The 70496-nt window shown below is 46.8% G+C and overlaps 7 protein-coding genes across 7 annotated transcripts; 3 read left to right on the forward strand and 4 right to left on the reverse strand.

Annotated features, from left to right (window-relative positions):
- Positions 1-7655: 7655 nt before the first annotated feature.
- On the forward strand, positions 7656-11731 carry LOC306736219 (bcl-2-like protein 15). The gene is made up of 4 exons (XM_079217828.1): positions 7656-7873; positions 8277-8395; positions 9029-9250; positions 10870-11731. Exons 1-4 carry the CDS (start codon positions 7738-7740, stop codon positions 10882-10884), a joined length of 492 nt encoding a protein of 163 aa, XP_079073954.1. The 5' UTR covers positions 7656-7737; the 3' UTR covers positions 10885-11731.
- A 2958-nt stretch (positions 11732-14689) lies between these two features.
- LOC306737140 (adenosine receptor A1-like) lies at positions 14690-22166 on the reverse strand (the record flags this gene model as incomplete). Its single annotated transcript, XM_079218841.1, has 4 exons — positions 14690-15079; positions 15175-15469; positions 21468-21934; positions 22035-22166. The coding sequence occupies 4 exons, from the start codon at positions 22164-22166 to the stop codon at positions 14690-14692; spliced, it is 1284 nt and encodes a 427-aa protein (XP_079074967.1).
- Positions 22167-42940: 20774 nt separating this feature from the next.
- On the reverse strand, positions 42941-45289 carry LOC306736319 (uncharacterized protein; the record flags this gene model as incomplete). The annotated part of the gene is made up of 2 exons (XM_079217937.1): positions 42941-43857; positions 45109-45289. The coding sequence occupies 2 exons, from the start codon at positions 45287-45289 to the stop codon at positions 42941-42943; spliced, it is 1098 nt and encodes a 365-aa protein (XP_079074063.1).
- A 578-nt stretch (positions 45290-45867) lies between these two features.
- Positions 45868-50733, forward strand: gnl3 (G protein nucleolar 3). Its single transcript, XM_079218360.1, has 16 exons — positions 45868-45956; positions 46332-46483; positions 46693-46751; positions 46844-46984; positions 47693-47809; positions 47895-47975; positions 48041-48173; positions 48257-48360; positions 48607-48757; positions 48871-48958; positions 49059-49236; positions 49317-49459; positions 49627-49745; positions 49844-49956; positions 50155-50218; positions 50302-50733. Exons 2-16 carry the CDS (start codon positions 46471-46473, stop codon positions 50382-50384), a joined length of 1587 nt encoding a protein of 528 aa, XP_079074486.1. The 5' UTR covers positions 45868-45956; positions 46332-46470; the 3' UTR covers positions 50385-50733.
- Positions 50734-50835: 102 nt separating this feature from the next.
- Positions 50836-54624, reverse strand: glt8d1 (glycosyltransferase 8 domain containing 1). The gene is made up of 9 exons (XM_079217660.1): positions 54488-54624; positions 54173-54271; positions 53847-54057; positions 53631-53748; positions 53465-53549; positions 53267-53379; positions 53018-53184; positions 52163-52275; positions 50836-51715 (listed from the first exon to the last, which is right to left on the reverse strand). Exons 1-9 carry the CDS (start codon positions 54501-54503, stop codon positions 51531-51533), a joined length of 1107 nt encoding a protein of 368 aa, XP_079073786.1. The 5' UTR covers positions 54504-54624; the 3' UTR covers positions 50836-51530.
- A 1292-nt stretch (positions 54625-55916) lies between these two features.
- On the forward strand, positions 55917-57977 carry spcs1 (signal peptidase complex subunit 1). Its single transcript, XM_079218051.1, has 4 exons — positions 55917-56032; positions 56763-56822; positions 56893-56979; positions 57764-57977. Exons 1-4 carry the CDS (start codon positions 55997-55999, stop codon positions 57887-57889), a joined length of 309 nt encoding a protein of 102 aa, XP_079074177.1. The 5' UTR covers positions 55917-55996; the 3' UTR covers positions 57890-57977.
- A 33-nt stretch (positions 57978-58010) lies between these two features.
- Positions 58011-67637, reverse strand: nek4 (NIMA-related kinase 4). Its single transcript, XM_079218842.1, has 16 exons — positions 67564-67637; positions 65902-66168; positions 65453-65650; positions 65266-65373; positions 64864-65018; positions 64718-64749; positions 63296-63705; positions 63160-63210; positions 62826-62957; positions 62393-62521; positions 59852-59918; positions 59641-59771; positions 59432-59523; positions 59103-59311; positions 58891-59024; positions 58011-58622 (listed from the first exon to the last, which is right to left on the reverse strand). Exons 2-16 carry the CDS (start codon positions 66013-66015, stop codon positions 58521-58523), a joined length of 2064 nt encoding a protein of 687 aa, XP_079074968.1. The 5' UTR covers positions 66016-66168; positions 67564-67637; the 3' UTR covers positions 58011-58520.
- Positions 67638-70496: the final 2859 nt, after the last annotated feature.

Below are 70496 nucleotides of genomic sequence, written 5' to 3' on the forward strand. Positions count from 1 at the left end.
TGAACAGCACACAGTGGCAATTGGCACAAATTGGGTGTAAATGAGAAATGAGAAATCTAGGAGAAAATATGACCATTTAAAGTCAGGACAGTAGCACAAAGGTGCAACGATGTGGAACAACTCAAAAATAACTACACAATAACTACCAAATAACTACCCAATAACTATTAAATAACAACTTAATAACTACCCAATAACTACTAAATAACTGTGTTATTACTATGTAACGCTGTATGATCTCCTTTTGGAGGAAAGATACTAAATCATAAATGGTTTGTTGATAATTGTTGACGCCGATGGGTTCTGTTGGAAAGTCTCTTTTCCTGTTTCAGTGGATGAAGCGGTGCTTAACAAGTGCACGACCTCTGATATGAAGCGGTGCTTAACAAGTGCACGACCTCTGATATGAAGCGGTGATAACAAGTGCACGACCTCTGATACGAAGCGGTGCTTAACAAGTGCACGACCTCTGATATGAAGCGGTGCTTAACAAGTGCACGACCTCTGATATGAAGCGGTGCTTAACAAGTGCACGACCTCTGATGATTAGTTTATCACATCTGCAGCCAACGTCCTGTGTTTGTGCGTCACGCTGACAGACGTGTGTGGACAGGTTATCCTGCTCATTCAGAATGTATTCCTTCCAAATAAGATGACGTTGCATGGGCAACCCAACTTTCACATCTGTTCTCAGACATGCCAAAGATGCTCCTCCATTGTTTTCCTCTCCTGTCAGTCCTCACAAACAAGATGTGTAGGATGAAGTGTAGCAGCCTGGAGAGCTGGCAGACCCTCACACACGCTGCTATTCTGCCTGGAGAACTGTGCATGATGGTTAATGGCGCATCCTTCATCATAGTGCATGTGCATGGTTGGACAAGTGGCTGCTGCATGGAGATGTGCAGATGCCTCATTGTTGGTGATGAAACCAGTGGGTCTGATGGTGTGGTGGTGATGCCGTCCTCCTGATGTGTGCACACCAAGCTCCTACATGGATGCATGGACACCAGTGGACACTTTATAATTAGGAATGATGGAGACGCTGCGGTAGAAAATACAATCGTTTTGGTGATCAACTTCAATGATTTTCCGTGTGAGTGCATGTGAACAGGGTGGGGCGGGACCAAGAGCATCATGGGTGGAGCAATGTCGCCACCTTCTGGAGGCAGAACTCACTGACACTGTGTCGCGCGTTTGACCCTCAGGGTCACACCCTTCTGATGTGTCTGCTGAAAGTAAGTTAGTAAAGACCGGTAGACTCAGGAGGCTCTGCAGCACTGAGAAGTTCTTTATTTGAATTGTTCCAGATGAGCACACAGATATGATTTCAACTCAAGCCTTGTCATCAGTGCAGTGGTTATTAGGCCTCAGACCAAAGCTCACTACAGCTCCTCCTCCTGGACCCAGATGTAAATCAGTCTCTAATTATATGGTGTGTGTGTGTGTGTGTGTGTGTGTGTGTGTGTGTGTGTGTGTGTGTGTGTGTGTGTGTGTGTGTGTGTGTACTGATACTGCTTATCACATGCACAATCACATGCACAGTCACATGCACAGTCACATGCACAATGTGTGAAGGTTGAGGTCAGCCAATGGCAGGCAAGGCACCTCCATTATTTTCCCTTTGTCAATATTTCAATATTGTGATATCTGTTTCTGAGATTTCTGATGATGAAGGTGAGCGGAATGATCAAAAACAGTTTAGGGTTTTTTCTTAGCTCACTATTTGAATGGAAAAGGACAAAGTTAACCCAGTTGTCCTCTCACCTCGTTGCTAAACACAGATTAGCTATATATCTGCATATGAAATACATCTCTGAGACAAGATGTTGTTCCGCCATGCTTCAAGGCCACCACCATCATACCTGTGCCAAAGAAACCCACTCCGTCCTGCTTCAATCACTACCGTCCAGTGGCACTGACCCCCATAATCATGAAGTGCTTTGAACGACTAGTCATGTCGCACATCAAATCCATTCTCCCCCCACCCTGGACCCTTTCCAGTTTGCATACCGTGCCAAACGGTCCACGGAGGATGCAATCTGCTCCGCTCTGCACCCAGCCCTCACCCACCTGACAAAAAAGACTTGTATGTGAGAATGCTGTTTATTGACTTTAGTTCAGCATTCAACACCATCATCCCACAACAACTCGTCTGCAAACTTGACCAGCTGGGGCTCAACACCTCGCTGTGTAACTGGCTGCTGGACTTCCTCAGTGAGAGGCCACAAGCAGTACACGTCGGCAACAACACCTCGAGCAGCATCACTCTGAGTACAGGGGCCCCTCAGGGCTGTGTTCTCAGTCCTCTGCTCTTCACCTTGCTGACTCACGACTGCAGAACCAGCTACAGCACCAAACACATGGTCAAATTCGCAGATGACACAACACTGATAGGTCTCATCACCAAGGATGACGAGACCCTCTACAGGAAGGAGGTCAACCTTCTGGCCACGTGGTGCGGAGACAACAACCTCCTGCTAAACAGCAGCAAGACCAAGGAGATTGTTGTTGACTTCCGGAAAGGCCACACTCAACACCCACCACTGACCATCAACGGTGCGGACATTGAGCAGGTCGGCAGCACCAAATTCCTGGGGGTGGACATCAGCGAGGACCTCTCGTGGACAGCCAACACGACATCGCTGGCAAAGAAAGCCCAGAGGCGCCTCTACTTCCTCCGCAAGCTGAGGAAAGCAGGAAGCCCCCCATCCATCATGTGCACCTTTTACCGTGGCACCATCGAGAGCATCCTGACCAACTGCATCACTGTGTGGGGCGGAAGCTGCACAGACTACAACAGGAAAGCCCTGCAGCGCATAGTGAATGCAGCTGGAAGGATCATCGGTGCCTCACTCCCCCCCATCCCTGCAGGACATATACAACACCCGCCTCACCCGCAAGGTGACCTTGATTGTGAGCGACCCCTGCCACCCCTCACACGGTCTCTTCAGCCTCCTGCCCTCTGGTAGGAGATACCGGAGCCTCCGAGCTCGCACCACCAGGCTGTCCAACAGCTTCATCCACCAGGCTGTCCAACAGCTTCATCCACTAGGCTGTCCAACAGCTTCATCCACCAGGCTGTCCAACAGCTTCATCCACCAGGCTGTCCAACAGCTTCATCCACCAGGCTGTCCAACAGCTTCATCCACTAGGCTGTCCAACAGCTTCATCCACCAGGCTGTCCAACAGCTTCATCCACCAGGCTGTCCAACAGCTTCATCCACCAGGCTGTCCAACAGCTTCATCCACTAGGCTGTCCAACAGCTTCATCCACCAGGCTGTCCAACAGCTTCATCCACCAGGCTGTCCAACAGCTTCATCCACCAGGCTGTCCAACAGCTTCATCCACCAGGCTGTCCAACAGCTTCATCCACCAGGCTGTCAGGAAGCTGAACTCTCTCCCCACCGTCCCACTCCGTCCTCTTCTCTAGACTCACATGTCTGGATGCTGCTAAGGCGTCACAGTCATTTATTTATAGTCCTTCACAGTCTTAATAGTTCCTAATTTATGTTGTCTATATGTTATATGTTGTTTTTTTAACTTTTAAACAGTTTTTTTCACTTTATTATTATTATTATTACTATTGCACAATTCTCTATATGTTGGACAGAAGAGAAACATACTTTCGATCTTCTGCATGTTTGCACATTGCACAAAATTGACAATAAAACTGACTTTGACTTTTGATCTGCATGGATAGATAACAGACACATCTCTCTGTGAGGTTCAAGGACCAACACTCAAGTCAAACAGCCTGAAAGCACTGAAGCTGTCCTCCTGCAGTGACTTGTGACCAGACCGCATGGTGACGTCCTCATTGAAATACAACAGAATTAACATGAAGGACTCACAGAGACTCACAGGTCCAGTCTCACCTGAAGGACTCACAGGTCCAGTCTCACCTGAAGGACTCACAGGTCCAGTCTCACCTGAAGGACTCACAGGTCCAGTCCTACCTGAAGGACTCACAGGTCCAGTCCTACCTGAAGGACTCACAGGTCCTGTCCTACCTGAAGGACTCACAGGTCCAGTCCTACCTGAAGGACTCACAGGTCCTGTCCTACCTGAAGGACTCACAGGTCCTGTCCTACCTGAAGGACTCACGTTGAGGCTCCTCTTCTCCTTGAGGGTTTGGTTCTGTTCCTCTGTCACATCGTAGAAGGTTTGAGTCTCAGACATGTTGACCCTTTATGAACCCTTTCCCTAAGTCAGCATTAGATGCAGACTTTGCTCAAGGGAATTGCCCACAATTCATAGCAGTGTGACGTTAAACACGCAGTTCACAATGGAAGCATGGAGATGTAAACAAAGAGGCACGTGATAAAATACCGTTACACTTCATTTCATGTCATGTATTTATTTGAACAGGGGCCGTACACATCAATCAGCCCAAGGGTAAATGTGTCAGTCTTAGCTAAGGCTACATTTCAACCAGATATAACAAGCCACCACTAAAGGAAAGAAATGGTTAGAACAAAAACATCATAAAAAGCAATAAACATACAGGTTATGATCAAATATATAAATAGTCCTCATCATAAAATCAGAAAAACATCATAAAGATCAATAAACATACACACAATCTGTACACACAATCATTGAGGAGGGAGTCACGATTCATGCTCACACACCTGATTGCTAATAAGCCGGTTCTTCAGGCCGTGTTTAAAGAGGGAAATGTTCTGCTAGTGCGGATATGCAGGGGCAGGGCATTCCAGAGGAGGATGCAGACTGGCTAAAGGAACTGTTCCTAAAGGGGATGATACAGTCACCTCTCTCCACAGATCTAGTTTGTCTACCACTCTAAGTGTTTTGTTTGATAAATTCACCAAGTGGAGGAGGAGCCATATCATGAAGAACTTTAAAAACAAGACACATATAGGAGAATTTAGTGATGTTATCCCAGCTCAGGAGACTGTGTTTACTTATTGCAGTGATGATAACTCCTGTGCTTTTTATCAAGTATTTTTAGAGCCTGCTTATGAAGGATTTGAATTGATTTTAGAGTTGTGTTGGTGCCTCTCACCAGAGACATAGACATCCGGCTCAGGTGAGTTACATGCCGTCTTTGTCAAAAACATACAGACTGACTTTTTCACGTTTAGGTGTAAACAGGACTCTGAGAGCCATTTAGACACATTGACCATTGTATCGGTGAGTTTAAGTGCAGCCTGTTCTTTGCTTTTTGCGTGGACATAAATCACTGTGTCATCAGCGTACATTTGAATATCACATCCCTTACAAATACTGGGAAGGTCATTTATTACAAGCTGAATAATAATGGTCCCAAACTCGAACCCTGAGGGACACCCACTTCATATCCTAGTGTAGGCGATACAGCCTCACCCACTCTAACACACTGGGTTCTTCCCTCAAGGTAGGACTTCATCAGCGCTAGCGATTCAGCTGAGAAGTTGAACATGTGACATTTTCTCAGTCAGGATATTGTGGTTAACAGTGTCAAAAGCCTTTCTGAGGTCAAGAAATACTGCTCCTACTACTCCCCCTTTATCCAATGTAAGCTGTATCTCCTCAAGCAGGAAGCAGTTGGCTGTGTCAGTGGAGTGCTTGGCTCGGAAACCAAACTGCATGGGATGGAGCTGGTGAGGTGAGTTGTTACGGTGTTCAATTAGCTGCTCTGCAAGAGATTTCTCAGCTATTTTAGAGATAGCTGGGAGGATGCTGACGGGCCGATAGTTGGTAATATCGGTTTTATCATCCGATTTAAAGATCGGTGTTACAATGGCTGCTTTCCATCCTTTAGCGAACACACATTGCTGATGGAGTTGTTGATCATGCTGGTGATCGGGAGCACGAGAAGGTCTCTATGTTTCTTAAGGAACATGTTGTCAATACCATACGCATCTTTTGCCCTCGAGTTCCTGAGAGAGAAGCGAGTGACTGTAGCATCAGAGACCTCTGGAAGGAGAAGCCAGGTTCACCCCAGCTACAGGTGATCAACTGAACCGCTGGAGCTAGGGGCCAGGGCCTCCACTGAGTCCATACGATACAGGGCCTCCACTGAGTCCATACGATACAGGGCCTCCACTGAGTCCATACGATACAGGGCCTCCACTGAGTCCATACAATACAGAGCCTCCACTGAGTCCATACAATACAGGGCCTCCACTGAGTCCATACAATACAGGGCCTCCACTGAGTCAATACAATACAGGGCCTCCACTGAGTCCATACAATACAGGGCCTCCACTGAGTCCATACAATACAGGGCCTCCACTGAGTCAATACGATACAGGGCCTCCACTGAGTCCATACAATACAGGGCCTCCACTGAGTCCATACGTTAAAGGGCCTCCACTGAGTCAATACGATACAGGGCCTCCACTGAGTCCATACGATACAGGGCCTCCACTGAGTCAATACAATACAGGGCCTCCACTGAGTCAATACAATACAGGGCCTCCACTGAGTCAATACAATACAGGGCCTCCACTGAGTCCATACAATACAGGGCCTCCACTGAGTCAATACAATACAGGGCCTCCACTGAGTCCATACAATACAGGGCCTCCACTGAGTCCATACAATACAGGGCCTCCACTGAGTCAATACAATACAGGGCCTCCACTGAGTCCATACAATACAGGGCCTCCACTGAGTCCATACAATACAGGGCCTCCACTGAGTCAATACGATACAGGGCCTCCACTGAGTCCATACAATACAGGGCCTCCACTGAGTCCATACGTTAAAGGGCCTCCACTGAGTCAATACGATACAGGGCCTCCACTGAGTCCATACGATACAGGGCCTCCACTGAGTCAATACAATACAGGGCCTCCACTGAGTCAATACAATACAGGGCCTCCACTGAGTCAATACAATACAGGGCCTCCACTGAGTCCATACAATACAGGGCCTCCACTGAGTCAATACAATACAGGGCCTCCACTGAGTCCATACAATACAGGGCCTCCACTGAGTCCATACGATACAGGGCCTCCACTGAGTCCATACGATACAGGGCCTCCACTGAGTCAATACGATACAGGGCCTCCACTGAGTCCATACGATACAGGGCCTCCACTGAGTCAATACAATACAGGGCCTCCACTGAGTCCATACAATACAGGGCCTCCACTGAGTCAATACAATACAGGGCCTCCACTGAGTCCATACAATACAGGGCCTCCACTGAGTCCATACAATACAAGGCCTCCACTGAGTCAGTACAATACAGGGCCTCCACTGAGTCCATACAATACAGGGCCTCCACTGAGTCCATACAATACAGGGCCTCCACTGAGTCAATACAATACAGGGCCTCCACTGAGTCCATACAATACAGGGCCTCCACTGAGTCCATACAATACATATACATATATATATATGTATATATATATATATATATATATATATATATATATATATATATATATATATATATATACATATATATATATATATATATATATATGTATATATATATATATATATATATATATATATATATATATATATATATATATATATATATATATGTGTGTGTGTGTGTGTGTGTGTGTTTGTAGTGTTATTTGTGGACAGAGCCAGAGCTAGACTTCCTGATCCACTCCATACCAGGAGGTGGCGGTAATGCACCAAACAGCCGTTTAAACAATAAACGCCAATAAACGTCAAAGAAGAAGAAGACGAAGAAGAAGAAGAAGAAGAAGCAGCAGCAGCAGCAGCAGCAACCCTCTGTCTGCGCCTGCGCGAGCCGTCAGACAGCAGCAATGGCTCCCAATGCACCTTTTACCTTCGAGTGGCAGACGGAGCAGATCATCCAGTGTCTGCTGGAGGACCAGCGCGCGCACGCGCTCCACTGTGTGTTCGACGCGGAGCTGGAGGTCGACAGTCCGATATCCAACGGTGAGTCAAGGGTTCGAGACCGGAAGCTTTCACTTTCATGTGGTCACAAGAGACCTCAACGGGTTTCAGACAGTGGCGGTTACTGTGTGTGTGTGTGTGTATATATATAAAAATACATCCTGTGTGTGTGTATAAATATATAACTCCTGTGTTGTGTGTCATCATCTCATCAGAGGTGTGTTAGTTTTGTACTTCCTGGTTCTTCTTGATGACCTGCAGGTTTTTTTTGTTGGGCCTTAATGTTCATAACCCAGTGATGAGTCTCTTCATTAAATGTTCCATTATTGTTGTGTTATTGATTCTCCTGTGCGTTCCTGTTCATCGGTCTCAGACCTCACCGCTTGTTGTTGTTGACATCCTACAGTACAGACCTCCAGCTGTTAAGCCGTGTGTGTTTCCTCAGACGGCCCTTTTGACCCCGCGCTCATAGCTGGTAAACTGAGGACTGTGGCCGACGCCCTGAATGATGACGTCACCTTTCAAGCTGCTCTGGCCGAGCTGAAGCAAGCAGCAGCCACAGAGGTTTCTGTTCTGTACTTTGACTTATTGTTGCTACTTCTGTCTGTCCTTCTGTATTGTTGCTACTTCTGTCTGTCCTTCTGTATTGTTGCTACTTCTGTCTGTCCTTGTGTTGCTGCAACAGCAACGTTTCCCTCAGAGGAGCAATGAAGGCTGATCTCATTTTATTCTACATTAGTCCAGCAAAGGACCAGAGGTTATGGACATGGCTTCTACCTGTTGTGGTCAAGGTGTCTAAGCCTTTTGATGGATAGCTACACACACTCACTCACTCTCTCACTCACACACACACACACACACACACACACACGCGCACACACACAGTACAGTAGTGTCATTCTGGACTAATAATACATGTATTACATGCAAATTGGTTGAAATGTAGTAAATGAAGTAGAATTCATTCAAAGTACAAAGAGAACAACATGGTCCATAGGTTTCAATCCCTGCAGTTATTTTGCTGATTGGACAGTTTTCATAGCATTTATTCTGCGTAAACACGGCTCCAATGAATCTGAAATTCTTTGGATAGACTAAACGACGAGAGGTCTTAAGTGTTTTTCTTTGTGCGTCTTCTGAATGAGGTCATCGGGCCTTCGTGCTCCGGTGAGGTCGTGACCTTGGCTGTCTTCTCAGGCGCTGGAAGCAGCCTTCAGCCACGGCGTGGAGGCCCTCTGCCGGGCGCAGGTCTCTCAGAGGGCCGAAGTGGCCCCAGAGATGCAGCTGATCCGGGCCTCCGTGGCCCTGGGGCTTTACGTGAAGAAGTCGTCCCCCGAGATGAAGCGTAAGATCCACAGCGTCATGACGACGTTCCTCAGCAGGCGCGTGGGCCCCTGGGTGGATCAGCAGGGTGGATGGGTAAGAAGGTTTCATGTGTTCATATGTTCATCACTGGTCAGGTCAGGTGGAGAACTACGACATACATAGAACTCTTAATACATTAGATGTTAATAATTATAATATGTATGACTCCACACCCAGTCCAGTGGTGCGGACCAATCAAATACTGCACAAAGCAAACGACAGGAAGTTTCCTTTCCCGTTGAGCCGCCGCTGACTTCCAGATGCAACCACTGATGGACGTGGAGCAGATGAAGATTTTGCTTCTTCAAGAACAATCCCCTTTTGTCATGAAGTGTTCTTCAGTCACTGCACGTCATGTCAGTGAGGTTCGTTGAGCTCTTCCTGAACCTTCAGTGACGTCAGCATGGTGGCCCTGTGCTCACCCACCGCTGAGAGATAAAACCGCTCTGGCCTGATGAACCCAACAAGGAATAGAAGACAAGCTTATGTTACTGTGCTACAGTGCTATTGTGCAACACTACTACAGTGTTACAGTGCTACTATGTTACAGTGCTACACTACTACTATGCTACTGTGCTACTGTGTTACAGTGCTACAGTGCTACACTACTACTGTGTTACTGTGCTACTGTGCTGCTGTGCTACAGTGTTACTGTGTTACAGTGTTACAGTGCTACAGTGCTACACTACTACTGTGTTACTGTGCTACAGTGTTACAGTGCTACTGTGTTACAGTGCTACACTACTACTGTGTTACAGTGTTACACTACTACTGTGCTACTGTGTTACAGTGTTACTGTGTTAGTGCTACACTGCTACAGTGTTACAGTGCTACTGTGTTACAGTGTTACTGTGTTACTGTGTTAGTGCTACACTGCTACAGTGTTACAGTGCTACTGTGTTACAGTGCTACTGTGTTACAGTGCTACACTACTACTGTGTTACTATGTTACAGTGCTACACTACTACTGTGTTACAGTGCTACACTACTACAGTGTTACTGTGTTACAGTGCTACACTACTACTGTGTTACAGTGCAACACTACAACTGTGCTACAGTGCTACAGTGTTACTGTGGTACAGTGCTACAATGTTACTGTGTTACAGTGCTACAGTGTTACTGTGTTACAGTGCTACAGTGTTACTGTGTTACAGTGCTACAGTGTTACAGTGTTACACTGCTACTGTGTTACTGTGTTACAGTGCTACACTACTACTGTGCTACAGTGTTACAGTGTTACTGTGTTACACTGCTACTGTGTTACTGTTACAGTGCTACACTACTACTGTGTTACTGTTACAGTGCAACACTGCTACTGTGTTACTGTTACAGTGCTACACTACTACTGTGTTACACTGCTACTGTGTTACTGTGTTACAGTGCTACACTACTACTGTGTTACAGTGCTACAGTGTTACTGTGTTACAGTGTTACTGTGTTACACTGCTACTGTGTTACTGTGTTACAGTGCTACACTACTACTGTGTTACAGTGCTACAGTGTTACTGTGTTACAGTGCTACACTACTACTGTGTTACTGTGCTACAGTGCTACAGTGCTACAGTGCTACAGTGCTACATTTTTCTCCACACATGGAGAACCTGTGCAGTTAAACCCAGATGAATATTATCTGTACGTCTGACTGAAACGTGTGTTTCTTCTGTTTGTTCCAGGACAAAGTGGTGTGAGCCTTTCTGCGGTGGAGATCCTTCACCAGGTGGAGATCCTTCACCAGGTGGAGATCCTTCACCAGGTGGAGATCCTTCACCAGGTGGAGATCCTTCACCAGATGACCTTGTGGAGCTGCTGCAAACCCCAATTTAATCACACACTGAAGTTCATTAGACTTTCACTTTTAGACCACCTGGCTCGAATTCCAGGTTCTAGTGATGCAGCTGGTTGACGCAATCATCAGAAAACACTTTGTATTACAACATGATGACTGATATGCCAGTGATAATGTACTCCACTACTGAAACATATCTTGATTGTCTCCAGAAGAGTTTTGTGTATTTGTTTTATACATTCATCTATGGAGCTGCTCACTGAACTAAATTCATTTAATTTTCATTTAAATGATTTAATGTAGCTCTTTTTGCTTGCCTTGTTATGATCACAGTAGTCGATGTCACAGCAATGAAGCTGTTGAACAGGCCACGCCCACGCTGTGCTTTCTGTTTATGATGAGGAGATGATTTCATTCTGCTGCTTTGCACAAACGGGGACGGGTACTCTATCATGTCTTAAGCTATGAAACCCTGTTCAGTGCTATAATTATTCTCCATTATATTCCACTTCTGCTCACATTTTACACAATGCATGCAATTTAGATTTTTTTTTTTAAAGGAAATAAGAATATGAACTGTTTTTGTTTTATACATCTTGGTGAACAACTTGGGACACATTTGGTAACTTTGATATGTTTCTTAAAGTTCACCAAATCATTTGAATTAAATGTTTTATTCGCAGCTTGTTGAAAATGGGATTTTTCTTTTTTGGTCATTTCTTTTCATTTCAATAAAAATGGGAAAAAGATTCCTGAATTATGTAATTCTGGATATAACATTTAGAGTTATGGTTGTAATACAATAAGCATGTTTTAGCATTTTATTAACAAAACCAAATGCTAATAAGTCAAAGTGCTTATTTTCATAATAAAATGCCGGTTTGGATGTTTCTGAAAACATGCTGCGCTCATGCAGCCTGAGAACTGGAACAAGAACAGTAATGTGCCATTCATATCCCCAGAAACATGTGAGAAATTAGAGGATAGGTTTTTATTTGATCACAATAAATATGGTATATTCATTTCATCTATATTCTCAAATACTGGATCACAAAGAAAACCTCCAGCGGAGGAGTTTGACTGCAGAGACCTGCAGCCCCTCAACCTGAATACTGAATACACGATGAAGATCAGAGCCCATTGATTACATTATCAATTAGTCCATTCATAATCAATCAGATGTGTTGAGGGTTTTAATGTGGAGCTCAACATGACTGGGTGTTTATCTTTGTCATTAGACTTTTTTGACTTTAAGAATATTTATAAAACAATTTAGATGACAGGATATTGTGACTACGTACTTCCTCAGACTGATGACTGTCTTCATCAATTACACAGATAAGGATAAGGACGTGCATTAGTAAGCGTGTAAGTCTCCTCAGTGTTGAATGAGTGCATTACCAGCAGTCACCAGCAGAGGGCAGCGCCGACCACTTTCAACAGAACCAAACCAACTGCAGAACCAAATCAACGGGAGAACCAAAACAACTGGGGAACCAAACCAACTGGGGAACCAAACCAACTAGGGAACCAAAATGACTGGGGAACCAAACCAACTGGGGAACCAAAATGACTGGGGAACCAAAATGACTGGGGAACCAAACCAACTGGGGAACCAAAATGACTGGGGAACCAAACCAACTGGGGAACCAAAATGACTGGGGAACCAAACCAACTGGGGAACCAAACCAACTAGGGAACCAAACCAACAGGGGAACCAAACCAACTGGGGAACCAAACCGACTGGGGAACCAAACCAACTAGGGAACCAAACCAACTGGGGAACCAAACCAACTGGGGAACCAAACCATCTAGGGAACCAAAATGACTGGGGAACCAAACCAACTGGGGAACCAAACCAACAGGGGAACCAAACCAGTGTGAAAGGCTTTCCAGGTTGAAGGGACAAAGAGCTGAAATCCAGTCACTAGTTCCCAGAAGCAGGGCCTTTGAGATTGCGCTTCCATTTGAACGTACCACAACCCAGAGGCTTTATTTAATAATAATAATAATAATAATAATAACAAATGATCCTTCATTAATCCCCTTGGGGAAATTCTTCTCTGCATTTGACCCATCCTTGGTTAAGGAGCAGTGGGCTGCCCTGTGAGGTGCCCGGGAGCCATTAGGGGTTCAGGGTCAAGGACACAGACACATGGGAACTATGAACTATGAACTATGAACCGGGGATGGAACCGGCTACCTCGGGTTAAGGAACAAGTCAAAGTTCATCACACACTGAACGCACAGAAAGATGATTGGGCCTTGAAGAGATTATTCATAGGATGAAGCTTCAGTTCGTTGCCATAACAACGAGCCTGACCTCGACCAACCTCCAGAGAGACGAACTCTGACTCACATCCCTGGTGTGAGACATACTGGCCTCATAAAGGTGGTTCTGATGCTGTGGACTTCCAGCGTAAACAGAGTGCCCCCCCCCACCTTCCTCCCCAATAAGCTCCTCCCTCATTCACTCATGAGGGTCAACGTGTGCTCAGATGATGATGACCTTCACCACACAGAGAAGCTACTAATGTCATGAAGCCCAGAGTGGACTGAAGCCTCCACCTGCTGATGCATGCACAGCATTATGAATATGAAGTAGGGCTCACCGTATGCTGTCACATATGTTGATCACTTTCCTGACCCCATTCAAAAAGATCCCATGTGATGCTTGAAGGGTGAATTTCCCAATCAACAGCTGGATGAATGAGCCAGAGAGCGGAGGAGAGTCTCCTCACATGTCGACACGCATCACTTACACACAGCACTGCAAGTGCCAGCATTCCCAACCCCTCTCTTTTTAAAGGGCAACACTGATCAGTGATGGAGGACAGAGAGCATGTGATGATGGTACTCGTCTTCATCACAGAGAGCATGAGGCCTGGAGACGTACAGTACAGTATGATGGAGGAGCTCCAGCATGCTTTATATCCACAGTCCTGCAGTTCATAAAGTTATGATTGGTTATCATTGTCCACGTTGACCAATGTTTCAGGAGGAGCGTCCGCTATTTCTTCTTTTAGCCTGGATGCTATATTCAGCTTTACCTATAATCTATTATTAGTCATTCTGACGTCAGCAGTGGAATCAGACTCAGCGCACTAAAGATCCTTCATGAGTCCAAGTGAGTCTGATTGTGTTCATGCTGGTGCTCGTCATCTCAAAGCCACAGCTGGTTGCACACACTTCCTGCTGGCCCACCATTGGTTGACCAGATTAACACTATTAAAACGACTCTTCTTCACGTTCTTCTTCATTACATGTTCTCTCCTGAACAGAACTAAGCATGTAAATGCACCTATGTGTGACCCTTCACATCAGAAGGGCCATGAGTTTGAATTCACATGAGAAACACAACACAGCAAACACGAATTCTGCTATCGGAACCGGATGAGCTTCAGATGTACTGATTCACGTTCAACAGGTCGCTGTTGAAACTTCCTTTTGTCTGTAAGTGTAGAAATGAACAATCAGTCTTCTTCAAATCAAAGTGGGGTTGAGATGTTTATCCAGCCTCCGTGCCGGTTGGTCCTCCTTCCTCTCCGAGTGTTGGCGGCGTTCCCTCCTCTCCTTCATCCCTCTGACGTCATGTGACTTCATGAGGACGTCCTGACCAGCATGACCATGCATCCAGAGTCTTTCCATTCTGTGAACCAGTGGGGTGGAACTTAACAGTTACACAGCAATCCAATGAGTTGCCACGGTCACACATCATCATCATCGTCATCATCCTCGTTCTGCCTCAGCCTCCTCTCGTGACTCTGTCCTCTCTGGCTCCCTCTTTGAGGAAGCCGACCCACTGGATCCTGACAAAGCACGTACTGTTTCCAGATTTTCCGGAACGCTGTGCGGAATTTCTTGATGCGGAAAGCGTACACGACGGGGTTGACGGCCGAGTTTCCGTGTGTGAGGATGATGGCGATGTAAACCAGGAACATGGGCTTGTCGCAGGCAGGGCAGAAGAGGGTGATGCAGTTGAGGATGTGAAGAGGGAGCCAGCTGACCGCGAAGAGGAAAAGAACGAGGGCCAGCGACTTGGCTAGCTTGAGCTCCTTGCCAAAGTAACGGCTGGGGTCAGTGTGGCTCGCCGTCACCTGATAAGACATAAAGGAGAAGTTTACATGTAATCTAATAGTCCTCACTAAGGCTGTTGTTTGCTGCATATCAAACACAGAAGAGGAGCCCTCACCTTCTTGTTGAGCTGCTTGTGGATCATGTAGAAAATCTCCACATAGATGGCCAGCATGAGGAGCAGCGGGGGCAGCACCCAGCCAAAGAAGTTGAAGTAGACCATGTAGTCCATGCTGATGACCGTCTCAAACTCACAGGTCACCAACAGGTCATCGGTGACCAGGGAGCCATTGTCACGGAGCTGCTGCAGGTTATTCCAGCCCACCATGGGCAGCAGACCAACCAGGATGGACACCAGCCAACACAACAGCACGGCCGAGCCAGCGCGTCGAGGAGTCACCACCCGCTTGTAGCTGTGCAGCAAGGGAGGAGGTCGCTTTCAATCAGTCAACATAAAAGATAAAAGATGTACAGATCTACCCTTTGTGAAGATAATGACTTCATTTAAGCTCTTTTGAGATCAACAATCTCCTTGACAAGGTTGACCCGACCAAGACAGCAGCATCAAAGGTTATGGACAAAAACAATAACCACAAGAAATATTAAAATACCTACAAACAGTAACATTTCACATTGCACTTATAAGAGTTTATCAGACAGGTGCTCACCTGTCAGTTCAGTCCGTGCACATGCAACAGACAACAAGACCATATCTTTTGATTCTTTAACTGCAGTCAGATTTCTCTTAATCTTTGTTGCCCTGCAGCAGCAAGTGGGGTACTTCAGTTTGATCTTTTTCTCTGAACATCCGTGATCTCAGGAACAAAGCAGACACCAGCAGACACAAGCAGACACCAATAGACATCAAGCAGACATCAAGCAGACATCAAGCAGCTACAAGCAGACACCGACACAAGCAGACACAAGCAGACACAAGCAGACACAAGCAGACACAAACAGACACAAACAGACACCAGCAGATACAAGCAGACATCAAGCAGACATCAAGCAGACATCAAGCAGACACAAGCAGACACAAGCAGACACCAGCAGACACAAACAGACACCAGCAGACACAAGCAGACGTCAAGCAGACATCAAGCAGACATCAAGCAGACATCAAGCAGACATCAAGCAGACACAAGCAGACACAAGCAGACACAAGCAGACACAATCAGACAAAAGCAGACACAAGCAGACACAAACAGACACCAGCAGACACAAGCAGACGTCAAGCAGACATCAAGCAGACATCAAGCAGACATCAAGCAGACATCAAGCAGACACAAGCAGACACAAGCAGACACAATCAGACAAAAGCAGACACAAGCAGACACAAACAGACACCAGCAGATACAAGCAGACATCAAGCAGACATCAAGCAGACATCAAGCAGACACAAGCAGACACAAGCAGACACCAGCAGACACAAACAGACACAAGCAGACGTCAAGCAGACATCAAGCAGACATCAAGCAGACATCAAGCAGACACAATCAGACACAAACAGACACCAGCAGACACAAGCAGACGTCAAGCAGACATCAAGCAGACATCAAGCAGACATCAAGCAGACACAAGCAGACGTCAAGCAGACACAAGCAGACGTCAAGCAGACACAAGCAGACGTCAAGCAGACATCAAGCAGACACAAGCAGACATCAATCAGCTACAAGCAGACACAAGCAGACACAAGCAGACACCAGCAGACATCAATCAGCTACAAGCAGACACAAGCAGACATCAAGCAGACATTAAGCAGACATCAAGCAGACATCAAGCAGACACAAGCAGACGTCAAGCAGACACAAGCAGACACAAGCAGACACCAGCAGACATCAATCAGCTACAAGCAGACACAAGCAGACACAAGCAGACACCAACAGACATCAATCAGCTACAAGCAGACACAAGCAGACACCAATAGACGTCAAGCAGACACAAGCAGACATCAAGCAGCTACAAGCAGACACCGACACAAGCAGACGTCAAGCAGACATCAAGCATACACAAGCAGACACAAACAGACACCAGCAGATACAAGCAGACACAAGCAGACGTCAAGCAGACACAAGCAGACGTCAAGCAGACACAAGCAGACGTCAAGCAGACACAAGCAGACACAAGCAGACACAAACAGACACCAATAGACGTCAAGCAGACACAAGCAGACATCAAGCAGCTACAAGCAGACACCGACACAAGCAGACGTCAAGCAGACATCAAGCATACACAAGCAGACACAAACAGACACCAGCAGATACAAGCAGACACAAGCAGACGTCAAGCAGACATCAAGCAGACACAAGCAGACACAAGCAGACGTCAAGCAGACAAAAGCAGACACCAGCAGACATCAATCAGCTACAAGCAGACACAAGCAGACACAAGCAGACACCAATAGACGTCAAGCAGACACCAATAGACATCAAGCAGACACAAGCAGACATCAAGCAGACATCAAGCAGACATCAAGCAGACATCAAGCAGACACAAGCAGACGTCAAGCAGACACAAGCAGACACAAGCAGACACCAGCAGACATCAATCAGCTACAAGCAGACACAAGCAGACACCAATAGACGTCAAGCAGACACAAGCAGACATCAAGCAGCTACAAGCAGACACCGACACAAGCAGACGTCAAGCAGACATCAAGCATACACAAGCAGACACAAACAGACACCAGCAGATACAAGCAGACACAAGCAGACGTCAAGCAGACATCAAGCAGACACAAGCAGACACAAGCAGACGTCAAGCAGACAAAAGCAGACACCAGCAGACATCAAGCAGCTACAAGCAGACACCGACACAAGCAGACGTCAAGCAGACATCAAGCATACACAAGCAGACACAAACAGACATCAAGCAGCTACAAGCAGACACCGACACAAGCAGACGTCAAGCAGACATCAAGCATACACAAGCAGACACAAGCAGACATCAAGCAGCTACAAGCAGACACCGACACAAGCAGACGTCAAGCAGACATCAAGCATACACAAGCAGACACAAACAGACACCAGCAGATACAAGCAGACACAAGCAGACGTCAAGCAGACACAAGCAGACACAAGCAGACACAAGCAGACGTCAAGCAGACATCAAGCATACACAAGCAGACACAAACAGACACCAGCAGATACAAGCAGACACAAGCAGACGTCAAGCAGACACAAGCAGACACAAGCAGACGTCAAGCAGACACAAGCAGACGTTAAGCAGACACAAGCAGACACAAGCAGACACAAACAGACACCAATAGACATCAAGCAGACACAAGCAGACATCAAGCAGCTACAAGCAGACACCGACACAAGCAGACGTCAAGCAGACATCAAGCATACACAAGCAGACACAAACAGACACCAGCAGATACAAGCAGACACAAGCAGACGTCAAGCAGACACAAGCAGACGTCAAGCAGACATCAAGCAGACACAAGCAGACACAAGTAGACGTCAAGCAGACACAAGCAGACGTCAAGCAGACATCAAGCAGACACAAGCAGACACAAGTAGACGTCAAGCATACATCAAGCATACACAAGCAGACACAAGCAGGCACGAGCAGACACAAGCAGACACAAGCAGACACAATCAGACACAAGCAGACGTCAAGCAGACACAATCAGACATCAAGCATACACAAGCAGACACGAGCAGACACAAGCAGACACAAGCAGACACGAGCAGACACAAGCAGACACAAGCAGACACAAGCAGACACAAGCAGACACCAGCAGATACAAGCAGACATCAAGCAGACACAAGCAGACACAAGTAGACGTCAAGCAGACACAAACAGACACCAGCAGATACAAGCAGACACAAGCAGACGTCAAGCAGACACAAGCAGACACAAGCAGACACAAGCAGACACAAGCAGACACAATCAGACGTCAAGCAGACGTCAAGCAGACACAAGCAGACACAAGCAGACACAAGCAGGCGTCAAGCAGACACAAGCAGACACAAGCAGACACAGACACAAGCAGACACAAACAGACACAAGCAGACACAAGCAGACACAAGCAGACGTCAAGCAGACATCAAGCAGACATCAAGCAGACATCAATCAGCTACAAGCAGACACAAGCAGACATCAAGCAGACATCAAGCAGACATCAAGCAGACATCAATCAGCTACAAGCAGACACAAGCAGACGTCAAGCAGACACAAGCAGACACAGACACAAGCAGACACAAGCAGACACAAGCAGACACAAGCAGACGCAGACACAGACACAAGCAGACACAAGCAGACACAAGCAGACGTCAAGCAGACACAAGCAGACACAGACACAAGCAGACACAAGCAGACACAAGCAGACACAAGCAGACACAAGCAGACACGAGCAGACACAAGCAGACGTCAAGCAGACATCAAGCAGACATCAAGCAGACACAGACACCAGCAGACACCAGCAGACACAAGCAGACATCAAGCAGACATCAAGCAGACATCAAGCAGACACCAGCAGACACCAGCAGACACCAGCAGACACAAGCAGACACAAAGGATCTGTTGATTGTTGTCACCTGTATTTCCACCAGAGAGTCTGCACTGACTCGATCAGCTGACAGGGATCCATCACTCTCAGTGACGCTCCCTGGCTAACCTCAGTATGCTAACATTGAAACACACTGATATGTGCCAGAGACAAACCATTACTACACCCCCTCCCCATCACATAAAGCACCACTCAGGTGAGTCAGGCAACACAGGACGCATGAATGAAAACTCAGAGGGCGGTTCAAGAGTCTGGAGTAGGAAGACGTTTATATCTTTAGAATGCTCTGCAGCTGCTAGTGAAGCCCGGCTGTCTGTCTGCATACAGATGAGCTGTGGTCCTCCATCTATCTCTTCCTCCCAGAGGGACTTCCACCTGCTCAATCCCATCCTCCAGCTCAGCGTGCTGGCAATACTTTGGACATTTTAAATCTCAGACACACCACCTTATCACGGCTATAAAAAGAAAGCATGACTGTTACATTGTTCCCTCCAGGCCTGTTTCAGGGAACGGCCCACAGAAGCAGTGAGATGGAAGCACATGTCCTCAGAGTTGGGACGGTAAAAAGATGAACCAGATGACTTGTTCTGCCAATCCTGAGGAGAAATACTGTTTGACCTGAAACTGAATGTGATTTAAAATATTTATGAAAACTACAATAACTTGTTTGTACATAGTACACAAAGTGCTGATAACCCTTCAGCGCACTGATAATGATATGCATCATCAAGCAGTGAGCTACGTGTCCCAGTGTGAGCGCTGGCTGCCAGCTGGAGGCGTTACGCAACACCACCATGAGCCCATTGGGCAGTCATGCATCCTGCTGCTCACGTCCCATCAGACCACTTCAGTCAAACTGCACTTTCCAGTTAAAGTATGGGGAAGAGGAGCCTTCCTTCTAACTGATGACATCAACACACTTTAAACGTCACTCTGCCATGAAGTTAGTGATGAAGCAGATCACAAGCAAAGAAAGTGTCTTTAGCTCAGGCTGGAAAACAGCTTCCGTACATGTGAAATACAACTTCTTTAAAAGAAATACAACTTCTTTAAAAGAAATACAACTTATTTAACAGTGCCACATACTGTGCAGTAGCCCGTATATATATATATATATATATATATATATATATATATATATATATATATATATATATATATAGAGAGAGAGAGAGAGAGAGAGAGAGAGAGAGAGAGAGAGAGAGAGAGAGAGAGAAGAAGAAGAAGAAGAAGAAGAAGAAGAAGAAGACACTTTGTATTTGTCATATTACATTATTTTTACATACATACATGACATTTGCTCTCTGCATTGAAACCTCCTTAGCAATGTAGGAGCAGAGCGCTGCTGGAAATACATATACAATACATATATATATATCGAGAGAGAGAGAGAGAGAAAGAGAGAGAGAGATTGATAGACGTACAGATATATATCTGTACGTCTGATAAAAAAACATGTATACATATGTATGTACAATAAACAGTAAAAAAAAAAAAAACAATTTAACATTCAGACCCGTGTGTTGTGCATTTATTTATTTATTTAATAATGATTTATTTCGAGAAAAGGAAGATTATTATACTATAAGTTAATAAGGTGTTTTGATATGTGCATGACTAAATCATAAAAGTATGTGTTGGCGGAATGTGACGCTGAAAATAAATACATTCATAATTATTGAGTCTAAATACATTTTGAAATGATATTTACAAACTGAAACTCCCTGTTTGGTTTCCCGATGAGATATTACAGATATAATGAATGTAGCCGACTTTAAGGTCAGTTCTGGGTCCGAGCCGCGGGGCGAGACCCCTTCACCAGTTACGGGTCCTCCTCTGGAGGTCTGGGTCCGACACCCCCCTCTGGGCAGTCCCGTCCCGGTCGGCCCACCTACCTCATGGGGATCTTGACTCTCAGGTACCGGTCGATGGCGATGGCCAGCAGCGCCAGGATGGAGCTCTGCGTGAGGACCAGCACGGCGCAGACCCCCAGCAGGCAGCTGTAGAAGTGCGTCTGCAGCCCGATGCTGATGGTGACGGCGAGCGGGATCACCAGAGCCCCGACCGCCACGTCCGCCAGGGCCAGGGACACGATGAAGCACACCGTGGTGTCCCGCAGGGAGCGGTTCATGCGCACGGCCCAGACCACCATCACGTTGCCCACGACCGAGGACACGGCGATCAGGACCTCCATGCCGATGTACAGCGCGCGGGAGGAGGGCAGACCCGCGGGCAGACCCGGCATGCTGGCGGCGCTGTGGGGGGTCCTGCGCACCGACTGAGTCCCGGACTCTGGGTGCGCATGTTGTATGTCCCGCAGACGCAGGACTGGCTCTCCACACGGGCCGAGACGTGGCTCCTGCTGGCGGAGGACCGGACCCGAGATCCGGAATGAGTCACAAGCCGGTTCTCAAAGCCGCGTCTCTGGACTGGTCCCGCTCTGTGCCGCCTCGCCTCTGTACTGGTTTCTGGTGAGCAATCCCAGCGGCTACGTCACTGATCATTGATCTGCAGAGTAGCCCGCGCTGAAAGCTCTCCCTGTGGGAGTGGACCAGGGACTCTGTGGCGTCTCCTGGCCGTAAAGGATCACTCATAGAAGCACACGCTGTCCGGTGCTTTCACCACTTTGTTTCAGGCAATAAAGACTTATTTAGACTCCAGGCTCCCTCAGTATACAGCATTTACCACCAGGCTCTCTGGAGAGGATGCAGAAGCTGGAGGGAGGCTGAAGGCTCAGGTTTTTATTGGAGGGGGGCAATAAAGCAACATCAGCTGGAAGACAATAAACTAACATCAGCTGGAAGAGACACAAACAAACCTCTCTAGATGCTAATGAGACTCATAAAGTGGCTTAAAGACATGCTTTGCATACAGATGGAAGTATACAAACACCAGAGCCTTCTGCAGGCTTTGTATTAGAGACAGAACATGACCTCTGACCCGAGACCACCTGAAGGTCTGCAGAGTCATCACTCTTCTTTCGTCTTTCTCTCTAGAGGGTCCTGTTTGTCATATATAGTTGTGTAGCTCATGGAGGGAGGTCGTCCTGAAGCCAGAAGGTCGCTGGTTCGATCCCTGTTCTAGTTCTCATGTCTCAGAGTCCTTGAGCCAGACCCTGAAGCCCCAGCTGCTCCCGATGCCTCTCAGCAGCACACTGCTCCTTCAATGCATGGATGGGTTAAACATGTATGTAATATGACGAGGTGATGAAGTTTAAGTTAAAAAATCTATATACATATGCGTGTGATCATGTATAACCACACACACACACACACAGTCACGCTCTCTCACTACTCTCCATGGATTTTATCTCGTTGCCGTAGCCAAAGTTAAAGCTGCTCAATACGAAAGACAGAGCTAACAGTGCCGACAGAGTTAACAGCGCTAACAGTCCAGAGCTAGTTAACAGTGCTAACAGTGCTATCCGAGCTAACAGTGCCGACAGAGTTAACAGCACTAACAGCTCTAACAGAGTTAACAGCTCTAACAGTGCTAACAGAGTTAACAGTGCTAACAGAGTTAACAGCTCTAACAGTGCTAACAGAGTTAACAGCTCTAACAGTGCCTACAGAGTTAACAGCACTAATAGTTCTAACAGAGCTAACAGTGCCAACAGCGCTAACAGTGCTTTAACCAAACGTCCCCATGCATCCGAAATGAAGGCCCAGGAGACAAACCCTCTAAGAGCCCAACATGATGACACATTAATGCGCTGCAGCACTGATGTCACCAGAGAGGGAACGGATAAAGTCCCTGCTCACATTTATCTTTTTAGAAGATGAGAATGATATCACATCGTGGCTTTTCGGGAGGCCCAGCAGGCCCATACACTGTACAGAGGACCAGCAGGCCCATACACTGTACAGAGGCCCAGCAGGCCCATACACTGTACAGAGGCCCAGCAGGCCCATACACTGTACAGAGGCCCAGCAGGCCCATACACTGTACAGAGGCCCAGCAGGCCCATACACTGTACAGAGGCCCAGCAGGCCCATACACTGTACTGAAGATGAAATCTGTAATCGGTGCAAAGAGTTAAATCGATGTCCCTGATGCTCAGCCAATCGTATCATCACATCACTGAAGATGTAAAGCGACAGAACCCAACGTGGAGCAGTGTGAAACCAGCTGACATGAACTGAGTCACTGTGTTCAGTCTATACGAGCCAACTCAGACACACAGACTTGTTTATTAAGCTCTTCAAACAGCTGAAGGCTGCTGTGGATCTTTGTGGATCTTTGAGGAAGCCGCTGCCTGCCTGCTGAATAAAGAGCTGCAGCGCATCACTTCCTGTGTTCACAGTCCACTTTCACAACGTTGTCCTCTTGCGTAAACCTCTCTAGCTCTGGACATCATCGGTCATCTCTGTTCCCAGAACACTGAGTCATGGTCCCTCATGTCTCCTGAAGCAGCAGTTCATCTTCTGTCCCTTCAGAGTCCTGAATCTCTTCTGGAGACACAAACATTCATTCACATTCAGAGAGGAAAAACATACAAACACATGAATGATGGAAAGTTCATGAACAGCAGGAGGTATGGACCTGAAGTCCTCCACACGGAGACTTACAGTACCCAGAAAACCTGCTGAGCTCCTGGATAATAATTCATAATTATCCATGGAAAGAGAGCTTGGCAGTTCTTTCAGCCTCACATTGATGTGTTTACTTGATGACGTCTCCACCAGAAACAGTGGGACACAACTGCTAGAAAAGTGTGTTTTTAACTTTCAGTTTTCCAGAGGGAGCTTCAAGTATTCATATTCATAACCAAACAGATACACAGAGTATCTAGTACTTCATATCCATAACCAAACAGATACACAGAGTATCTAGTACTTCATATTCATAACCAAACAGATACACAGAGTATCTAGTACTTCATATTCATAACCAAACAGATACACAGAGTATCTAGTACTTCATATTCATAACCAAACAGATACACAGAGTATCTAGTACTTCATATCCATAACCAAACAGATACACAGAGTATCTAGTACTTCATATTCATAACCAAACAGATACACAGAGTATCTAGTACTTCATATCCATAACCAAACAGATACACAAAGTATCTAGTACTTCACATCCATAACCAAACAGATACACAGAGTATCCACATGGAGGCATCAGGAGGAGCAGACGAGGACAGGAGGGATGTCCTCACCTTGTCACGATGTCTGATGCTCACACGTTCCATAAAGCATGTCAGACAGACTCGTCTCTGTTGGGAGGAAAGGAATGTCTGAAGGGCCACTGGGGGCCTCGACAGACGCTGTGTTACCAAGGAGACGAGTGAGAGCACATAGGGAGAAGGTGTGAAGGGATCAAGGACAAAGGAAGCATGTGTGTCCTCTCACTGCATGCAAAGACTGGAACATCACAACAACAGGAAACTCAGTTTCATTCTTCTTTCTGGGAACGCAAAGACCTTTTCTCCATGACAGTTCTGCTCCATGAGAGCCTGCAGGTGTGAGCTGGAGTCTCAGAACCAGCAGAGAGGTCAGAGTCTCAGAACCAGCAGCGAGGTCAGAGTCTCAGAACCAGCAGAGAGGTCAGAGTCTCAGAACCAGCAGCGAGGTCAGAGAGTCAGAACCAGCAGAGAGGTCAGAGTCTCAGAACCAGCAGTGAGGTCAGAGTCTCAGAACCAGCAGCGAGGTCAGAGAGTCAGAACCAGTAGAGGTCAGAGTCTCAGAACCAGCAGAGAGGTCAGAGTCTCAGAACCAGCAGAGAGGTTAGAGAGTCAGGACCAGCAGAGAGTCAGAACCAGCAGTGAGGTCAGAGTCTCAGAACCAGCAGCGAGGTCAGAGAGTCAGAACCAGTAGAGGTCAGAGTCTCAGAACCAGCAGAGAGGTCAGAGTCTCAGAACCAGCAGCGAGGTCAGAGAGTCAGAACCAGCAGAGAGGTTAGAGAGTCAGGACCAGCAGAGAGTCAGAACCAGCAGTGAGGTCGAGAGTCAGAACCAGCAGAGAGGTTAGAGAGTCAGGACCAGCAGAGAGTCAGAACCAGCAGTGAGGTCAGAGTCTCAGAACCAGCAGTGAGGTCAGAGAGTCAGAACCAGCAGTGAGGTCAGTGCTGCTGGAGGCGGTGATCCTGAGAGGAATGTCTGCAGCTGACTCGGCTGCCCTTTTAAAAGTCGCGTCTGGTGTACCTGCATGTCCTCCCTGTTGATTGAAATGAGCAGCGTCTTATTGCACATCACTACAGCAGATAAATGCTAAAACATCAAATATATCTGGCTAAAAGGAAACTGTCTTAGCGACTATCTTTGCAGAATGAAATGTCAGTCAGGTCCACAGCTGTTCAGGGAAACACTCACACGTTTGTCCTCTAAAAGAAAGGTGAGTCCCCACGATGTGGCTGTGTAAACACATTCATGTCCCTTCAAGTCATGAAAACACACACAAACCTGCTAACTTTCTTTTTCTCCCGCCTGCATCACTGAAACATCGGCCCATGGCTGAACTGTGTGAGCATGTGATGAACCCGTGACTTGACCAGCATGTGTCTCTGCGCCCAATTAAAATGAAAAGAAGCTCTGCTGGGACAAAGCTGTTTTCATGATGCATGACATCATCTGTTGGCTCATTGGGAAGCAAATTGTGGCCAATCAGCTGTCTCTGTGCTCTGTCCTGGAGACGGAATGCTTCAGCTTGTGCTTCAGCTTCAGCTTGTGCTTCAGCTTCAGATTGTGCTTCAGCTTCAGCTACAGCCTCAGCTTGTGCTTCAGCTTGTGCTTCTTCAGCTTCAGCTCCAGCTTTAGCTTCTGCTTCTGCTTCTGCTTCAGTTTCAGCTTCTGCTTCTGCTTCTGCTTCAGTTTCAGCTTGTGCTTCTGCTTCTGCTTCAGTTTCAGCTTCTGCTTCTGCTTCTGCTTCTGCTTCAGCTTCAGCTTGTGCTGAGCAGCTTAGAGGTCGTGCCCTGAGGATGAGAGCAGTGTTTTATTGAGTTAGTCTGTTTAGTTGGGCAGAAGATGTTCGTTCCAAAGAACCATCGCAGGGCAAAGTATTAAAAATGTAAACACATAAATAGTCTGGAGAAACATGCTTGTTCTCTCTGCCTTTTTGTGGCGTTTACTTTGTATTTCCAGCTTCTCTCAAGTACTTTTCTGCATTCAGTTTGACTTTGATTTGATTTTTCTTTATGTCTCGAACTTGACAATCCAATATTTCTAGTCTTCACATTTTAAATAAGTATGCACACTTAAAATGATAAAAACTGTTCCATGCTTAATTCCTCCACCCCGAGCTCTCATGATGATGAGGTCATATCATCGCTCTCTCTCTCTCTCTCTCTCTCTCTCTCTCTCTCTCTCTCTCTCTCTTTCTCTCTCTCTCTCTCTCTCTCTCTGGGCTGACGAGGAGGGAGTGACTGACAGACCGAGGAGGCTGTGGAGCTGAGGACCAGGTGAAGGGAATGAGGGATGATCAGGTGAGAGGCAGGACCTGAAATAACATGAGAGTTAGTGACACAGGCAGACCGCAGGTGTGGAGCTAAACCGTGACACCTGCTGCTCCCTCCTAGTACAGCGTTACAGTCCTAGTACAGCGTTACAGTCCTAGTACATCATTACAGTCCTAATACAGCGTTACAGTCCTGGTACAGCATTACAGTCCTAGTACAGCATTACAGTCATAGTACAGCATTACAGTCCTAATACAGCGTTACAGTTATAGTACAGCATCACAGTCCTGGTACAGCATTACAGTCCTAGTACAGCATTACAGTCATAGTACAGCATTACAGTCAAAGTACAGTGTTACAGTCCTGGTACAACATTACAGTCATGGTACAGCATTACAGTCATAGGACAGCGTTACAGTCATAGTACAGCGTTACAGTCCTGGTACAGCATTACAGTCATAGTACAGCATTACAGTCAAAGTACAGCGTTACAGTCCTGGTACAGCATTACAGTCATAGTACAGCATTACAGTCCTGGTACAGCATTACAGTCATAGTACAGCGTTACAGTCATAGGACAGCGTTACAGTCAAAGTACAGCGTTACAGTCCTGGTACAGCATTACAGTCCTGGTACAGCATTACAGTCATAGTACAGCATTACAGTCCTTGTACAGCATTACAGTCCTGGTACAGCATTACAGTCATAGTACAGCATTACAGTCCTGGTACAGCGCTACAGTCCTGCTACAGCATTACAGTCCTGGTACAGCATTACAGTCATAGTACAGCATTACAGTCAAAGTACAGCGTTACAGTCCTGGTACAGCGTTACAGTCCTGGTACAACATTACAGTCATAGTACAGCATTACAGTCATAGTACAGCGTTACAGTCATAGTACAGCATTACAGTCCTGGTACAGCATTACAGTCATAGTACAACATTACAGTCATAGTACAGCATTACAGTCAAAGTACAGCTTTACAGTCCTGGTACAGCATTACAGTCATAGTACAGCATTACAGTCCTGGTACAGCGTTACAGCCCTGGTACAGCATTACAGTCATAGTACAGCATTACAGTCCTGGTACAGCATTACAGTCATAGTACAGCGCTACAGTCATAGTACAGCATTACAGTCAAAGTACAGCGTTACAGTCCTGGTACAGCATTACAGTCCTGGTACAGAGTTACAGTCCTGGTACAGCGTTACAGTCATAGTACAGCATTACAGTCATAGTACAGCATTACAGTCATAGTACAGCGTTGCAGTCATAGTACAGCGTTACAGTCATAGTACAGCGTTACAGTCCTGGTACAGCATTACAGTCATAGTACAGCATTACAGTCATAGTACAGCGTTACAGTCCTGGTACAGCATTACAGTCCTGGTACAGCATTACAGTCATAGTACAGCATTACAGTCATAGTACAGCATTACAGTCCTGGTACAGCGTTACAGTCCTGGTACAGCGTTACAGTCATAGTACAGCATTACAGTCATAGTACAGCATTACAGTCATAGTACAGCGTTACAGTCATAGTACAGCGTTACAGTCCTGGTACAGCGTTACAGTCATAGTACAGCGTTACAGTCATAGTACAGCATTACAGTCATAGTACAGCGTTACAGTCATAGTACAGCGTTACAGTCATAGTACAGCATTACAGTCATAGTACAGCGTTACAGTCCTGCTGCTCCCTCCTGGTAGGGTTAGGGGGTTATTGTGATACAGTGGAAACAAACATTCCTAAAATGTCACACTATTCCTTCAAGTCCACACAGTAGCAACAGGTTTAACTTGAGCACAGCACATTTAGTCTGGCAGACGTTGCAGTTTGTTGAAGGTCAGTTTTATTTAGAAAACTGCTTCCTTGCGTCCCCACGTTAAAAATAATAATAATAATACATTGTATTAGTACAGCGCTCTACAGTGTGAGATGAGTTATCCTTGCTGTCAGCAGACATGTTCTAGGTGTGTTTCTTTCTCCCTCAGCCATCGAGACCGGCAGCTCATCCCAACAGAACAGAAACCAGCTTGATTGAGACAAATATTACAAATATGTTAGCATCTGAAACGGTCATCCATCATAAGATATCATTCCTTAATGGGTTAATTTGTTGTTTTCCTCTCCTCATCTCCTCCTCTCAGTGTGTTCCTTTCCTCCTCTCCTCTCCTCCTCTCCTCTCCTCCTCTCCTCCTCTCCTCTTAAGCCCCTCCCTTCTTTTTCTCCATATGTCCTGAGAGCTGAAGCTCATTGTGATGCTGAACACATCAACAGGCTGGAACAGAACAGAGTCTCTTCTTCATCTCTACGACCTCCACGTATATCTGTGCTATATATATATATATATATATATATATATACATATATATATATATATATATATATATATATATATATGTCTTTGTTTTTACCATTTATTTTGTGCCCCCACTTTGTGATCACCCTAAAGAGGGATTTACATCCCTGACAACCACATGATTTACTCAAATAAGGTTTAAATGAGGATGAACGTTTAGCATCACACAGTCAAAACAGACAGAAAACCAACACGTCATCACTAAAGGAGCGTCGCAGACAGCAGCCATCGCTGGAAGGGCTGTTTTTATCTGTTAAAGGACTCCTAAATGTCACCCTGTGAGGTCTCTGCCCAGAGCTCATAAGCAAAGTGCTTTTTGGCATTTTGACATCTTGCTGCCACAGAATTAACATTAAAGGACTTGTTACACTATTTGGAAATGCACTTATTAACTTTGGGAATATGTACACATGAGAGTGGGATTGATCTTCCTCGTCTAACTCTAAGAAAGTCAATCTATGAAGGAGTGGATTCATCCTTGTGATGACTTGTTTCTGTTGTTGGGTTTCATCTCCTCAGATTCTGCTGTCAATGTCATTTGGCTCTCAGTGTGCCGTGATCGTTATGTTGCTTCAAACCCTCCAGGAGCTTTGTTTGTATCTCATGCCATCATGGGGTCGTGTGTTGTCCCTGCTGAACATGTTGCATCGTGGGGCAGTGAATCCCACAAATGCTTCATTTCATTGAGCGAATGTTCTCAAAGTGTCTGTGTCCTCCTCTCCCCAGGAGGCCATGGATCTGGATGCAGCACCGGAGGGTTCTGGGAGCATGTTGACGGACACCAAGGGGCCGACGGACATCCAGCAGACCTTTAGATTTCAAAGGCTGATTTGACGTTTATCACGACACCAAAACGTGCTCGTTGATCATCAGGAAATGGTGAGCACTCCTTGCTGTTCATATGGTGGCCAGAGCAGTGCATCTCTCCAGCTGTGCAGTGTGGACCTACATCTGCTGCTCGAGGCAGCTATGGCTCCTCCTGAAGGGTTCCAGAAGGGCTCCAGCTGTGGCTCCTGAAGGGATCCAGAAGGGCTCCTGAAGGGTTCCAGCTGTGGCTCCAGAAGGGCTCCAGAAGGGTTCCAGCTGTGGCTCCAGAAGGGCTCCAGAAGGGTTCCAGCTGTGGTTCCAGAAGGGCTCCGGAAGGGTTTCAGCTGTGGTTCCAGAAGGGCTCCAGAAGGGTTTCAGCTGTTGTTCCAGAAGGGCTCCAGAAGGGCTCCAGCTTTGGGTCCAGAAGGGTTCCAGCTGTGGGTCCAGAAGGGTTCCAGCTGTGGTTCCAGAAGGGTTCCAGCTGTGGCTCCAGAAGGGTTCCAGCTGTGGCTCCAGAAGGGTTCCAGAAGGGTTCCAGCTGTGACTCCAGAAGGGTTCCAGCTGTGGCTCCAGAAGGGTTCCAGAAGGGTTCCAGCTGTGGCTCCAGAAGGGTTCCAGAAGGGTTCCAGCTGTGACTCCAGAAGGGTTCCAGCTGTGACTCCAGAAGGGTTCCAGCTGTGGCTCCAGAAGGGTTCCAGCTGTGGCTCCAGAAGGGTTCCAGAAGGGTTCCAGCTGTGGCTCCAGAAGGGTTCCAGAAGGGTTCTAGCTGTGGCTCCAGATGGGTTCCAGCTGTGACTCCAGAAGGGTTCCAGCTGTGGCTCCAGAAGGGTCCCAGACGGGTTCCAGCTGTGCGCGAGGTGCTCGTGCTATGACGTTTGTCTCACAGTGGTCTGTTCATGCAGAGACCCGTCGGGACCGAATGCTGCTCTTTGAGGAGCCTCCGATCTCTGAGGAATATGAATCATACACCCTGCCATGTTAAACTGTGGGTTGTACGAACCGGTCAATGTTACATCATAATGCAAGTGGTGAATGCTTCACTGCACCTTGTGAGCGACTGTGTGCAAAACTAAAAGAAACGTGTATCTGAAGCAATCATAACATTCATTCAATCATAACATTCATTCAATCATAACATTCATTCAATCATAACAGTCCAATCACATGCAAACTACGCACAAAATAGACACCCATATAATGGAATATATGACAAAATACATGAACACATGAATACATTTTTCATGAAGGAAAAGAGGAAGAGAGATTGAAAACACACGGCGCCACCAAACTGAATGACATCCACTCAGGATCCCTTATGCATTATAATAAAGCAAGCTATTGGAGTAGCAGGTCCTTGAGACTTCATAAAGATGTTTATTTTGATGTCGGGTGGCAGAGGGAGAGCTCTGATGATACACTCAGGAGCGTATTGATCTTATTGGTGCCTCTTATTACATTTCATACAGACGCATGACCTTCAGAACCTCCTGCCGGCTCGACTCAAGGACGTCTCGTCAGAGGGAAGCTGCAGTCTAAGAAAATGGTTCAAAAGGTTTGTGCCTCAAAGTGGAAAATGTATTGTTACACATTCAGAAGACAGACATTTCTTACCAGACAAAGTTTTAAGACATCTGTTACCTCTAATTATACTTCAATGTTCTTTCATGGTGGCAACAATAGTGGATTTCCTTCTGTACAGGATGGACAAGTATGAAAAGAGTATTTATTGCTGGAGAAAGGGTGCAGTAAATCCCTTTAAATCCTTTCTCCCTCCTGGAGCCGGCCCGTGTGTTCCATGGCGAGTCCATTAGTGTCCCTAGTCTCATGAGGATAACTGAGGAGGGGGACCCACATGGAGCCCCAGGGTACCCTCCCCCTCAAAGGGTTCTCTCTAGACCTCTGGGCCGCGTCGCCCCACTTGGGTCAAAGCAAAGTTTCATCTTTTATGAAGCTTCCTCTCTAATGAGGCCCATGGAGCAGAGCAGTCAGCCAAGACCTCCTCCTCCTCCAATTGCTCTCTCGCCCCTCTCTCTCCCTCTGACTAACAGTGCAGTTTATTGGACCAATAACTTAGAGCAGGGGTGTCAAACTCATTTTAGTAAAGGGGCCACATGCTGCCCATTTTGATCTCAAGTGGGCCAGACCAGTACAATCACAGTGTTACGGGTTGGGGTACGAAAAAGGACCCCATACGCCATAGCAACAATCTTTCTACGATAAACTAGAAACATAAAGACCAAAAATTCAGACATCAGCCCACTGTTTACCTGCCTGGCTCTCCTCTGTAGATTCCCTCTCTTTGTGACGTGTTTGTGACGCCACTTTCATGACGGGATCCATTTTTAACGACTTGCAACACAATGCCTCGCGGTGGAAAATACAGTGAAATGCACAACAACGTTATCCTCCATTTGCAGCTTGTACTTTATGTTTTTCTCCCGATCATTGATGGTGCACCGTCTGTAGCCCACTGACAGCACGGATCCAGTCCTCTCCGACCCGGTCTAGTCCACTCCACCCGGTCTAGTCCACTCCACCCGGTCCAGTCTACTCCGACCCGGTCCAGTTCACTCCACCCGGTCCAGTCTACTCCGACCCGGTCCAGTTTACTCCACCCGGTCTAGTCCTCTACACCCGGTCCAGTCCACTCCACCCGGTCCAGTCCACTCCACCCGGTCCAGTTCACTTCACCCGGTCCAGTCCTCTCCACCCGGTCCAGTCCACTCCACCCGGTCCAGTTCACTTCACCCGGTCCAGTCCTCTCCACCCGGTCCAGTCCACTCCGACCCGGTCCAGCGCTTCAACGAGAGTGCTAACAATGTAATTGGCTGTAGTGGTGTCTGTTATGGGTATCAACTCAAGGAACTCCTCGGGGACGCCAAAGTCTCATCAACACCAGGAATGAATCTGGCCAGATGAGGAACATCTTTAGTGTCAGTTCTCTCATCGGTTGAACTGAAAATGCTCCAATGACTTTACTTTATGCTTCTTTTGGCTCCAGATCTCTTGTATGTTTTGAAGTTACATTATTTACCCAGAAGTAACAAAACTGATAACAATCTTCAATCAAACAATGTGGCTGAAGCTACAGTCCATGTTGTTGTAAATTGATGCAACTGAATGAGATCAAGTGCCTTCAATGAAATATGAATTGTAATGTATATTCTTGGTACAACTATCAGACAGAGGTGATTTAAGGTAGAGCTATGTATACATTATAAGGCGCCTGTCAAGTTTCCATTCTTGTAAAGCGTAGTGTGGTGGCAGGGGTGTTGTTATGCTCAGGGGTGGATCGGCTCCGGGAACAGGTGCCGGGATGAGGCCTAACTGGCCTCAAGTTGAAACTGTTTAAGTGTTTGTGTCTTGTCCCTTTACGAAGCTCAGTAGTGATGGAGAGGGCAGAGGCACAGTCTGCCTGTGCGTGACAACAAAACCAGTTGCAAACGATGCGTGCTCGTGTCATTGGTGCTGGGGGAACTCAGAAGTAACAGGACCGTGTTACACACAGTATATATTCACAGATTTACTGCCTGACATTCACAGTATTTTTGAAACACTATATGTATTTAATTTCTAGCTCACATACATCTGTGTGAAGGGCCACTGTGGGCAGTGAGAAGTTTACACGAATCCATGGGGGCCCTGTGGATTCCCTTTGGGGCCCCAGTGAGGGCCGCTCACAGGAAACCCACAAGGCCCCTTGACTCCGTTTCAAACAGTGAAATGTTTCACACAGAGAAGATAAATCTGAGTCTTCATAGTGTTTATCAGCACGTGGCTTCAGAGGGATGGAATGATTTGATGAGGAAAGTTTATAAAATCTGACTTTTGTTGGACAGAAAAATCTCATTCTATTTTTGTATTTATCAAAGGAGGCAGGAGACAGGATGCAGGAGACAGGAGGCAGGAGGCAGGAGGCAGGAGACAGGATGCAGGAGACAGGAGGCAGGAGGCAGGAGACAGGAGGCAGGAGGCAGGATGCAGGAGACAGGAGGCAGGAGGCAGGAGCCAGGAGGCAGGATGCAGGATGCAGGAGACAGGAGGCAGGAGGCAGGAGACAGGAGGCAGGAGGCAGGAGGCAGGAGGCAGGAGACAGGAGGCAGGAGGCAGGATGCAGGAGACAGGAGGCAGGAGGCAGGAGACAGGAGGCAGGAGGCAGGATGCAGGATGCAGGAGACAGGAGGCAGGAGGCAGGAGACAGGAGGCAGGAGACAGGATGCAGGAGACAGGAGGCAGGAGGCAGGAGACAGGAGGCAGGAGGCAGGATGCAGGAGACAGGAGGCAGGAGGCAGGAGACAGGAGGCAGGAGGCAGGATGCAGGAGACAGGAGGCAGGAGGCAGGAGACAGGAGGCCACAGAGCTGGTCAGCGGGTGTACAGACGTAGGCGTGCACATCGGTCACGCCGACCTTAAAACACATGAAATATGAAGCAGGACAAGCTGCATCACACGGTTTGATATCCCAGCATGCCCTGCAGCTCTTTCCAGACGCAGTGGGAGGAATGTTCCTGTGTGAATGAGCTCTGTAATCCTATTATGGACAAATTAATTTTCTATGGGGCTTATTATGGGTTTTTGAGAGAAATAATTAGTACACATGGCATATCGTATTAGTGTAAAGCCACAACTCTATAGCAGAGAGCTGTGACCTCAGAGGACAACTTCATAATTATTCATTATAATTCATGAGGCATGTTCAATATATGATTCAATGCCTCAGTCCTTCAGGAGCAGTGGCACCGGGAGCTCCTGGGAACAATGATGCTCCGCCTCCTCCTGGGAACAATGATGCTCTGCCGCCTCCTGAAGAACAATGATGCTCCGCCTCCACCTGAAGAACAATGATGCTCTGCTGCCTCCTGAAGAACAATGATGCTCCTCCTCCACCTGAGGAACAATGATGCTCCGCCTCCCCCTGGGGAACAATGATGCTCTGCCTCCCCCTGGGGAACAATGATGCTCTGCCTCCCCCTGGGGAACAATGATGCTCCGCCTCCTTCTCGGGAACAATGATGCTCCGCCTCCCCCTGGGGAACAATGATGCTCTGCCTCCCCCTGGGGAACAATGATGCTCTGCCTCCCCCTGGGGAACAATGATGCTCCGCCTCCTTCTCGGCAACAATGATGTTCTGCCTCCTTCTCGGGAACAATGATGTTCTGCCGCCTCCTGAAGAACAATGATGCTCTGCCGCCTCCTGAAGAACAATGATGCTCTGCTGCCTCCTGAAGAACAATGATGCTCTGCCGCCTCCTGAAGAACAATGATGCTCTGCCGCCTCCTGAAGAACAATGATGCTCTGCCGCCTCCTGAAGAACAATGATGTTCTGCCGCCTCCTGAAGAACAATGATGCTCTGCCGCCTCCTGAAGAACAATGATGTTCTGCCGCCTCCTGAAGAAGAATGATGCTCTGCCGCCTCCTGAAGAACAATGATGCTCTGCCTCCTCCTGGGGAACAATGATGTTCTGCCTCCTTCTCGGGAACAATGATGTTCTGCCGCCTCCTGAAGAACAATGATGCTCTGCCGCCTCCTGAAGAACAATGATGCTCTGCCGCCTCCTTCTGGGGAACAATGATTCTCTGCCTCCCCCTGGGGAACAATGATTCTCTGCCTCCCCCTGGGGAACAATGATGCTCCGCCTCCCCCTGGGGAACAATGATGCTCTGCCTCCTTCTCGGGAACAATGATTCTCTGCCTCCTCCTGGGGAAACATGCAGAAACACAGTGCCAATATGTTTATGTTTATGTTCATGTTTAAGTTGGTGAACTATGATTTACACACACCCAGAGTTCTCCAGTGAGTCACAGCACACTGGCTCTGTGCCTGGACTACCTCTTAAGCACTACACAAATAAAATGTATTATTAGGGTCCGAGCGACTAACGTAGTCAGTCCGAGTAGGACCCTATTGAAATTGCTGGGATTCTTATTATTATTCCGCCGTCTTTTTATTTTTGCAACGATGTTGCACTTTTCTCCTAAACGCTACCTTCTTTTCATACCAGACTTGGTGGTCATCATCAATGGCACTGGATCATCAACGCTGAATTTAAATTTCTTGGATATCTCATTTCGTTAAGGAGATAACGACCAATTAACCTCGTAAGGGCGTGTCTTGTTTTTAAACACTCATAACATTAAAACTATTTGGACAAACAACTCCAAACTTTTTTTATATGTGCACATTGCATTCCCCAACTAGCAATACATCAGTCGTGCGATTTCAACAGTAGGGGGGGCGCTACAGTAATTCGGGCAATTTGGGATTTTTGGGCTAGTTTTGTCACTTTTTGCCTATATTTTCTTTTCTGCCAAAGACTACTTGTCCTACAATTTTTATGCAATCGACTTAATTTCTTTTCAATTTCTTTTAATTTGTTCTAGGATGATCCCAAGACTCTCGTGAGTATATGGTGTGCTTTTCCTGCGAACGCCGCCAACGGCCTTGACGTGACGTGGACCCAAAAACCCAGCTAACTTTTGCTAATTGCTATGTGAGAGAAGGCTATTGTAACTCCTAGATACATGATGCAATCTTCCCAATACTCCTCATACATGATGCTGGTCCAGGCCTGAGTACATGTACATGAAGAAATGTTGAGATTGTCATAGCGCCACCGAGAGTAAAAATGCAATCAGCCAAATAGCATCTGATTTACATGCAATTTACATTACCTGGTCTACCCATCATGTAGAGGGCGGCTGTAGCTCAGGGGGGTGAGTGGTCGTCCCGCAACCACAAGGTAGCCGGTCCCCAGTCCCCCCATAGGCCAAACAAAATCTACCAAACAGCATCGGATTTACATGCAATTTAAATGACCTAGTCTACTCTTCACATAGAGAAACATGATGCACAGTCTATGTTCAAATTGTCATAGCGCCACCCACTAGCCAAACAAAATAGACCAAACATCATTGGATTTACATGCAATTTAAATGACCTGGTCTACACTTCACATAGAGAAACATGATGTACAGTGTATGTTCAAATTGTCATAGCGCCACCTACTGGCCAAACAATATCAGCCAAACAGCATCGGATTTACATGCAATTTAAATGACCTGGTCTACTCTTCACGTAGAGAAACATGATGCATGTTGTCCAGCGGGCCAACACTCTCTACCGGGCGAGTCGGCAACCCGCCGGCAACCCCAACATGCCGCGGAGAGCGAGGACCCGCTCACAGCTGCTCGCAGCTTTAATTATTATTATTACTCTGAACAGATGAACGCTGCTCCCCTGGAGTGAAAGAAAAGTCCACAGATGTTCAGAAACCATCACATCACGCACACCTGGTCCCCATTCCTCGTACCTGGTTCAACAAAGTCGATCAAATGTCCTATTATCCAGCTGCCGAGATGATTGACGTCAGGCTATGTCGGTTTTTCAAAGGCTAATCTGCCCTCAAACAGTCTCATTCATTCTAACCAGACGTCAGTCATTTGGATAATTGTGCGTGCCCGCTCCTCTTCAAAAGGGGGAGGAGTCAAACACAGATCCATGATCTTCAAATGCTACAATGGCAAATAAGATCAGAGAAAGAGCGTCTCTTTTCTCCGAGGAGGAGCAGGAGATGATCATGATTACATATGATGAATTTAAAACCATTATCATGGCAAATCCTAATGCTGCGTTCACATCCAAAGCGTTGCGAATATTCGCAACTCTTCTGTTTGTGAACGCAGCTTAACGCCGCCTCCGCTGGTCGTGCTAGAGTCACATAAGCATCGCAAAATATCAGACAAGTTAAATGCATGTCATGATGATGTGAGCTCGTACTGGAAGTCATGATGATGTGAGCTCGTACAGGAAGTCATTATGATGATGTGAGCTCATACAGGAAGTCATGATGATGATGTGAGCTCGTACAGGAAGTCATGATGATGTGAGCTCGTACAGGAAGTCATCATGATGTGAGCTCGTACAGGAAGTCATGATGATGATGTGAGCTCGTACAGGAAGTCATGATGATGTGAGCTCGTACAGGAAGTCATCATGATGTGAGCTCGTACAGGAAGTCATCATGATGTGAGCTCATACAGGAAGTCATGATGATGTGAGCTCATACAGGAAGTCATCATGATGTGAGCTCATACAGGAAGTCATGATGATGATGTGAGCTCGTACAGGAAGTCATTATGATGATGTGAGCTCATACAGGAAGTCATTATGATGATGTGAGCTCGTACAGGAAGTCATGATGATGATGTGAGCTCGTACAGGAAGTCATGATGATGTGAGCTCGTACAGGAAGTCATGATGATGTGAGCTCGTACAGGAAGTCATCATGATGATGTGAGCTCGTACAGGAAGTCATGATGATGTGAGCTCGTACAAGAAGTCATCATGATGTGAGCTCGTACAGGAAGTCATGATGATGTGAGCTCGTACAGGAAGTCATCATGATGATGTGAGCTCGTACAGGAAGTCATGATGATGTGAGCTCGTACAGGAAGTCATCATGATGATGTGAGCTCGTACAGGAAGTCATGATGATGATGTGAGCTCGTACAGGAAGTCATGATGATGATGTGAGCTCGTACAGGAAGTCATCATGATGATGTGAGCTCGTACAGGAAGTCATGATGATGTGAGCTCGTACAGGAAGTCATCATGATGATGTGAGCTCGTACAGGAAGTCATCATGATGATGTGAGCTCGTACAGGAAGTCATGATGATGTAAGCTCGTACAGGAAGTCATGATGATGTGAGCTCGTACAGGAAGTCATCATGATGATGTGAGCTCGTACAGGAAGTCATGATGATGATGTGAGCTCGTACAGGAAGTCATCATGATGTGAGCTCGTACAGGAAGTCATGATGATGTGAGCTTGTACAGGAAGTCATCATGATGTGAGCTCGTACAGGAAGTCATCATGATGTGAGGTCATACAGGAAGTCATGATGATGATGTGAGCTCGTACAGGAAGTCATGATGATGTGAGCTCGTACAGGAAGTCATCATGATGATGTGAGCTCGTACAGGAAGTCATCATGATGATGTGAGCTCGTACAGGAAGTCATGATGATGATGTGAGCTCGTACAGGAAGTCATGATGATGATGTGAGCTCGTACAGGAAGTCATCATGATGATGTGAGCTCGTACAGGAAGTCATCATCATGATGTGAGCTCGTACAGGAAGTCATCATGATGATGTGAGCTCATACAGGAAGTCATCATGATGATGTGAGCTCGTACAGGAAGTCATCATGATGATGTGAGCTCGTACAGGAAGTCATCATGATGATGTGAGCTCATACAGGAAGTCATGATGATGATGTGAGCTCGTACAGGAAGTCATGATGATGTGAGCTCGTACAGGAAGTCATGATGATGTGAGCTTGTACAGGAAGTCATGATGATGTGAGCTCATACAGGAAGTCATGATGATGTGAGCTCGTACAGGAAGTCATCATGATGATGTGAGCTCGTACAGGAAGTCATGATGATGTGAGCTCATACAGGAAGTCATGATGATGTGAGCTCGTACAGGAAGTCATCATGATGATGTGAGCTCGTACAGGAAGTCATGATGATGATGTGAGCTCGTACAGGAAGTCATCATGATGTGAGCTCATACAGGAAGTCATCATGATGTGAGCTCGTACAGGAAGTCATCATGATGTGAGCTCATACAGGAAGTCATCATGATGTGAGCTCATACAGGAAGTCATCATGATGTGAGCTCATACAGGAAGTCATGATGATGTGAGCTCGTACAGGAACTTTCTTCGAGGAACCGAAAAGCCTGACCTACATCATCTTATCCTGAAAACGATCCGGCTAACTCAGTAAACCAGGTACGAGGAAGAGGGCCCAGGATGTGTTGCGTAAGAGACGCTTTCCTTCTGTCTTCCGTGAGATTCATCTGTAAAGATTAACTGCTGTTACTAAAGATGAAATATGAGAATTGAGGGTCAGAGATATATGAGAGCCCTTGTGCCTCTGCTTCTAATCTGCATGCAGCTACTGAGCACAAAGCGTAATTATGAAGCTTAATATTCATGTCAGTCTCACATCAAACTGGAGATCCCTGCAGAACAATCAACCAATCAGCAGCTGTCGGACACTGAAACCTCACTGGCTCATCAAATATTGCTCTCTGCTCATTTAGATATGAAGGAGATGGCGGTCAAAATGTCCTATAAGTTATTTTATTATTTTGGATACGAATGTCGGCAGAAAAGTCTATTTATGAATTTACACATTGATACAAATCAATGAAACATCCGCTCACTAGCTGCATGGTGTTTAATTTATGGCATTTCTATTGGTATCTTTATTGGTATTGTTGTTGTTATTGCTTTTGTTATTGGTGTTATTATTGGTATTGTTGTTGTTATTGGTATTGTTGTTGTTATTGGTATTGCTTTTGTTATTGGTGTTATTATTGGTATTGTTGTTGTTATTGGTATTGTTGTTGGCATTGTTGTTATCATTGTTGTTATTGGTGGTGGTGTTATTGTTGTTATTGGTATTGTTGTTGGTATTGTTGCTGTTAAATCATAAATGTTCTACAACATCCAACTCAAACCTCCATTAAGCTTTGTGTTCGTTCAGCAGCAAACCCCTCAGGTTTTTTCATAATTCAAAATTGAATTACACGTGTTATGAATATCAATTGCGTGGCGGTTTATAGTTAACCTCTGAAAAGCTCAGTGTGTTTAAAATGATAAGCACATTTCATAACGGACCAACAGAGGAACTCAAACCAGCGAGAGGAGGAAACATGAATGAAACGCTGAAGCAGATGAAAACATAATGTTTCAGCTTCAGATGCTGTTTTACATGAATGCACATTTCAGCAAAGTATTTCATATTTACAGTTTAGAGGGAGATATGAATCTCCTCACTTGGGTCATCATTTGGTGCTGATGCTGATTACAGTACAGGGTTCTGGTTGGTTATGTCATCACACAATAACAGGACAAAGATTGTGACGTTGGCTCGTCCTCAAAGGGAAGACGAGCCTGAAGCAGAACCTCAGTCTGCTGGCCTCCTGGCTGTGGACCTCCTGCGGTTCCTGTCGGGTTCCACCTACCCAGTTCTACTTGTTGGGTTCTACCTGCCCGGTTCTCCCTGTCGGGTTCTACCCGTCGGGTTCTCCCTGCTCTTGGTCGTTCTCCAGGCAGCAGACCTGAACGGGGCCGTTCACACAGCGTATCTCCACTTCCTGTGAGGCTCCATGCTCAGATGTTGTGATCTGATGATGGTGGGGGGAAATCCACCTTTAAAAGTCTAGCGCTGGTTTTCATTCTGGGTAGATGTGTAGTTTGAAACCCAGTACTTGCATTGAATCATTCACTTGGATAACAGAACAATACCAAAGTAAAACATAAGCTGCACTCAACACATGGACATGGAAAGTGCCCCGCCCGGTGGTCTAAAGCTGCTACTGCAGCTACCCACTTGACAGGAACACGTCTTTTCTTTCTTCAGTTTCATACAGACGTCACATGACGCTCAGCATCAGAGTCTCTGAGAGGAAGAGTTCATCTCCACAGCTCAGCGCTCCTCGTCTAGCAGGATTCACCGCGTGATGAATAACGGAGCGACGCTCCACGCCGAGCTACCAGAACATTTGTATTGTGTTTAAACTGTCACGACTCACATGATTACATAGATGCATCGTTACTGTTACAAGTAGCAATACAAGACGATGGATACTCAATTACTACTTTATTAAAAAATAACATTTAATACGCAAAGATACAACACTGTACATTAGTGTGTCCCAGAGGAGTGAGGGCTGCTGGTCCGCTGAGAGCCGCGCTGCATTCAGGCTCACCGGTGCATCAACTTCATCTTCTTGCAGCCGGTTCAGCTGCAAATTGTTATTCGCATGTTTTGAATCGTTAATGTTGATGTCTGCCACAAGCAGGGACCGATTCCAGGAGAACCCCACCGGCCTGACGGGTATGGAGCTCCCGGCTCCTCGTGGCAGCAACGCAGCATCAGTCCTGAGAGGAGAACGCTGACTCCCTCTGCTGGAGACAGGTTCCATGATGAAAGACAGGTGTGGTGGAACAGATGTGTGCAGAACCCTGAAGAACCACAGATAGATCCAGCTAGTACTGTAGGGCCTTAGAGACGTTCTGCACGCTCACACAACTCCTGATGCACGGTGCTATTTTACAGATGGATCATACTTCAATGGACAAAGACGACGTGAGACGGCAGTATTTACTCTGCAGCCTGTGACTGAAGGAAAGAAGTGGAGGTAAAGACCAGCTCCAGTTAGTCACGCTGACAGCTTCCCTGTCCGACTCAATCTGGTTGAACTGCTTCATAAAACATTGGAAAGACTACTGGCAGTGTTACTGGAAGATGACGATCAGGCTTCATTTGTCAAGTGTAAGTATGGATATGAAGCGACTGGTTGATGATGAGCCGTGACCATGTTGAACATTCCTCAAAGCAACTCAGCTTCAAGTGTGGAAGACTTCGTCGTGCTAATTATATGACTGTGGAAAGACTACATCGTTCAGAAAGCTACCTATCAACTCAAGCTGTGTCTTAGAGATGTGCAACTCAGTGACAAGTACAAAATTAAGTAAATGACATTCTAAACTGGCTAATACAAATTCTATTGAGGGACTATGGCATGGAGCAGCGTTAACGTTCTCCAAGAGCTGCAGCGTTAACGTTCTCCAAGAGCTGCAGAACCCAGAGTTCTTGCACAGTAGGAAGAAAGAGAAAGGTCTGGTTTTAACGGCAGCGTCTGGAGCGGTTAGTAGGAACGTCCCTCATCAAGAGGATCGTAAACGGGTTGTTTGACATACAGTTGCATCATTGCTGTGAAAAATATGTTCCCTCTCGGCTGTGGGTCTGGAGATGCCGTTTGATTTTGTCAGAGCGGCTGAAGCACTTGCCGCACACGGGGCAGCTGTAGGGCTTCTCGCCCGTGTGGATCCTCATGTGCACCTTCAGGTGGGCCATCTGCGTGAAGCCCTTCCCACAGATCTGGCAGCGAAAGGGCTTTTCCCCCGTGTGGCTGCGCTGGTGCTCCTGCAGTCGGCCGGAGGAGCTGCAGCATTTCCCACAGACGCCGCAGCGATAGGGTTTTTCTCGAGTGTGCACCTGTACGTGCACGTGCAGGTGGCCGGCGTGGCTGAAGGCCTCGCCGCACACCTTGCAGCAGAAGGAGGACATGTGGCCTTGCAGGGGGGACTTCTGGTGAGGGCAGTCCGCCGCAGCGGCTCCTTGGTTGCGCATTTGAGAGGCCGGTCCTCTGTTGGCTCCACTTCCATTTCCCTTCACCCCACCCATCTGTCCTCCGCTCTCCACCCCGGTAATGTCGATGTTGTTCTCGTTCGAACAGTTCGGGTTGACCGGTGCGAGCGGCTGCGCTCCGCTGTTGGAAGACGTCGATCCTCTGTGGCCTCCGCCGCTCTCCACCTTCACGTGCCTGGAGGAGCCTCGAGGTGCAGGGTCCCTCTCCCGGTTCTCCACTCCTTGACTCTGAGGCAGGCTGGAGGCGTGGCCCTCCTGAGGATACTCGCTGACGACACGCGGCGGAGGGAACAGGTTCTCTGGGGCGCTGCTGGAGCCGTGGCCCCGGAGCTGGTCCTCTCCTTGGCCGGCCCGGAGGTCTCTCTTGTCCTTGATGGGAAGAGGGATGCGCTCCTCGTGCCCCATGCTGGGACTCCACTCCCGCCGCGGCTGCTCCCCGTCCTCCCCGTCCAGCAGGGCCATGGACGGCCGATCTGCCAACAGAACCAGAGGGAGAGGTTTACTTCATTGCTGTGACACAGCGGTGCCACGCTAGTGGAACTACATGACACGTGGTGTGTGTTGATACTTTCAGAGGAAGGTGAACAGCTGCTGCTTCTGAGAATTACCCAGAAGAGCCAGTAAGAGCACATGGTGATGCGGTGTAATAACACACAATAGCACCTTTAGCATTACTTATCGTACACAATAGCACCTTTAGCATTACTTATCATACACAATAGCACCTTTAGCATTACTTATCGTACACAATAGCACCTTTAGCATTACTTATCGTACACAATAGCACCTTTAGCATTACTTATCATACACAATAGCACCTTTAGCATTACTTATCATAAACAATAGCACCTTCAGCATTACTTATCATAAACAATAGCACCTTCAGCATTACTTATCGTACACAATAGCACCTTTAGCATTACTTATCGTACACAATAGCACCTTTAGCATTACTTATCATACACAATAGCACCTTCAGCATTACTTATCATAAACAATAGCACCTTCAGCATTACTTATCGTACACAATAGCACCTTTAGCATTACTTATCATACACAATAGCACCTTTAGCATTACTTATCATACACAATAGCACCTTTAGCATTACTTATCGTACACAATAGCACCTTTAGCAATACTTAATAAGTAATGCTAAAGGTGCTATTGTGTGTGTGTGTATGATAAGTAATGCTAAAGGTGCTTATTAAGTATTGCTAAAGGTGCTATTGTGTACAATAAGTAATGCTAAAGGTGCTATTGTGTATGATAAGTAATGCTAAAAGGTGCTATTGTGTACAATAAGTAATGCTAAAGGTGCTATTGTGTATGATAAGTAATGCTAAAAGGTGCTATTATGGGCTACGAGTATTATAAGCGTTGCTTATAATACTCGTAGCCCATGATAGCCCTTCAGCATGACTCACAGCCCATAATAGCACCCACACGGTGTGTTATTATTAGTCCACCACTCCGATAGAAGCGCACACAGGGTCCGGACAGAGCGGGGAGCTAGCCGGCTAAGCTAGCTGCTCGGCTAACGAACAAAGGTTGCTAGCTAGCCGCTCGGAGCAGCAGCAGCTCCGGTCCGCAGCTCGCTGGCGGCGGGAGGCTCCCGGTCCAGAGGTGAGGTCCTCCCGGCACCGGGTGTGTGTTGTGCACCCCGTTTCTGCCCGCGGTCCTGCCCTGAACCCCCGCAGCCCCTGGACCCCACAGCGGAGCTAACCTGGCCATGTCTCCATCCCCGCGTCCCGCAGCCTGCGTCTCAGGTGGTCGTTCTCCCGCTCCCGGATCGCGATCTCCTCCTGGTACTCCAGGATCGTGTCCTCCACGGACTTGTAGATCTCCTGTGCCGCGAGCATGAGCCGCTCAGTCAGAAATACGTTCAGGAACTGCAGTTTGGTCATTTTCTTGGGCTGCACAGCTCTCGCTACCATCCAAAATGGACCAAAACGATGGCGACCCTGTCACGTGACCCGGAGTTACGTCTTCTTCTTCTGCTTCATTTGCTGCTGCTGCTGCTGCTGCTTCTTCTTCTTCTTCTTCTTCTTCTTCTTCTTCAATCTAAACCTCTCTTATGAGCTTAATAGATAATATACTTCAATATAAACCTCTCTTATGAGCTTACTAGATAATATACTTCAATATAAACCTCTCTTATGAGCTTACTAGATAATATACTTCAATATAAACCTCTCTTATGAGCTTACTAGATAATATACTTCAATATAAACCTCTCTTATGAGCTTAATATATAATATACTTCAATATAAACCTCTCTTATGAGCTTAATAGATAATATAATTCAATCTAAACCTCTCTTAAGAGCTTAATATATAATATACTTCAATATAAACCTCTCTTATGAGCTTAATAGATAATATAATTCAATCTAAACCTCTCTTAAGAGCTTAATAGATAATATACTTCAATATAAACCTCTCTTATGAGCTCACCTGGTCTCACAACGCACTGCAGAAGATCAAAAAGGCCCAGCAGCGACTGTATTTCGTAAGAAGGCAGAGGACATTTGGCATGCCACCCAAGATTCTCAGCAACTTCTCCAGATGTACGGTGAGAGCGTCCTTACAGCTCCATCACAGAGTGGTATGAAGCTGCACTGCAGGACAGGAAGGCACACTGAGAACAGCTGCTGTGACTTCATGTCACGACCATACTTGTATATTTGTAGCAATGCATAGTGCACTTTAAACGTGGAGCAATACTTTATACACTGACTGAACAATACCGTCATCACATTTTTGTGCCTTATTTTTGTGCAATACTATTACTATATGTTGTGCCTTATTTTGTATTTATCGTTTACCTTTTTATTGTAATTCTGTGTGTTAGGAGGACCCAGCAAAATAAGTTTTACATTTGTACAGAGTGACTGTCTGTTATCTGTGCATATGACATAAAAACTATCTTGAATCTTGAATCTAACAGATAACATCCTCCAGCTCGACAGGGGGCGGAACCTTCGTCTCGGTCAAACACCCAACAGAAGCGGAAGTGACGGAGCGTTTATCGGGCGCTCTCCTCCACGTGTGAGCGCAGCGCAGTCCATTCAGTCCGCAGCGCCACCATGAAGAGACCGAGTGAGTAGCCGCGCTGCGAACCGCGTTACGGGCTTTATTGTTTGTATATATGTGTAAATATATATAATGTATATTGATTACTCACCAACAGACGCCTGTTTACCCGTTACACCATTTAATCACGAACACGCATTTTAATTTTAACCCTTTTAATCACGAACGGCCTGCTTGAGCATCTCGTTTTAACAACGTGTCTCTTGTGCCTCCAGAGCTGAAGAAAGCCAGTAAGAGGGTCTCCTGTTCCAAAAGATATAAAATACAGAAGAAGGTAACTTCACTTCCAAGATGGCCGCTGCGCCTCGTGCTCACGTGCTAGCGGTAGCTCTTCTGACAGGAGTGACACTGTGCTGTGTGTTCCAGGTCAAGGATCACAACCGGAAGCTAAAGAAAGAGGCCAAGAAGACCGGAGTGAGCAAACGAGTGAAGAAGGACCTCGGAGTGCCGAGCAGCGCGCCGTTCAAGGAGGAGGTGCTGCGGGAGGCCGAGCACCGGAGGCTGCAGGTGGGCACCGGGAGGGGACCGTGTGGGGCTCAGTGAGGGGACCGTGTGGGGCTCAGTGAGGGGGACCGTGTGGGGCTCAGTGAGGGGGACCGTGTGGGGCTCAGTGAGGGGGACCGTGTGGGGCTCAGTGAGGGGGACCGTGTGGGGCTCAGTGAGGGGGACCGTGTGGGGCTCAGTGAGGGGGACCGTGTGGGGCTCAGTGAGGGGGACCGTGTGGGGCTCAGTGAGGGGACCGTGTGGGGCTCAGTGAGGGGGACCGTGAGGGGGTCAGAAAGTGTCCTACTGCTGTTATAAACATTGAATACATTTCTTCAGGGTTCTTATGCTCATGGAAAACTTGGAAAAAGTCCTTGAAAAAATAAACTCCCAAAGTTTAGTAAGTCATGTAAATGTGTTATATTCATGTGTTCATTTACGCTGAGTTTGAAATAATGAATATGCTTTTAAAAGAAAGACTCACAATATAAGCAGGCATACATACAGGCATCTATATAAATGTTTATTCTTTTAATCAAACTATTGTCTCATTCATTTGTGTCATTTAAGGTTTACTGTATGCTTTGTGTTCTCATTGTTAGTTTAAATACTACATTTACTCACTTTTTACTGTTTACACCCAGACTTCACTAAATGTTTGGTCATGAACATTTAGTTTAAAGTCATGAAACATTGTTCAGGATGAGTATGAACTGTTTCTTTTCCCCACAGATTGAAGGAGATAAAGAGAAGAAGAAGAAAACAAAGATAGAGGAGCGAGCGAAGAAGAGGAAGAAGGAGGCGGCGGCCAGTAAAGACAATGAACAGAAGGCCAAGAAGACCCGGCAGGTAGAAGCAACGGCTAAAATAGTCGATTCAGATCAGTTTTACTCGACTGCCGACTGACTTTTATTTCCCGGGTCTCGTCTCGCAGGCTGTGGAGGAAAAGCGGCCGGAGAAAGCGCCTGGTCCAGACAAGACCTCACAGCACTACCTGTGCTCCGAGTTAAACAAGGTAAGGCCTCCCGTCAGCCGGGTTACCGTAGAAACGGCTTCTCGCTGACCGCGCTTCTGTTCCAGGTGATCGAGGCGTCTGACGTCGTCATAGAAGTCCTGGACGCTCGTGACCCGCTGGGCTGCCGGTGTCCTCAGCTGGAGGAGGCGGTGCAGCGGGACGGCAACAAGAAACTGCTCCTGGTTTTAAGTAAAATAGGTGAGTGGTCTTGAGCCGCCATGTTGACTGAGCCCTGACGCCCGGAGCCGGTCTGGACTCAACGGTGACGTTCTGCGTTGTAGATCTGGTGCCAAAGGAAAACCTGGAGCGCTGGATGCAGTGCTTGCAGCGGGAGTTTCCCGTCATGGCGTTTAAAGCATCAACGCAGATCGTGGACAAGACCGTGGTGAGTGCTTCTGCCGTGACGCAACATGTGATGTGGAGGACTGAGAAGGTTGAGCAGCTTGTGCTGTTATAACTGGTTATTAACCTCCAAGAGTGACACAAAGGCAATGCAGTGGCTCTGCACCAGCGGAGCCGCCGGGTTGTGTTTGTTACATTATAAATGATCAATGTGTGCATGCTGTGTTCAGAGCCTCAGCCTCTGACATGCAACAAAACAACTGTAACTTAACTGCAACGTCTTCATCAGCGGGCCAGGAAGCGCAGGATCGTGGCCTCCAATGAAGTCCTGGACCGGTCCAGGACCGCCGCCTGCTTCGGGAACGATTGTCTCACGGAGCTCCTGGTCAGACTGGCAGCGAGCCAACCGAGCGACGCTTCCCTCAAAGTGGGAGTCGTTGGTAAGCCTTCGTGTATTCATATAATACATAGACACATGCTTTGTGTCTGGCATGTAGATCTGCTGTGTTCATTTCTTTAAATTAAAGCTCGTCTTTGATGCACTTTCCCTCAGGGTTTCCTAATGTGGGGAAAAGTAGTCTGATCAACAGCATGAAGGGGATCCTGGCCTGCAATGCGGGCATCAAGAGGGGCATCACAAAGTGAGGGGCTCATTATAAACTACTGCTTTGAGGCTTTAATGACCGGAACCCATTCCTCAGCCTTGTTGTAGTTTAATCCAACAGTCCCCTCTTCCTTCAGGTCCATGCAGGAGGTGCACATCTTGAAGAACGTGAAGTTGATTGACAGCCCGGGCGTAGTAGCGGCGCCCTCCAACCCGTCCGCCTCCATGGCCCTGAGGAGCCTGCAGGTGGACGAGGGCCAGGGCAGCGTGCTGGAGGCCGTCCGGATGCTGCTGAAGCAGTGCGACCACAGCCAGGTACGCGGCGGCTCAGGGGGGTTGGGTTGTTCTCGTGAACTCGGCATGGTTTTTAATTTCAGGTGTTTTCATGATTTCAGATCATGCTTCAGTACAATGTCCCGGACTTCAGAAACTCTCTTGAGTTTGTAACCCTGTTCGCCAAAAAGCGTGGCTACCTGCAGAAGGGCGGCGTCCCCAACATGGAGCACGCCGCCGCGTGCTTCCTGGCCGACTGGACCGGGTGAGTCTGCATGGACACTAAAGAGCAGCGCATCCTGTGGACATGAGGACAAACTACGCCAATCTAGATTTCATTATGAAGACTTCTAATCCAACTCTGATCCCAGCGGAATAAGAGGCGGTGTGAAAGCATTCAGGAGGCCGTGATCTCACAGTGTGTGTCCTCAGGTCCACCGTGAGCTACCACTGCAAACCCCCGGAGAGCCACGGCCTCCCTGCAGGCGCTCCGGCGCACAGCGGCTGGGACCTGGACCTTCTGAACACGGGCAACGAGAAAACTCTGAAAGGTAAAATACCACGGCACTAAATATGGAAACGGACAACATGGCCTCTGGTGATCCTCGTGGGCTTTAGACTCTTGGCTGACTGTAACTCTTGCTTTTAGGTGTTAAGTTCCCGAGTCAGGCCAGCAGCATCGGCTTCATCTCTAAAGGCCCGACGGCAGGTCTGCTGAGCGTCGCCTCTGAGGAGAAACCTGCTGCCGAACAGAAGAACGAGGTAATGACCCGAGAGCATGCCGACGCTTTAACAATGTGAGCAGGCTGGTCTCAGGAAATGAGGACAAACAACGCATGTCTTGATTCATATGAAGACTTCTAATCCAACTCTGATCCTGCTGGCTGCACGTCTCCTGAGCCCCGTTGCGTCTTGAGGATTGTTGCACTCTGAATAGTCAAACTTCTCCTTTTCCTGCAGCCCTTGCAAAGTGCTGAGGAGGCAAACGAAACCAAAGAGCCAGACGAGCCACAGCCACTCAAGAGTAAGTACTGTGAAAGAAAGGAACAAGTCCTTTAATGTCTGTGCTACTAAGTCGGGCTTATCTGTACGTCTCTTGTCTTGCAGCACCAGCGTTGCATGTGCAGTTCCAGTCCGTCCCGACTGACGGAGCCGACGACGCCTACGACTTCAACACCGACTTCAAATGAGCGCCGCTTTGTCTGCAGACGTGTAGACGGGTTTATTTATGTGAAGAATCAGTGTCGAGGGCCTTGAACGCCTCGTGGTGGCAACGTTGGGTCAGGTGTGTAAGGTTTCGGGGTCAGCGTTTGTACCCTCCCTTTAAACTTGGACTCTTCCAGACGAAGACGCTCTTTACGACCTTTCATAACGGACTGGTTGTCTAGTAGCAGACATGGACTTCATCTATTGTGTACATATCAATGAGCTTCTGCCAGATGTTACTTTTAAATGTCCAGAGGTCATTTGTAATTTTGTGTTTATGAGGAATACTGTATATAGACAACATACTATAAGTGTAATAAATCCTCTACTAAACTGTAATTTTCTTGGCTCTTGATTATTTTACACCCTTTGAGAAGTATTGCATAAAACTGGACACCATCTTGGAAATGGAGGATCTTAAAAATGAGATTGAAATGATAAAAATGTATCTTTATTTCATGTGCCATACAAAAGATGAACAATATTTACACCAGCAAGGCAATGTGTATACAGATCCTGACTTATTTATATATGAACATATTGTGTAAACATTTATTTCCTGCAGAGGTGTCTCTTGCTTAGTGGTCTGCATAAAATGTCATTTGAAAACACCAGCATGAGGCAGTACACAATGTAGTGTTGGTTTATGGCAGTTATGATAAAATGATAACCTCACACTGCATTAACTGAATTATGGAAAGTGTGTGTCTTTGCAATAGAAATGCTGCACTCAGTACAGAATACTGTTAAAAAGATATGATTTATAAATGTCTCATTCAGTATAAAACGTGCTGCTTTTCCACGGGAAGTACTGATTGGGGTCATGACATGGACGGGCCGTGTGCAGTCGAATCCTCTAGTATGCAAATATAAACAGCGCAGCTGAAGCCATTACTTTGACATGGATCTCAGTCCACAGCAATGTGTGCTGTGGACTGAGATCCATGCAGACGTGTCTAAAAGCAGAGAAACGGCCATAAGATGCACTGGGTATAGAAACGTTTGTTCCAGTGAACGCGAGTACAGGTGGCAAGTGAAAGGCCCTCCTGGTATCCTGGGGTGGAGGCCTTGAGATGGAGGCCCTGCTGGCACCGAGGCTGCTCCAGAGTTCCTGAAACGGATTTCCCCGCCTAGTCGCCCCCAGAGTGTTTCCGTACGGGAGTGAAGGTTCCTGTGGGGTCTGGGATGAACCACCTCTGCCACACGTTGGAGAAGGAGGACGTCCTGCCCCAGGGCTTGTAGTGGCCGTTCCAGTGGAGGAGCTTGGCGGCTTTCACAAACTGGATGGAGTAGCGCTTCCCAGCACCTGTAGTGCCTGAAAGACACGTGATCATATCAAGTCATACTGCCATCATACATCGGGTCAACATTCAAATAGTTTAACCTGAAAACAAGGAACAGAGCTTCCTCAGTTGGTTGTAATGTATAGTTTTATTAAACTGTTTGTTAAAGGAATAGTTCCATATTTTAGGAGGTCCATTAATTCCCAATCTTCCCTAGAGTTACCCGAGAAGATTGACACCACTGCCATCAATATGTTGAACCATATCTTGAAAAGCTTCTTCAGAATACTTACATGTCTTGAGTATATACTCATATGGCCAGTATTGTGGATACTATGATATGTGGAAGTATCACAATAATTTCCAAAGGAAACAATAACTAGGTTTGTCCGTAGCTAAAAAGGTGTTTGATCTACAGCCAGCGATTCATTGAGAAAAAGGGTATTTTAGTTTCCCTTGAGTAACGAACCAGAACTTACCGAGATGCCTGACGTGCCACATCGGGTCGATGGAGGAGTGGCGCTTGTAGAAGACAATGAGGAGTGGGGGGGCGACGGCACTGTCTGCGAGGGTCTTACTGTACAGGTCCTCCCTGAAGGAAACACACAGGGTCTTACTGTACAGGTCCTCCCTGAAGGAAACACACAGGGTCTTACTGTACAGGTCCTCCCTGAAGGAAACACACAGGGTCTTACTGTACAGGTCCTCCCTGAAGGAAACACACAGGGTCTTATTGTACAGGTCCTCCCTGAAGGAAACACACAGGGTCTTACTGTACAGGTCCTCCCTGAAGGAAACACACAGGGTCTTACTGTACAGGTCCTCCCTGAAGGAAACACACAGGGTCTTATTGTACAGGTCCTCCCTGAAGGAAACACACAGGGTCTTACTGTACAGGTCCTCCCTGAAGGAAACACACAGGGTCTTACTGTACAGGTCCTCCCTGAAGGAAACACACAGGGTCTTACTGTACAGGTCCTCCCTGAAGGAAACACACAGGGTCTTACTGTACAGGTCCTCCCTGAAGGAAACATACAGATTCAGCGTCACTAACAGGAAAAACGCTCGTATTCAGGCATCTTTCCACCAGTGTAGTAACATACTGGGTGTTCAGTTCCACCAGTGTAGTAACATACTGGGTGTTCAGTTCCACCAGTGTAATAACATACTGGGTGTTCAGTTCCACCAGTGTAGTAACATACTGGGTGTTCAGTTCCACCAGTGTAGTAACATACTGGGTGTTCAGTTCCACCAGTGTAGTAACATACTGGGTGTTCAGTTCCACCAGTGTAGTAACATACTGGGTGTTCAGTTCCACCAGTGTAGTAACATACTGGGTGTTCAGTTCCATCCAGCGCTCCAGCTGCTGGGTGACGTTCTGGCTCCTCCACTCCGTCAGGTTGGCCACGATGACCCCGGGACTGAAGGAGCATGTGTTGGCCCTCATTCCCAGCTTCTTGATAGCATCCTTCTTGAAGTCCAGGAAACCTATATAGTTATTCTATTGGAGAAGACTCATTATTTAATGTTTGCATAAACACAAGTCATTTTGTTCTTCATAACTCGTGGTAGAAAGGGCCCACCTGATTTCCAGCTCCTCGGATGAGGCCCTTAGCAGATGCTGAGTCGCAGTCGTCAGAGAAGGCAGCTGCGTGTCCTGGTCTGAGGGGCGTGTCATGGAGGTCCTGGATGTCCCCTGTGACCCAACATACAGTCCATTCATGAGTGCCCTACCAGAGAACCTTTTCTCTCACTGCTATCTTTCTGATGATGTGTCTTACCTTGTACAATGACATCGTCATCCAGATAGATGGCTTTCTCTGCTTCAGGTATGTATACAGGTAGATAAAACCTGGCAAAAGCCAACTGAGAAATACACCATCAGAACTAAGGCTGAAGAGACACACATGTGTAAACTTCTGGCACTTCAACATTCTGCTGTCTCACCGGTTGCACACCTTCCAGCGTCTGAGGGTCTTTGGATATCTTCCCATTGAGAAGCTCAGGCTTGAAAACAATAATCTTATATTTGACATCTTTTAGCCACGTATTACTAAGCCAAGCACTGTTGGTGAAACAAGGAGGTGACGTCAGACTCACACATTTCTCTTATTCAATACAATCGTATGCACGATGTAGAAAGACACACATCCACTGTCCTACCTGAGGTGATCCACCGTGTGGTTCAGGGTCACGATGGTGAACACGACATTGGCTTGACTGTTCTGATAGACGCTGTTCATGGCAGCGACCACAGCTCCCAGTCGGTCGTCAGCAGCAGTGATGAGGACAGAGATCTCCTCTCCTTTCCTCACCGACTCGAGTCGAAGCTCCGGAAACAACTCGGATTCAAAGGCGAGACTCATCCCCGCATCTAGATGAAGGCACGTTTAGATTCCACTCATCACTTCTCATGCAGGGAGTCTGTCTGACGAGATATTTACAACAATATCCTATATATATTCTGAGGAGCACCAACGGATACATACCTGGGTTTTCCTTGCGTAAAATGTCACCAAGGTTGAGCAGATTTCGTTGAACTATAATCAGAAAGGCGACGGCCAGCAGCAGAAGAATAACCACGTTTACTGAAAAACACGGAGAAAAACTGACCTTGATGACTGTGGTGCACACAGCAAACATCTGTTGAATGTTGATGGCAGCCAATTGTCCCTCAACATTAGTATATTATAGTATTATATCCAGCAGTAGTCCATCAGTTCTTATTGAACTATTCAACATTAGTATATTATATTATTATATCCAACAGTAGTCCATCAGTTCTTATTGAACTATTGTCTCACCTTTCCTCAGTGTCATGATAACAGCCTCATCCGTTCCTCCAGCACGCCTGATAAAAGTAAAAAAAATGTAAAAGTTGATCTGATTGCAGCCCAAGTTGCATTGGCTGGCTAGCTACTGAAGACTAATTCAGCCACTAGGCTTAACTAGCAAGATATCGGACAGGTAATTTAATTTCCTTAAAGGCATCGGACAGGACATTTAAAGTCCTTAAAGGTATCGGACAGGCATTTAATCTCCTTAAAAGGTATCAGACAGGCATTTAATCTCCTTAAAGATATCAGACAGGTCATTTAAACTCCTTAAAGGTATCGGACAGGACATTTAAACTCCTTAAAGATATCAGACAGGACATTTAAACTCCTTAAAGATATCAGACAGGTCATTTAAACTCCTTAAAGGTATCGGACAGGACATTTAAACTCCTTAAAGGTATCGGACAGGACATTTAAAGTCCTCAAGGTATCGGACAGGACATTTAAAGTCCTTAAGGTATCGGACAGGACATTTAAAGTCCTTAAGGTATCGGACAGGTCATTTAAAGTGCTTGAGGTATCGGACAGGACATTTAAAGTGCTTAAGGTATCGGACAGGACATTTAAAGTCCTTAAGGTATCGGACAGGTCATTTAAAGTGCTTGAGGTATCGGACAGGACATTTAAAGTCCTTAAGGTATCGGACAGGTCATTTAAATTCCTTAAAGGTATCGGACAGGACATTTAAAGTCCTTAAAGGTATCGGACAGGACATTTAAAGTCCTTAAGGTATCGGACAGGACATTTAAAGTCCTTAAAGGTATCGGACAGGACATTTAAAGTCCTTAAGGTATCGGACAGGACATTTAAAGTCCTTAAAGGTATCGGACAGGACATTTAAAGTCCTTAAGGTATCGGACAGGACATTTAAAGTCCTTAAAGGTATCGGACAGGACATTTAAAGTCCTTAAAGGTATCGGACAGGACATTTAAAGTCCTTAAAGGTATCGGACAGGACATTTAAAGTCCTTAAGGTATCGGACAGGTCATTTAAAGTCCTTAAAGGTATCGGACAGGTCATTTAAAGTCCTTAAAGGTATCGGACAGGTCATTTAAAGTCCTTAAGGTATCGGACAGGACATTTAAAGTCCTTAAAGGTATCGGACAGGACATTTAAAGTCCTTAAAGGTATCGGACAGGACGCTGCAGACAAACTGCCAGCTCAACAGCAACAGTAAAAGCTGCCCGTGCGTTCGCCTGATTGTAATGTTCCGCCTGCTTGCTGTTTCCAGTCAATACTATAATATACGTGCACGGTTAATCTGGGACTAATCTAATGATAAGACTATAAGCATATTGACGAGGAAAGTTTTTGACTTACGTGAAACCAGATTTACCCAAAAAGTGTGACGAGCCAGCTAACGCGAGACCTCGCCGAGGTCCTTCACAGCACGACGTATCTGTGTGGAACCGGAAGTCCACCTGCGAGCGCTTCAACCAAATTCTGTTTTTGCTCGTTCCCTCCGAAGAGAAGATATGCTGTCGATATTCAAGTCCATTCCTTCGCACATGGTAAGATACTGGAGCTGTTATCTACATCCCTGCTCTTCTACAAGCTAATGGCAGCTAGCTTACGCTCCCACAAGCTAACGGTGGCTAACTTACTCTTCCACAAGCTAACGGTGGCTAACTTAGCTTAAACCTAAACTAACGTTACATTGATAACAGCTGCTCCAGTATAGCTCATCTAATTATATGATGTGTTATTAACCTACTATCCAGTATAGCTCATCTAATTATATGATGTGTTATTAACCTACTATCCAGTATAGCTCATCTAATTATATGATGTGTTATTAACCTACTATCCAGTATAGCTCATCTAATTATATGATGTGTTATTAACCTACTATCCAGTATAGCTCATCTAATTATATGATGTGTTATTAACCTACTATCCAGTATAGCTCATCTAATTATATGATGTGTTATTAACCTACTATCCAGTATAGCTCATCTATGAGGTGTTATTAACCCTCCCATCCAGTATAGCTCATCTATGAGGTGTTATTAACTCCATTATAGCTCATCTATGTGAGGTTTTAACAGGCACATCGATGACTGACTACAGATGTTAACGCAGTAACTTATTCCCTGGTTGTAACGTAACTGTGAGTTAATTTGTTGGATGACTTGAAGCTGTCCCTGAGGTTAGTGCCAGCTGCTTCTTTACCCAGGTCACCGCCCGCAGACACCATCTGTGCTGATGCTGTTCATCAGGTCTCCTTCTCTTGTGTTACAGGATTATAAAGGCCAGAAACTGGCTGAACAGATTTTCCAAGGAATAATCCTCATCTCAGCGGTAAGGACCCAGGACACGTGACACACTGAGTTCCCCTGTGGTCAGGTTTACTGAAGTTGTCTCTTTCCAGGCCATTGGCTTTGTGTACGGTCTGATCGTTGAACAGTTCGGGTGGACCGTCTACATCGTCCTGGCTGGCTTCGTTATATCCTGTGTGGTAAGTAGTTTATTGTGTATTTGAAGGAACAACATAATGAACTTTCTGTCATTGTACACCAGACAGTTCACACAATAGGCTCTATAAGAGCGGCAGCACCAGCAGGGGGCGCTGACAACAACTGTGTTCAAGTCGGACCGTTTTCAGCTGCCTTTAAAGAATTCACAGGAAGTGACTTCCTGTTAGATCTGTAGTCTACTTGTAGTTTACAGACCTCGTTCTGATTTATTCACGTGTTGATAATATATATTTATGTATAAATGTGTGTGTAGCTGCATCCTTTGTTCTTTCTATGTCTGCCTGTGAAATACATTACTACTGGTTTTATGTGTTGTATGAATAAGATTTTGTATTATTAACCACCCAAGATGTTTTTAGATTAAACATGAGACTAATAGTCAACAATCCAGCGTTAAATATTAAACTACACATAAATAATAATGTTCTTCAACACGTGGTGTTTGCTGTCAGATCTGAGAGCCAATCAGCTCTCTGATGTGGGACAGCCATGCGTTTCCCATCATGCACTGGGCCACGCAGGCGGTGGGAAGGTACTGCGGCGCCTGAGTCGTGAGATTAGCGTTGACTACGTCGGGCACAAATCTACCCAGCATGCATTGCGCGCCGATTGCCGGTGATGGATTCTGATCAGCTGGCTCGTCTTGTGTGAACCCATCGGCAGCGCCATAGATTAGTAGTTTAGCACACTGTTGCCGGTCCTTTGCTTGTATACCATGTCAATGCTGCTTCTGGAGGCGTGACCTTTGACCCTCTTGTCCTGCAGCTCACGCTGCCTCCATGGCCCATGTACAGGAAGAACCCTCTGTCCTGGCAGCCGGCCGTCCCCGAGCCCAGCGGGGAGTCCAGCCAGAAGCCTCAGGAAAGCCTCAAGAAGAAGAAGCACAAATAACTCCCATCGCTCCTCTGACGCATTGGGGAGAGAAAACATGGTCACAGTGTTTGATCATTAATTACTGGTGTCCAAATAATAAACATCTGTTCTGTTACATTTATTTAAAATTGTTGTTTTTTATTGAGTACAAAGAAGCTGTCTTATTCAGTGCATTTCTCTTATGTTGCTCTGAATGAAACATTTGATTGTGTTCTTCAACATTATGGAAAATGGGTGTAAACAAAAGATTTAATAGAAAAGATTTACATTTTAATATCTACAATACATCATCACATTGTGTATAAGAAAATACAATACAGCAGAATAAGGATCTAATATCTTAAAGATACAGTAAATCAGTTATTGACATTCTAGCTTCCACTACAAAAGGAGCACTTCAACATGTTGCATAGAAATCTGAACACTACAGGAATAATAATTCTGTTTGAATGAGGGGAGACAACGTTAGTCCTGTACGTGATACGCTGTGGGTTACATGACGACCCAAAAGCTTCTGTCAGGGACTCATTCATGGTCATGAACAATATTGACGTTTGTTTCTAGCTAAACTGTCAAAGACAACGTTTCCTGTCAGATCTTTGAGAGGATTTCCTCTTCCAACGAGTCAGAACAGTGAAGTAAGCAGCGTTCACGACGCGTTCACTGCAATGTCCTCAAAGAACTTGAGCTGCCTCACCATCACAGCGTAGGCTCGGTACTTCTGCTCTCCCATCTGCTCTCGGAGGCAAAGCTGCAGGGAAAAGGGTCATGGAGAATTAATGGAGTTCTACTCAGATCAATTCATTCTACTGGGCATGGGCAAGTTCATCTATTCTCAGGTTTGATAACTTTACTTAATGTAAACTAAGAAGTCAGCAACATGTGTGTGTTAGAACACATCAGGAACCTTCCATTCAGCTCTACTAGAACCCGGTGCTTGGTTACCCTTCCTGGGATAGAACACAGCGTGTCACTGGAGGACTGAAGGTGTTCAGCGCTCTGCTTCTTTTAAAGCATACTTCTCGTTTGGCGTCGTCCTCCACCTCCATGAGGTCCAGAACCCGGCCCAGCAGCTGGACCCCCAGACCCTTCACCACGTCCGTCCTCAGGTGTTCTATGGCTCTCCTGATCTTGGCCGGCCCCGACGTGGAGCCTGTGGGAGGGAGGAGCTGGTTAAACACTGAAGAGTTGCAGAATGTGGGCGTGACCTCAATAGAGTTGAGTATCTCACCGCTTGGTACTTCACCCAGTGACAGGTCCTCCTCTCGAGCCTTCCCATGAAGCACCAGGGTGTCTCTGTACTTCCTGTTCACTTTAAATTCGGGTAAAGCCGTAGAGCCAAAGGCTTTGTCCGCCTCGCTCCCAGCGTCTCCAGCCTCCAGTCCCAGTGTCTGCGTCATCATGTGGACTAAATCCTGCATGTCGCTGGACTCCGTCTTCCTGCATCATGGATTACATGACATCTTTCTCAAGCAATGCGAAAAAGAAAATATCTCAATAAAGACTTTCCAGCGTTAATAATAGAGTCGTATGGAGAGCTTCATGCTGCACGTCTTTCACCTTTCCCTGCAGTCTCCCTCCGAACGCTCGGTGGAACTTGTAGACGAGCTGCACTCGTCTTCATCGGACCTCTGCTCCGGCACCGTACCCTCCTGTAACGAAGCAGACCTCCGTTTTAAATTCCACGAGGCTCACAAGGCACATTCAGCCTTTTGGTTGACCAAGAAGACCTTCCCTTTGTGGAAAGTCCCAGTGACGGGCGTCCGTACCCTGAAGTCCGAGGCAGACCTGGAGTCCGAGGCAGACCTGGAGTCCGAGGCAGACCTGGTAGCTGGAGCGCTGCGGTGCTCGTCCTGGCTGCAGGAGACGTCATAAGATGCTCTTCTTAGAACACCAACTCCTGTGGAAGGAGCAGGGAAGTAATCAACAACTAAAAGTACACACTCTACTACAGATCTAGATACAGAATATTCAACCTACCTGGTTGGCTGGAAACCTCCCCGGACTGCCTCAGTCTTCTCCTCTCTCTGGCAGACAGAGGCCGATCCTGAAAATACAATCAAGCCATATTTCTGGGATTAATAGGCTGATTTCAGCAAGAATGGACCAATATATCAAAACCACCAGCACAAAGAGAATTAGGACAGAAACTATGTTTTCATTTGTCTAAAACTATGGCCTCAAGTGCTTTACATTGACTGACATAATGCTTCTTATACGCTTCAGGCAGAATGAATATTCAGAAATATACCTTCTACGTCTTTGCAATAAAGGGTCTGCATAGAGCAGTGGTGGTGGCCGTCAGGGCCTGTAAGCTTCTCTGCTGGCCTAAACACAATCACAAAGTCATAGCTATTTTATCATTTCATTGTTTTTCACAAATACACTACATGTATTATAATTATTTTTCCCTATTAGCTTATTTTCTCATTGTCTTCCTCTGTTGCTCTGCCTTCAGCCTGCAGCACTGCAGCTGGTTTGAAGGAGAGTTTCATCCAATCAGATGTGTTCTCTCCTGTGTCTCTATGGGAGAAAAGCAGTTTAAGCCTCAGCAGATTAAAGAACACAGAGAGGACGCTGTGGTGGATTGTCATGGACTTCAACAAATCAGATCTTTAGTTTGAGAAGCTGGGCGTATTCTTTGACGTGCAGCGCCTGTGAAATGGCGTGGACGTATATGATTGGTCAGTGGCCCAGCATGACCATTAACATGCGCTGTGATTGGTCAGTGGGGCGGCGTGACTTCTGTCAACCAAAGAAGCTTCTCGGTAGAAGCTAGAAGCTAGAAGCTCAGGCTGAAGCCTGAGAAACGGACTTGCTGGTGGATTTACTGATGACGTCTTTCCCACAGAGGGTTACAGAGGGTTACAGAGGGTTATGAGCATCTGGTGAGTGAACTGCTGGTTGTGTTACTGTTTTTACATCTGCAGTATTTAATCATAAACAGCCACAGCGCTGTTGTTGCTGCTGGTGAGTCGGGGCTGGTCCCGCCTCTCCCCTCTCCACGGTGCAGCAGCTGCTGGAGATGTCTTGTGTGTGCAGTGTTTTAGTGCCGCTGTTTTGTTGGATTGTTTTATTATAACTAAATGTGACTGGTTGTTGATTCTGACAACATGCATTGTCCGTTAATGACGCAGCCACGGCGAGGTTGGAGGCTTGCTCCACGGAGTGTCCGGTAAACCTTATGTGCCCCAAATCCCAAGAGCCTCATTTTCGGACCAAAATAAAAAAGGTTTTTAAAAACGGCACCTTAATTATCTCTACAACCACATGGTTGTTTAACTTCATTTAAATTGCTACAATACCATAACCCCTGCAAGAGGAGACATATGGTTTACATTAGGGCTGCAAATAACGATTATTTTAATAATCGATTAATCGATGAATCGGATAAAAACATTTTTATCAAAAAAACGTTCATTTCCAACCCTTTATTGAAAAACAGAAGTGACAGTGCAAAACATCTTCAGAAAGTGCACAAACAGGTTGCTCCTTGAACATCCCTGAGCTGTTAATTAAAACAACAAAATGGACTAACACTAAAAACATACACATCTATACTTTACATCTGCCAAATGTGAGCCCTTTTTACTGTAATTGATCCCTCCAGAGGCTGCATTTACATACCCTGCTTTATCAATATGTATGAAATACTGGGACAGAGGGAAGCTGTACTGCTCCATATAGAGCGTCCTCTTCCTTAAACTCTTTCATTCTGGGTCTCTTATGACCACGACGTCATGCTGTTGGCTAAGCCCAACTACGTGATTTGATTCATTCTACTTTGAGTAAATAAAACCTTTATCAGATCCGCCGGTGAGCCGGTTCAACGTTAAGAGTGACTGGTGAACTGAACCAGACCGGGGGGTGACGGCATGTTTCATCACGTTAAGGTTTTTTTACAAGCAAGACTGAACTGTAACGGAACATAACGGAACTTTAACGACAATACACAACCAAACACGTTAGCTAGCGTGATAGCAAGCTGGCTAGCTTCCATTAAAAACAAGTTTGAGGAACATGAAGACGCTGATTGGCCAAGACTCGACTCGTCAAAGATCTTCTATTTTTGAGAAGATCACAACCTCAGCTTTTCTCGTGTCTCACTCCAATCTCAGAAACGCTGTCCGGCCAGTTGCTCTGCTCCACTTTTTTTTTTCTCCGCGACTAATTGCCCGGCGGAATAATCGCGCGACACAACGAATCGATAATGAAATTCGTTGCCAACACTTTTGATAATCGATTTTTATCGATTTTATCGATTCGTTGTGGCAGCCCTAGTTTACATATTTTAAGTATGTTAATAAAGCGTTTTCTCTCTCGTTAAAGAGGTTAATATAGCTCCGCAGGTCGGTCCACCCCGTGTGACCTCCATGCCGTAACAGTGCAAAATAAATTGACCGTTTGCTGTCCACACATGACAGTCTGTATGAACCCGCCGTGTGGGGACTACGGCACTGAAGGCCGAGGTCGAAAAACACACGGACCTGCCACTGGTATAGAGAGGAGGAGCACGCTCACCTGCTGTAGGCCTCCATCCCTGCAGGAAGTCCCTGGGGCCGCTCGGCTGGCTTTGTGGCCCTCCGTGCCCCCCCTCCTGCCGCTCGGAACAGGAGGTGGAGGTAAAGGCCGAGGAGCCGTCACCCTGGACTAACAGAGGAAAAACAAAGATACCTATGAAACTACTTTGGCTCGAGTACTGCAGAAATTCATATCTGGACTTGAACTCAGCTTTAATTGTGAGTGTCCATTCACAAATGCAATATGATGGTTAGTTTTAGAAAAACTGCAGTTTCTGGAGGAATACAACCTTCTCTCTCTCAAGTGTCCCGTTATCCCATGAGGGATCCCTCAATGAGATTTAAGATTCTTTTATATCTGAATTCAGAGCCCGACTCGTACTTCAAGACCCAAAGTTTAGGTGCCCCTCGTCAGCTAATGCATCTGTTTTTACCGGGCCCTGCTCCGCATGGGATGGTGGGAGGCCCCTCCCTCGGTGCTGCCGGGACGAAGACGGGTCTGATGAGGAGGACAGAGGAGTTTGGTGCCGACTGGCCGGTATGGGAGACTCCTCTGGAACAGGCTCCTAAACAGACACAATGACACGTTTTCTACAGTGTGCACTGGTTGGGCCGCATGACACCGCCAGCTGAGGGTCTTTCTTGATTCCTTTTGTTCCGCGTTTGTACTCATGGTTGAATTGCACTTATTGTAAGTCGCTTTGGATAAAAGCATCAGCTAAATGAAATGTAATGTCTTTATTCTGCTGCAGTGAGTTCAATGCTCACCAGTGTCGGAGGGAACGGCTCCAACAGCTTTTCAGTAGATTCCAGGCTGTCCTATGAAGACATGAAGGACCACGTTAGAGAAGGAGACGACGAGTCTTCCTGAGAGAAACGCCGCTCTCTTACGAGGAGCTCCTACCTGGAGGTCTGAGGTGTGGCGGTGTGCCGGCGCTCCCTTGAGAAGGGTCACGGTGTCACCTCTCTCGTCCACATCTACTTCCACAACCCTGTCCATGCTGTTTCTGGTGGACTTGTGTGCAGACGTCCTCTCATGGATGGGAGAAGCGCCCTCGCTCTCCAGGTCCAGCTTTGGGTTGTGCAGGGCAGCCTCTTGGAGCAGCTCCCAGGTATCGTTTATATCCCCCACAGCGGACACCTGTTGCTCCCCACCGACAGGCCACGCCTCCTGGCTGGGCGTGGCCTGTGAACGAACGTCGAACACGCCATTGGAGGCCCTCCTCTCCTCTGCTCCCCAACGGCCAACACCTGACACCGCCTCCAGAGGGGGCGGTGTCATAGGTTCAGTACCCACGCCGTGGTGAGACGAAACTGAGTGGGGCTTCTCCGCCAGGTCCTCGTCCTCCTGAAGCTGCACCTGAATGTCGCTGATTGTTGCTCTCAGAGCCTCAGCTGGGGAGAGGTCGGGTTTATGTTGAGGGCCTCTCTCTTCTTTCTGAGGATGAAGGACATCATCAGGAGTGAAGGAGCCTGGGTAAATAGGCTCCACTGGACTGTTTATGACATCACTACTTGAATGTATCTACACAAACATGAACATAAATAATCAATAATTCAACTTATTCAGGAGAGAATGCCTGTTATAAATCTAAAAGATAATGCTGCAAGAGCAAGATACATTTTCTGTTGACTTTGTTTAAATTCCCTCCTCAGATTCATTCAGCAGCTCACTGATGGTTCACATTGTTCAGGTTAAGATTAGAGTCTAAACGTCATTATGGTCCATGCCGCCATATATTCAAGTGGCAAAATAAAATGCATTAAAACATGGCCACAGACATGAAGACCAGCGTTTAAGCCAATCAAAAGGCTCCTCCTCGTATTGAACTAGCATGGTTGAGTATTACAGGAAATAGTGGCACGTTACTGTTAGTTTATTACAAGAGTAAAGAACTCATGGAATACATGTCAAAACATCATTCATACGAGTCGAGTGGTCAGTGTATCCGGTCACTCACCCGTCTCCTCCGGGGGCTTCCCTCAGGTCTTCCCTCAGGTCTTCCCTCAGGTCTTCCCTCAGGTCTTCCTTCAGGTCTTCCCTCAGGTCTTCCCTCAGGTCTTCCCTCAGGTCTTCTTTCAGGTCTTCCTTCAGGTCTTCCTTCAGGTCTTCCCTCAGGTCTTCCTTCAGGTCTTCCCTCAGGTCTTCCCTCAGGTCTTCCCTCAGGTCTTCCCTCAGGTCTTCCCTCAGGTCTTCCTTCAGGTCTTCCCTCAGGTCTTCCCTCAGGTCTTCTTTCAGGTCTTCCTTCAGGTCTTCCCTCAGGTCTTCCCTCAGGTCTTCCCTCAGGAGCTGGCCGATGAGCCAGCACTGAAGGTCCACCTCCACCTTTGGCTGGCTTTCTTGACTTGGCAGTTTTTCTGGTGAGAACCAAAGCCAACACAAAGATATCAGAGCAGGTCTAGATTCTACTTCATGTAGCAGCTCACGGTGGAGACGCTCATGGACAGGAACATCAGAAACACACAGCCTACTCTTTAGTGGCCTCGAGGAACAGAGCAATCTGCCGCTTGATGTAGGGCTGCCGGAGGATGCGCTTGACGTCGGGCCGGTCTTCAGGTCTCTTGCACAGCATGCTCTGGATCAGCTCTCCCAACTGAAGGTCATACCGACTGGGCATCTGTGGGAGCTGACGAGGAAACCAGAGAGTAGTTACAGTAGTATGCAGAACCATACGTACGATGTAAAAGAGCAACCATTATTAAACCACTCCTGATCCAGAGTGCTAACGTTTACAATTGAAACCAACCGCTATGAAGAGTGCGTCCAAAGAGGAGACCATTCATGGAGATAACAAGAACGTGACTCCCAAACGAGAAATCAAACACTGGACTTCACAGAAGGTCTCATGAGATGTTCAAGAAGAAGAAACCCACCTTTCCTTCTACGATGCGGTACACCAGTGAGTTCATGTCCTTGGCATTGAAGGCGTGCTTCAGGGTGGACATCTCATACACGCAGCAGCCCAGCGCCCACACGTCTGACTGGGACAGTACGGGGTTTACATGAGTCACATGGCCAGTCACATGGCCAGTCACCTGTCTCCTGGCAGCAGCAACTCACCTTGTGGTTGTAGGGCTTGTTGGAGAACAGCTCGGGGCTCATGTAGTACGGGGTCCCGATGAGGGTGCTGGCCATGTCGTTCTGGTTCTCCAGCACCCGAGCGATGCCCAGGTCCCCCACCTTGATGATGTTGGTCTTGGTCAGGAAGATGTTCTGCGTCTTCAGGTCCCGGTGGAGGATGTTCCTCTCATGCAGGTACTGCAGAGCAAAACCACAAAGGACTCAGACCACCTTCCTCTGCGTGCCCTTGACTTCAGCAGTACCTGTAGAGCCATGGCTATCTGGACGAACCACTCCACCACCTGCCTCTCAGGTAGCAGCTTACCTGTAGAGCCATGGCTATCTGGAAGAACCACTCCACCACCTGCCTCTCAGGTAGCAGCTTACCTGTAGAGCCATGGCTATCTGGAAGAACCACTCCACCACCTGCCTCTCAGGTAGCAGCTTACCTGTAGAGCCATGGCTATCTGGACGAACCACTCCACCACCTGCCTCTCAGGTAGCAGCGCTCCCTTCTGCTGCTTGAGGCGGTGGTAGAGGTCGCCTCCCTCGCAGAAGCCCATCACGATGTACAGCTGGCGGTCGCCTCCCTCCCAGGACTCCCGGTAGGTCACGATGTTGGGGTGCCGCAGCCGGGACAGCAGCTGCGCCTCCTGCTCGGCCGCACGGCGCTCCCGCTGGGAGGAGCTGGTCAGGTTCAGCTTCTTCACCACATACTGGGAGCAATGGGAGAGACAGCCAGTCTTAACAGCATACTGGGAGCAATGGGAGAGACAGCCAGTCTAAACAGCATACTGGGAGCAATGGGAGAGACAGCCAGTCTTAACAGCATACTGGGAGCAATGGGAGAGACAGCCAGTCTAAACAGCATACTGGGAGCAATGGGAGAGACAGCCAGTCTTAACAGCATACTGGGAGCAATGGGAGACCGCCAGTCTCTCCATCAGTTGGGAACCTACAGTGTTTGTACTATATATACACACACACACACACACACACACACACACACACACACACACACACACACACACACACACACACACACACACACCTCAATGTAGAACTACTTGTGTAGCAGTACTTGTGTAGCAGTACTGGTGTAGCAGTACTTGTATATCAGTAATTGTATAGCAGTACTTGTATAGCAGTACTGGTGTAGCAGTACTTTTATATCAGTACTGGTGTAGCAGTACTTGTGTAGCAGTACTGGTGTAGCAGTACTGGTGTAGCAGTACTTGTATAGCAGTACTTGTATATCAATACTGGTGTAGCAGTACTTGTATAGCAGTACTTGTATATCAGTACTGGTGTAGCAGTACTGGTGTAGCAGTACTTGTGTAGCAGTACTGGTGTAGCAGTACTTGTGTAGCAGTACTTGTGTAGCAGTACTTGTATATCAGTACTGGTGTAGCAGTACTGGTGTAGCAGTACTTGTGTAGCAGTACTTGTATATCAGTACTGGTGTAGCAGTACTTGTATATCAGTACTGGTGTAGCAGTACTTGTGTAGCAGTACTGGTGTAGCAGTACTTGCATATCAGTACTGGTGTAGCAGTACTTGTATAGCAGTACTTGTATATCACTGGTGTAGCAGTACTTGTATATCAGTAATTGTATAGCAGTACTTGTATACCAGTACTGGTGTAGCAGTACTGGTGTAGCAGTACTGGTGTATCAGTACTGGTGTAGCAGTACTGGTGTAGCAGTACTGGTATAACAGTACTGGTGTAGCAGTACTTGTGTATCAGTACTTGTGTATCAGTATCTGTGTATCAGTACTTGTGTAGCAGTACTTGTGTAGCAGTACTGGTGTAGCAGTACCTGTATATCAGTACTTATGTAGCAGTACTGGTGTAGCAGTACTTGTGTAGCAGTACTGGTGTAGCAGTATCTGTGTAGCAGTACTTGTGTAGCAGTACTTGTGTAGCAGTATCTGTGTATCAGTACTTGTGTAGCAGTACTGGTGTAGCAGTACCTGTATATCAGTACTTATGTAGCAGTACTGGTGTAGCAGTACTGGTGTAGCAGTACTTGTATAGTAGTACCCGTATATCAGTACTTGTGTTGCAGTACTTGTATAGTAGTACTTGTGTATCAGTACTGGTGTCTCACCTGCTTCCGGTCCGCGCTGTGCGTCACCAGGTCCACCTCCCCGTAGCTCCCCTTGCCCACGACCCGGATGAACGTGTACCGGTCCATCTCTTCAGGCGCGAGACCACACGACCCTGATGAACGTGTACCGGTCCATCTCCTCAGGCGCGAGACGACGAGGTGACGTCATGCAGCAAAGCAGCAGCGGGTAGTGTTCCTTCACTAGGCAACCGGCAGTCCGCCCACGGGAGAGCGGGGCCAAGTGGTCCAAACACCGGCCTGCGTGCGCCACAGCGCCGCCAGCGGCCAGGAGGTCCAAGTGTTCCAAAGTGGCCCGCGAGTTTCTCTTGTTTTTGCAATTGAACCGGGCTCTTTGTCGACGCTTAAAAAAACAAAAACACAAAGTATGAATCATCCTACATCTCCTTCAAAAGCAAACACTTTGAAATGAAACATAAAAAATGATATTAACTCTTCTAAATTGGTATTTTATCACGTGCCTCTTTGTTTACATCTCCATGCTTCCATTGGGAACTGCGTTTTTAACGTCACACTGCTATGAATTGTGGGCAATTCCCTTGAGCAAAGTCTGCATCTAATGCTGACTTAGGGAAAGGGTTCATAAAGGGTCAACATGTCTGAGACTCAAACCTTCTACGATGTGACAGAGGAACAGAACCAAACCCTCAAGGAGTAGAGGAGCCTCAACGTGAGTCCTTCAGGTAGGACAGGACCTGTGAGTCCTTCAGGTAGGACAGGACCTGTGAGTCCTTCAGGTAGGACAGGACCTGTGAGTCCTTCAGGTAGGACAGGACCTGTGAGTCCTTCAGGTAGGACTGTGGTTATCTTGTTGTGAGTCTGTGGTTATCTTGTTGTGAGTCTGTGGTTATCTTGTTGTGAGTCTGTGGTTATCTTGTTATGAGTCTGTGGTTATCTTGTTATGAGTCTGTGGTTATCTTGTTGTGAGTCTGTGGTTATCTTGTTGTGAGTCTGTGGTTATCTTGTTGTGAGTCTGTGGTTATCTTGTTGTGAGTCTGTGGTTATCTTGTTGTGAGTCTGTGGTTATCTTGGTTGTTCTGAACAAAGTGAAGCAGGCACAGCGCTCACATGGAGCTCTCACAGCGCCTGCTGGAGGCCTCATGGCCTCAATGGTCAATTCCAGACAGAACCTGGACTCGTTCCTCCATGTCGGTCATAAAAAGACAACAGGAATTAAGATCTATGACTAAAATAACAATAAGTATACACTTACAATAAACAATAACTATGAATCCCTTGTTTCATTGAAAACACATATTATTAAAGGAGCACTGGTTTGATCGAGCTGCCTTCACTGGCTCATGCAGTCCACTAGGTGGCGCACCAGACCTCCAGAGCTGAGACACGTGACCCTGCAGGAGGCTTTATAGCAAGTCACAAATACATGCGTTAGATTGTTATTCAGCCATAAAACATATACAAACTCTCATAAAACCAGAGAAGCAAAGCCACAAAGATGCAGCATGAATATATGGAAACATGATAGAACCAAAGAACAAGATGAAGACAGGATGCTGCTCTATGTCTGGGTTATTACCGCAGCTTACTTCATATTGATAATATTAATAACTTTATTTATATAGCACCTTTAAAAACAAAGTTTACAAAGTGAAGCAAAGAAGTCATAACTTAAATACTGTAAACAAAAAGGACCATAAAGGCAATGAATACAACAAAACCAAACTAATAACCAAAAAGAGCAAATGGAGTAGAAAACAAACAAATAAATAAAATATACAAACAAAACCAGGGGAACAAAATAACTGCATCATAGCTCATAAAAGGACATTCTATAAAAATGGGTTTTAAGAAGTGATTTAAAGAAGTTATTGATTCTGCAATAATACTAATAATGGGAGGCTGTGCTTCTATGTGTGTGTTATTCCAGCAGGTTATTTCATATTCATAATAATGCTAATACTACTAATAACGGGCGGCTGCGCGTCGACATCGTCACTCCTCCAACGGCTTCATCCTCAGGTGAACCAATGAGCGTCGCAGAACCGTTTACCTGCTCCACTGCGCGTGCGCTGATTGGTCCGCTGGCTGGTGACGTCAGGATTAACGCTGCCAGAGTACAGACTCTCCGCGCGAGAGCTCAGAGTTGTAGAGCCGACAGACGGACGCACCGGACCGGCCGCTGGACCTCCCGACCGGGACACTTCAGGTAGGACCGACCGCTGCCGGACTCGGACTCGGACTCGGACTGCGCGTGCATGGAGCAGAATTTACTCTCATGGAGCTCTGAATCCGTGACAGTGTATTCTGCTCCTTGCGCGCGCATGGAGCAGAATACATGGACAGGTCTCTGTCACGGAGCTCTGAATCCACGAGACGTAAAGTCCCGTTGACAGTGTAGGGCTGACATGACGTGACCTCCTACAGTCTTCCTCCCTCTTCCTCTTCCTCCCTCACCTCGCGTGTCTGATAGTAATGAGCTCAGTGGAGAAGAGCTTTGTGCGTCACGGACAGCTGACCGCAGGCTGCTGGAGCTCTGTGGCCTGAGTAGACCCTCTATATGAGGTATCTGCTGAGGAGTAGACCCTCTATATGAGGTATCTGCTGAGGAGTAGACCCTCTATATGAGGTATCTGCTGAGGAGTAGACCCTCTATATGAGGCATCTGGTGAGGAGTAGACCCTCTATATGAGGTATCTGCTGAGGAGTAGACCCTCTATATGAGGTATCTGCTGAGGAGTAGACCCTCTATATGAGGCATCTGGTGAGGAGTAGACCCTCTACATGAGGCATCTGGTGAGGAGTAGACCCTCTATATGTATCTGGTGAGGAGTAGACCCTCTACATGAGGCATCTGGTGAGGAGTAGACCCTCTATATGTATCTGCTGAGGAGTAGACCCTCCATATGAGGCATCTGGTGAGGAGTAGACCCTCTATATGTATCTGCTGAGGAGTA

Source organism: Taurulus bubalis (genome assembly GCF_910589615.1).
Source record: "Taurulus bubalis genome assembly, chromosome: 5".
NCBI classification, from domain to species: Eukaryota; Metazoa; Chordata; class Actinopteri; order Perciformes; family Cottidae; genus Taurulus; species Taurulus bubalis.

Excerpts from the sequence above, each read along its gene's own strand:
- nek4 (XM_079218842.1), bottom strand. The coding sequence starts at position 66,015 with ATGGGCTTCTGCGAGGGAGGCGACCTCTACCACCGCCTCAAGCAGCAG. Across the intron at positions 65,019-65,265 it reads ACCGCATCGTAGAAGGAAAG|CTCCCACAGATGCCCAGTCG; the intron begins GTGGGTTTCTTC and ends TTTCCTCGTCAG. Across the intron at positions 62,522-62,825 it reads CCCATGCGGAGCAGGGCCCG|TCCAGGGTGACGGCTCCTCG; the intron begins GTAAAAACAGAT and ends TTCCTCTGTTAG.
- gnl3 (XM_079218360.1), top strand. Across the intron at positions 48,174-48,256 it reads CCTGGTTTTAAGTAAAATAG|ATCTGGTGCCAAAGGAAAAC; the intron begins GTGAGTGGTCTT and ends TCTGCGTTGTAG. Across the intron at positions 50,219-50,301 it reads CGAGCCACAGCCACTCAAGA|CACCAGCGTTGCATGTGCAG; the intron begins GTAAGTACTGTG and ends CTTGTCTTGCAG.
- LOC306736219 (XM_079217828.1), top strand. The coding sequence starts at position 7,738 with ATGGCTCCCAATGCACCTTTTACCTTCGAGTGGCAGACGGAGCAGATC. Across the intron at positions 7,874-8,276 it reads CGACAGTCCGATATCCAACG|ACGGCCCTTTTGACCCCGCG; the intron begins GTGAGTCAAGGG and ends GTGTTTCCTCAG. Across the intron at positions 8,396-9,028 it reads AGCAAGCAGCAGCCACAGAG|GCGCTGGAAGCAGCCTTCAG; the intron begins GTTTCTGTTCTG and ends CTGTCTTCTCAG.
- glt8d1 (XM_079217660.1), bottom strand. Across the intron at positions 53,550-53,630 it reads CGCTGGAAGGTGTGCAACCG|TTGGCTTTTGCCAGGTTTTA; the intron begins GTGAGACAGCAG and ends TGTATTTCTCAG. Across the intron at positions 52,276-53,017 it reads TGGATGGAACTGAACACCCA|GGAGGACCTGTACAGTAAGA; the intron begins GTATGTTACTAC and ends TGTTTCCTTCAG.
- spcs1 (XM_079218051.1), top strand. The coding sequence starts at position 55,997 with ATGCTGTCGATATTCAAGTCCATTCCTTCGCACATG. Across the intron at positions 56,823-56,892 it reads GAATAATCCTCATCTCAGCG|GCCATTGGCTTTGTGTACGG; the intron begins GTAAGGACCCAG and ends GTCTCTTTCCAG. Across the intron at positions 56,980-57,763 it reads GCTTCGTTATATCCTGTGTG|CTCACGCTGCCTCCATGGCC; the intron begins GTAAGTAGTTTA and ends CTTGTCCTGCAG.